The sequence below is a fragment of the Thermobia domestica genome, chromosome 2, assembly GCF_964235325.1.
Source record: "Thermobia domestica chromosome 2, izTheDome1.hap1.1, whole genome shotgun sequence".
NCBI lineage: Eukaryota > Metazoa > Arthropoda > Insecta > Zygentoma > Lepismatidae > Thermobia > Thermobia domestica.
In genome coordinates, this window is record NC_137455.1 from 59,949,597 (window position 1) to 60,021,685 (window position 72,089).

Sequence of the window (72,089 nt, forward strand, 5' to 3'; positions counted from 1 at the left end):
ATAATAATAATAATAATAATAATAATTATTATTATTATTATTATTATTATTATTACTATTATTATTATTATTATTATTACTAGCATCAATTGGCTGCTTTGCTGGGCTAAATTGAGAAAAAATATGTTTCATTATTCAGTCACTTTATCTATTACTAAAGCGCTCTTTGATATCGGTCATTTTCAATGAGTTTAATATTTCCCACGTTGCGGAGCACGGCATCTTTAGTGCCATTGTTCATCTCTGCCATCCGGAGAACTATGTACTCGACAATGATATTGGTTATTTTGATCATTTTATTTCTTCCTCTCCTCCATGTTGCGGCCGGAATTTGGGTTTAAAGGGCATCAGATGTGTCACTGTTCATCTCAGCAAATCCAAAAATTTTAGATTCGATACTAATATCGGTCATTTTTCGTCCTAAATGTTGCTCTCCTTCTCCCTTTCTTTAGTTACACCATCGAAGTGATATGAGGAAAATCATCTCTAGGTTGAACTAGGTTTCGAACTTCATATAGGTTGAACATTTTATCGAGATTGGTACGGTGGTTCAAGACTTCTTAAATTATATATATATATATATATATATATATATATATATATATATATATATATATATATATATATATATATATATATATATATATCCCTTTCCCATTCTCTAAGTTCTTCCGTCAAAGTGAAATAATAAAAAAAATATCAGGATCGAACCTCATCGATGCTAAAAATTTGATCATGATAGGTCGCGTGGTTTAAGAGTTATTAATTGAGTTTAAGAGTTTTATTTATTGTTATATATCTTTTTCCTCCCCTCCTCTCCCCTAAGTTTTACCGTCAAAGTGATATGATGAAATCTACTCCAGGCTCAAACTTCATCTATGTTGAAAATTGGATGCAGATCTGTCGGTTTTGTTTATTTGAATACTACTGAGCTGGTTAAAAAGGCATTTCACGCTGCTACAAAAAGTAGGACACCTAAACAAAACGTATATAAATTCTGAGCTAGTTAAATTGGTCTTTTTTCACTTTTTTCTTTCGTTTATTTGAGTAGTACAAAATGGTTCTTCTTTGTTTGGTATAAAAAGTAGAACACTCAAATTTGTTCTTTCGTTCATTGGGCTAGTATAAAGGTACCTTCTTCACTTTTTCTGGTTAGTACCAAAAAACAGACCACTCAAATGTATCTCATCGTTTGTTTAAATAGTACAAAAAGGTACGGAAATTCTCAGTTAGTTAAAATGGGTCTTCTTCGCTTTTTCTGATTAGTACAATTTTGTTCTTTCGTGAAAATACTCAGCTACAAATTTAAATAGCTCACTCATATTTATGCCTTCGTTGAAATAATACAAAATGGTATAAAATACTAAACTTCGGTTTTTCAAAATAAATAGCTCACTCAAATGCATTACTTCGTTTAATTGATTTTAGAGTTGACACAAATTATAATTCCTTTGTTCATTTGAATACTCCAAAATGGTGCAATTTCTTTTTTTCTCAGTGGTATGAAACTAAATACTCCATTGTTTATTTGAGTAGTACAAAATTGAATAGGTCACTTAAATTTATTCTTTCGTATATTCAGCTAGTTCATTTTTTCCTCGTTGGTATAAAAAGTGGAACATCGAAATTATGAACTTGTTAAATAGATCCTTCTTCGTTTTTTTCTGATTGATACAAAAATAGAACATCTTAGTAGTTCAAAAGTTACATAATGGTCAATTTTCGTTTGTTTAAACAGTACCTAATGAGATAGTTGAAGTGGCTCTTCTTCTCTTTTCTAGTTGGTACAAAAGAAAATAATCCACCTAATCTTCACTTCTTTTTTCTGGTATTCCTTCGTTTATTGGAGTAGTACAAAATGGTATAAAAGTCTGAGTTAGTTAAAATGATCCTTCTTCGGTTTTTGTTTATTTGAGTAGTACAAAATGGCATTTCTCGTTAGTACAAAATTGAATAGGTCATTCAAATTCATCTTTTCGTTTGTTTAAATAGTTAAAATGGTATATCTTTGCTTTTTTCTCGAAGTAAACGAATCATATTTATTCATTCTTCATTTTTCTTTGCTTGGTTCTGCTTAGTACAAACTGGAAAGGTCACCCAAATTTATTCATCCTTCCGTATTTTTTTGTCGCTGATGCTCCATTTTTTTGTTGGTACATAAGAGAATAGTCCATCCAAATTTTATTCGTTCTTCACTTCTTTATCTTATTTTTGCTAGGTACAAAACTAAATATTCTACCCAAATTTATTCCTTCATTTATTTGATTAATGGCCCTTCACTTTTTCCAGTTGATACATAAGGAAATAATCCAATCAATTTTTTTGGTTCAAACAAGACTAAACACTCCATCCAAATTTGAGTATTACACAATGAAATGAAATTCTGAATTAGTTAGAAAATAGTCCTTCTTGCTACAAAATTGGAAATCTCACTCAAGAGACATTCGTTTGTTTACATAGTACAATTCTGAGCCGGTTAAATTTATCCGATTGTTTGTTTATTTAAATAGTACAAAATGATTTAAAATACGCCGTTATTTCTCATTGGTGCAAAATTGAATAGGTCACTCAAATTCACCCCTTCCTTTGTTTAAATATTAGAACATGGTCTAGAAAAAATGGCATTTCTCATTGGTACAATATTAATTCGTTTATTTAATTAGTCAAGAAGAGTTAAAACAGACCTTAGTACAAAAAGGCACATAAATTCTGAGGTAGTTGAAATGGCATTTCTCGTTGATAGAACATTGAGTAGGTTCCCTTTGTTTCTTTAAATTCTCAGCTAGCTAAAATGGCATATTTTTGCTTTATTTTTCGTTAGTCCATCCAAATTATTTTTTTTTTCGTTTTATTTTGAATAACCACAAAAATGTACAGAAATTCTGAGCTAGTTAAAAATGGCGTTGTTTTGATTTTTTCTCGTGAGTGCAATAGCAAATAAGTCACTAAAATTTATTCATTCTTCACTTTTTCTGCTTGGAACAAAAAAAAATTGAATAGGTCACAGAAAACTCTTGCTGGCTACGTTTACGAGTTATTAAGGCTTAAATATTTGACCTCTGACCCCGAAAGTCAGTACGTTTTTAACATGTACTAGTTGATGATCTATTACTAGATTTGGAAACCGCACCTCAATATGTGAATCCATTTTCGAGTCATTAGGTTTTAAGTATTTTGACCTTTGACCCCGATGGTCATTATTTTGGAACTTGTAGTAGTTGATGACAAATTACTAAATGTGGCAACAGCACCTCAATATGTGGCTCCGTTTTCGAGTCATTAGGTTTTAAGTATGTTGACCTTTGACTTCGGTGGTCATTATTTTGGAACTTGTAGTACCTAATGACCAATTACTAGACTTGGAAACACCATCTCAATATGTGGATCCGTTTTCGAGTTATTAGGTTTTAAGTATGTTGACCTTCGACCTCGATGATCATTATTTTGGAACTTGTAGTACCTGATGACCAATTACTAGATTTGGAAACATGACCTCAATATGTGGCTCAGTTTTCGTGTTATTAGGTTTTAAGTATGTTGACCTTTGACCTCGATGATCATTATTTTGGAACTTGTGGTACCTGATGACCAATTACTAGATTTGGAAACACGACCTCAATGTGTGGCTCCGTTTACGAGTTATTAGGTTTTAAGTATGTTGACCTTTGATCTCGATGATCATTATTTTGGAACTTGTAGTACCTGATGACCAATTACTAGATTTGGAAACACCTTCTCAATATGTGGGTCCGTTTACGAGTTATTAGGTTTTAAGTATGTTGACCTTTGACCTCAATGGTCATTATTTTGGAACTTGTAGTACCTGATGACCAATTACTAGATATGGAAACACCATCTCAATAAGTGGATCCGTTTTCGAGTGATTAGGTTTTAAGTATGTTGACCTTTGACCTCGATGGTCATTATTTTGGAACTTGTAGTACCTGATGACCAATTACTAGATTTGGAAACACCATCTCAATAAGTGGATCCGTTTTTGAGTTATTAGGTTTTAAGTATGTTGACCTTTGACCTCGATGGTCATTATTTTGGAACTTGTAGTACCTGATGACCAATTACTAGATTTGTAAACACCATCTCAATACGTTGCTTCGTTTTTGAGTTATTAGGTTTTAAGTGTCATACAAAGGGCGTATCCCACATAAACTATAAGACCCAGGGAAAAATAAATATGATATTCGTAATCAGCATGTCAGAAAACCCCCATATACCGAGTTTCATCCAAATCGGTTAAAATTGTCATAGTAAGGGCGTATCCCACATAAACTATAAGACCCAGGTAAAAGTAAGTATGATATTCGTAATGAGGATGTCCGAAAACCCCCATATGCCGAGTTTCATCCAAATCGGTTAAAATTGTCATAGAAAGGGCGTATCCCACATAAACTATCAGACCAGGTAAAAATAAGTATGGTATTTGTAATCAGCATGTCCGAAAATCTTCATATACCGAGTTTCATCCAAAACTGTTCAAATTGTCATAGAAAGGGCGTATGCCACATAAACTATAGGACCCAGGTAAAAATAAGTATGATATTCGTACTCAGCATGGTCGAAAACCCCCATATGCCGAGTTTCATCCAAATCGGTTCAAAGAGCGTATCGAATCGCTATGTTACATAGGTATTCATTGTCTTAAAATAGAGGTTGAAAAAAATCTTATGTAATTTCTGCTATGATAAAATAGGGGTTGGAAAAGTAATCGTAAAAGAGAACGAGTACACCCCTTAAAATGTACTCATAAAAGGGAATGAATTTTATGTATTCTTTGGTCTGCTGTGTGTTCGTAGTCTCAGTGTAATTTCTGCTATGTTCAATTAGGGGTGGAGAAAATGAATACACCCCTGTGCTATGTCCGCTATGTTTCGTAGTCTCTCTTATGGTAAAATAAGGGTTGGAAAATAAGCCATACTCTTGTATTAGATCTGCTATGTAATCTGTGCTATGTTATAATAGGGGTTGGAAAATATGCTCATAAAAGAGAACGAGTACACCCCTAAAATGCTGTGTGTTCATAGTCTCAGTGTAATTTCTGCTATGTTAAAATAGGGGTTGGAAAATATGCCATGCTCTTTTATTAGCTGTGCTATGTATTATCTGTTCTGCTGTGTGTTCATAGTCTCAGTGTAATTTCTGCTATGTTAAAATAGGGGTTGGAAAATATGCTCATAAAAGGGAATGAATACACCCTTGTTATGTTAGGTAGTCTTATGTTCTGCTGTGTGTTCGTAATCTTATGTGTTATCTGCTCTTCTATGTGTTCGTAAGGGTTGAAAAATATGCTCATAAAAGAGAACGAGTACACCCTTGTTATGTTATGTGTTATCTGATCTGCTGTGTGTTACGTAGTCTTGTGTGTTATCTGCCTTGCTATGTGTTCGTAATCTTATGTGTTATCTCCTATGTTAAAATAAGGGTTGAAAAATATGCTCATAAAAGAGAACGAGTACACCCTTGTTATGTTACGTACTCTTATGTGTTATCTGATCTGCTGTGTGTTACGTACTCTTATGTGTTATCTCTGCTCTTCTATGTGTTCGTAGGGGGCGGAAAAGTGATCACAAAAGGGAACGAGTTCACCCCCTAAAAGTGCTCATAAAAGAGAACGAATACACCCCCTTAAAAGGCCTCATAAAAGAGAACAAATTCACCCCTAACATGGAGGTCGTAAAAGATCATGGGTGGACGGGGCGTGGGTCATAGCGTATCGTGAGACAGTGAAAAATTGAGTCCTTGCTCTCAGGAGACCATGGAAAAAAAGGCGATTTTTCAGCTACCGGGGGTCAAGTGCCCACCACCTACTACTATAATAATAATAATAATAATAATTATTATTATTATTATTATTTTCGTGCTTTTGAATTTGTACGGTGAAATTACTGCATAATATGTTTTTATTTCTGTATTTTTTTCTGGATTGAATGTAATTTTCTTTATTAGTAGGCACTAAATTCTCTCTAGCTCATCGAATAAATGAATTTCGTTGTGCACTTAGGAGCAAATAACCTTACAGGAAATAGCTTGATCGTTCAGAAGATCAACGCTAAAGTAAGTAATATTTCGGTTTCATTCTCAGGTGGCATCGTAGTGTAGCGGTCGTTGAGCTCGTTGTCTCGAGCTGTTCACATCGTGAGTAGTGTTGGTCCCATTGGAGTGGCTTATATCGCTACTCATACGTTAGTTGAAAAGACTCGTGCTTCTTCCACAAGTTTTGTGCTTTAGTGTGCTCGGTGAATCTCACCCTGTGTGTACAGTGTTTTGCCATTTAATAGCTTGTAGTAGTATTGAATATTAGAAGGACTTACAATTTCAATTAATATTTGACCGAAGATATAGAAATATAAAACCTAATGCTAGTCAAGTATAGCAGTGGTTGGAAAATAAGTTTCCTCGTATCTTCGACAACATTTGTGCGCTCCAGTTACATGCGGAATCATATAGCATATATATTAAGTTTAAAGATTTAGAAGCCTATGAACATTTCGCAGCAACAGCTCCTCCGTCTGTAGAATTCACGCATGTGTCTGGGGAAACAAGCACAGTAAGGATCGTCCCCGCTGATGACCCCATTCGGTTGGTGCGTATATACGACTTTCCTCTTGAATTACCATTATCATTCCAAAAGATCATTTCAAAAGTTATGGTAAAGTGCGCAAAGTGGAACCACAATTATGGAGTGCCCCTTTTCCCCCTGGCATAGACAGTGGCGTACGTATTGTTCATATGGAAATACATAAGCATATACCATTAAGTATCATAGTGCACGGTTGTAAGGTGAGTGTGTCTTATGAAGGACAGCCTATTACTTGCTTCAGATGTCAGAGCAATTTTCACACGATTCCCACGTGTCCTTTGAAGAACGCAAATCCAACTACGGCCGCCCCTGAACAGACGTCTCTACACATGACGGAGATTGGCAAAGTGCATCGCTCTTTTCCCTCTTCTGGCTCGCCTTCGCTCTCTGTCACTGCCCCCCGGGCCCCTGCTCAGAGTTCCCTTCATTGACTGATACCATGGCTTGCCTTCATTGACTGATACCAACGAGTTTCCAGTGTTAGTTCGAACCCCCCAAGTGAATTCATCTCTAACAAATAATGCTCTAGTTATGGAAGATTCTGAAGTGAAACTGCGACCCCCGCCTTTACAGACTACGCCTGTGGATGTCATGGAACTTGACTCGACTCGTCCGTCGGAGCAGGAAGTGTTAACAGTTCCGTCTGGTTTTTCGTCTGAAGTGCAAGACAATAATGTCCCGTCTTCAGCTGAACATACTGTTACTTCTGTGCAAGCTGATTTTTCTTCACAACAAAAAAGAAGGAAAGTTACTCGAACGTCTACACGAAAGAAGGAACAGTGTGCCCTTGATTTTACACGAGGGATAGACCAAGCTGAGCCACGCGAATTACGATCACAACATAGGGCAATATCTGATTCAGAATTGCCCTGAGGCGTGGTGTGTTTACTCTTCGCTATTGACCTTCACATCTGCTTTCCAGGGCTTCGTCCACATTGTATGTTATGATCTATTTGGCAGTGTTTGTTTTTGTGTTCGTACAGGAAATTTCACTCGGTTTGTTTTCTATTCGTCTCAAAATGCGTCACTTTACTAGTGTTCATGGGAAAGAATCCCTTTCACCTTTGTAAGTACTTTTTTCTTTTTGTTATAGTTTTCTTTTTGAGTGATTTTCTAATGTTAACAGTAAATTCATTTAAGTTAATATCACTCAATATTCATAGAATCAGTTCCGATCATAATAAGGCCCTTTTAAAACAGTTCATCGAAAGCCGCCGACCAGACGTTTGTTTTCTACAAGAAATAAGTTCTCTGCTTACATCTTTGGATTTTCTTACCAATTATCAAGTTATTATTAACCGCGACCAAGAGACTGGGGTTGCGATTTTGGTGCGAAAGGGTCTGAGTTATGATCGTGTTGTGTTAGCTCCTGAAGAAGGGCTATACGTTGTTATATTCAGAACATTTGGTTTATAGCATTATATGGTCATTCTGGCTTTACACGTGCAAAAGAGAGGAACGAGTTTTATGCAACTACCATTCCTTCTTTACTTCCTCCGGGAATTCCTCATTGTATAATTGCCGGAGATTTCAATGCAATTGTTGATCCCCGAGATTCTCTGACGCCTACCACGCCTTGTCCTACTTTGTCAGAGCTTATTCGTGTCCTAAAGTTAAAAGACGCTTTAGTTGTGTCAAACTCTAAGCATGTATTCACCCACTGCACTACTTCGACGAAGAGTAGAATCGACCGCGCTTACATTTCAGAGAGTTTATGCACTGCGGTAATACAACAAAATACAATTCCTGTGGCCCTGTCAGATCATGCCGCGATTGAAGTAGCCTTTAAAATGCCTTTCTTGCTACCACCGGCCCGGGGCCCTTCCTATTGGAAGATTAATAATGACATCATATCTCGCCCGCAGGTTGTAGAGGAATTCTCGCGTCGCTTACCTTATTGGTGCAGCATGCAGCGGTACTACCCCTCTGTTATTTCCTGGTCGAATTTATATTGTAAACCTAAATTACGCAGTTTTTTCAATGGCAAGGGCGGGTCGCGAGGGAAGACGACCACCATTTATATGAATTTTTATATCAAGCTCTCTGTGAATTTTGGAATGCTCCGCCTTCTCTGGAGAACCTTGCTTGTATTAACGGTATCAAACACCGATTGAAAACTATTTACTCCCACACGTCGATTAGTGCGTATTTGTCGGAAGATTTTTATCATCGCTTTCCGGAGGAGACTATAACTATTTATCATGTTGATTGGATTTTGCGACAACGGCGTTCCACCGCCATTCATTCTCTCATTCTGGGAGATGGCACTACTACCACTAATTGTTCGCAGATTTTACAAGAGTTCACGCGCTACTATCCAGACTTTGTACGTACGCGTCCCATAGACTACTCATATGCCCCGGAGTTTTTGTCGACGTTATCTCACCATCTCACGGATGACGAGTGTCAGACACTGATCAATTCCATTAGTGCGGAGGAAAATTTCGCAGTCCTCAGGCGGGCAAAGGGCTGTAGTGCACCCGGAGAAGACGGATTAAATATCCAGTTTTATAAACAGTATTGGTCTCACCTCAGTCCCTCTATTACCGCTTTATTCAATGCTTGGTTACGAGGCGAAGCAGTGGGTCGTAATACCGCTATCTTAATCCTCATTGCGAAATCCCGCGCAGCGCATTATGTTCAGGACTACCGACCTATTTCTTTATTGCCCGTCGATCTTAAGTTCTTCACTAAAGTGCTTACAGTACGACTTCGACCAATCATCCGTCACTACATTAGTCCTTATCAGGCAGCACTCCATGCTACGCATAACCTTTCATACACTCTTCGCTCTTTGCGCGATATTTTGCTTATTTTCATTTTCGGCAGGTGCCTGCGGGTGCATTAGCTGCAGATTTAGAAAAAGAGTACGATAGTTTAGATCACAGTTTTTTGTTGCAGGTGCTGGAAGCCTGGAGGCTTCCTTTAGCCTTCCGCACAGTCATTAACAATTTATATACCACGGCTAATTTCCGTATACAGATTAACGGACATCTGTCCCCTCTTATTCCGCTGAAACGTGGATTAAGGCAAGGATGTTCTTTGTCAACGATACTTTTTGCACTCGCATTAGATCCTTTACTTCGACAGTTGGCCACCCTGCACCCCCCTGGACCCTCCCGTTTCTTGAGTCAAAATATATTCGGGTATGCGGATGACGTCACCATCACCGGAGTGGATCCTGTTCTTATGGCGCGGGTTTTTGCAGTGTTGCAACGTTTTGCACTTTGTTCCGGATTACAGTATAATGTACAGAAAACTAACCTATTACAGATCAATGGTTTTCATTTACCGGCTAACGAGCCTGGGGTGCCGTGTGTACCTCACGTCACTTCCTTGAAGATCTTAGGTATCCCGTTTACGTCACAACCTACTCCCCTTTTCGAGGAGATTTGGTCCCCGTTGTTGTTACAAATTCGCCAGCTTTTGTTTTCTCAGCGTTTCCGTCGCCTTCATTTAATTCATCGTATTCACTTTATGAATATTTACATTGCACCTAAGCTGTGGTATCGGGCTCGAATTTTCCCTTACCGGAATTGTTCGCTAAGCGGTTTGACTCCTTATTCCTATGGAATATATGGCGTGGCTTCTATTTTCGTATTCCACGTGCAGGACTCTATCTTCCCCTTTCACAGGGAGGGCTGGGTCTAGTACATCTCAGATTGAAATGTCAAAACTCTGTTTATGCTCGATTTCTATGCTGCAGTTGCTATTAACGAATACTTCACACAGCAATGGATACGATGTTTTTGGCCTAGTTATGAATTCCCTGTGAGCCCCCGTTTATTAACTTTGCTGATTGTTGTCCGACGTACATTACTTCACTAATACGTTATTGGACATACAGTGGTGTGGTTCTCTGCCCTACGGGATACAATTCTCGCACTTTGTATAACTTCCTTCTCTCCTTGCCTAACGATCAGATTATTCTCCGAATTCCTCACCGATATCCTCAAACTACGTGGTCACAGATATGGGCTAATATCTCTGCCCCGGTATTACCTTCATACCTACAGGTTGAATGGTTTCAAGTGGTGCATCAGTTGGTGCCTACGCGCGCTCGTTTATTTGAGCTGAAACGTGTTCCTGACCCCTTGTGTTCTCGATGCGCCAAAGAAGATACAATATCCCACCGGTACGATCACTGTGTGGGTGCTCCAGCTATCTGGAACTGTCTCACGTCCTTCTTAGGACGAATTTGTCGTCGACCTCCACACCAGTTCACAGTATCCTATGTTTTGTTTCCGGATTTTCGTTATTTTCCACAGACCAAACACCACGCTGTGCTTTTTCTACTGGCGTGTACAATTGTGTATATCCATCGCCATGTGCCTTTGCTGGATGCTCGCACCTATTTGGATTTTTTAAAACGCACTCGCCGAAAGCTCTTTTCCCCCGAGTTGGACAGGCAGTATTTTAGTAGGTTTTTAGAAGTGGTGTTGCAGTAATCTCCTTCCTGCTCGTTAAAAAAAGCTACAACTCATGATGTAGGTTTATCTTTTTGTTTTTATTATTATTATTATTATTTTTCGCGATTATTGTTACACTTTACATTTTCCTTTTCTTGTATGTAAGACATATTGTATTGTATTACCGTAGGAATCAGTCTGGTTCTTGTACACTTTTTGTATAAAGACAAACACATGAACAATAAAACTAGCGGTAACCTAATGGAGTTATGATTAATAAAGCTGTCCTGGTATAGGTTCGAATCCTGTTCATGCCAAGCTTGAATTTTTTACAAAGTGATAGTGAAGAATAGATTTCTCATATTAGACGTGCAATGCTTACACATGTGGAAGCAAACACCTTTATCATGATAGAGACGATTTACGAATATTGGTTTGGATTTACCAGGATATTCGAAACACTTCTTTGATCTTTAGTAAACACTTCTCGTGTTATCATTCTGAGAAAGAAATATTACAGCGTTTGTTGAAGAATGTTCGGGTAAAGCAATCAGTAGTGTAGTTGTAAAATACCAGACTTCCAAGCGGAAAATCTATGTTTGATTCCTCGTCAGGTAATATAAATTTTGCGCATAAAATAATGGCTGCAAACAGAGATTTATCTTCTGTTATAGAACTTACAAAGCATCACTGGCGAGAATTCGAATAAACAGTGTGTGTTCTTCATCATACACCGTAATGAAAAAAATGAGATCTTTGAGTTTTACGTCCCACGGTTATGCCGGTAGGTTAAAGGAGACGGTGATAATGAGATATGAGTGAAATGGTGGAATGAAGAAAGTGAGAGGAAACGGGAGAACCCCGAGAAAACTCACGAGCACGGTGTTTGTCCACCACAAAGTCCACTTGGCAGGGGCTATACACTGTAATGATAAGTATGCTTCATATTTATATTCGTCTTTCTCTCTCTTTCTTGACGTTTCCCTATTCTGTCTTTGCATCTTTCACTTCTCTCCCCTCTTTCTCTCGTACACACGCACTTCATGTGCGTGTGCCTGTCCAAAGTTAAAACGGAGCAAGAGACCGATATACCTGGTCTGGAAAATGTAATTAACTGCCAACTTCAGCGTCGAGTTTTTGTGCTCTGGGGATAACATCTCCAGTCCTGGTCATCTCTGAAGGAAATACTGTTAAAACGCAAAGGAATAAGCAAAATATCTTTTTTCTCATGTGGATTACCGAGTCTTAGTCGAATTACCGGGTCACTATGGCTTTGAATCCTCGACCAAGTGGTGATCCATAAGCTAAGCAACATCATTCGACTGACACTATGATCCGTTTGAGCTCTAGCGTGTTCATTCTATCTGTCCAAATTGCAACGTTATATCCGCAAGAGATGAAAGTGATGCTCGATTTTCGGAACAGATAAAACTACGGAAAAGACTACAAAATGGCAACCTGTTCGGTTATTTGAAAACAAAATTTTATTTATAATAGTTAGATACAAATTTGTTTCCATCCTATAATTCAATGTGATTTATTCACTTTGCATTAGTAGTCTGGAATGGAAGATATGACCTACTCTACCTACTGGGTTTATTAGAATGTGGTTTGCATCAGTACGTCCAATGAACACTACCGAATTTACAACTGAACCGCGCCGATACAAAGCATGTGTGTAAAACTGTTGACATTATCTTAGATGTGTCTGTGAGATCTACAGTTCTACTGGAAATTGAGTATGCTATCCTTTTTGAAAGTGACTTAATGGATGTTTCAAGCATCCGCTATATATTCGAATAGTCCTGAAAAAATATAAAAAAACGTTATTTCTATATTACTGTTGGATTTCTAGTAACGCACTTTATAATGTGAGGTTGTTTTCTTACTAAGTTTAAAATTCCTTATGTTTATCTGTTCTCCCTTTCCTTTTTCTTTTTTTTTCTCTCTCTCTCTCTTTCTTGCTCATTTCTGAACCATTGTGTAATATACATCCATTGGTTTCAATTTTTCATTGTGTGTGTTTCAGTTTCTCCCTAAATCAACTTATGAATCTTGTTTCGTCTCGGTTTTATTTCACTTCGTCGATGCTAATTCCTGTGTAGTTTGGAATTAGAATTGCATTCATGTTGTTAGGTAATTTTAGTTATGGAAAGAAGTAAGGAGGGGAGAGAGGGGGTCTTTTTTACCAGACATGATTATGGGATAAGAATGTGTATATTGGGTGGTCTAGCTGCACGGCGCTTGGTGTCGCAATTTTTTTGATGCGGAGTGTACATACAACATGGTTGTGGTTGTCTAAGGGTCCAGAAGAAACTAATTTTAAAAGTGTAATAAAGCCTGGCACAATTCTTGGAAAATTCTATTCGAACAATTCTTGGGAAATTCTGTTTAACTGAAAGTTAAACATACTGTATTAATATATTTTGAAACCAATATTTACAATGTAAAATCATTGAGAACGTAATGCAACAATGATGTTTTTTTGTATTTTTGTATTGCACACCAATATTTTTATTTTGGTGCAATCCTTTGATGTGGAGAAAAAAGCAAACAAAGAAAACTTTCCGTGAACAATGAATAGTACACAATATTGTTATGTGTACCTTTTGAACTTGAGCACTTTCTCTTCCTTTGGCGGTATATTTTACTTTTCCCTTTTGTATGCATGCACCTCTAAGGCGCTCATAAATGATAAAAAAACTGATTCGAGTAAAAGACATCTCTTTACAGTGCATTAAGTAGAACGTTTATTAAACATGAAAGAAAATGGTTGCATAAAATACTTGTAAATAGATCAAGATATTTAGAATATTTAATGTATAGCAAATATTTTCATTATACACAACTAATGTAAAACAATAATTGCAATTAACAATAAAGATAATAAAGCATAATTTTAAAAAAATAAAGCATAGTGTGGGTTGCTCGAATAATGTGTTACTGTTACAGTATTTTTTTACGTTGTGGAAGTTAATAGCAATGTGAAATATTAATATACACTTTTTCCTTATGTCTTGCAATTTGGTTGCTATAGAATTAATAATTTTGTTTCGATTTCCTCGCGACACACCAGCGGCTCATTCGCGGCACACTGAATTAGTGTCTGATAAATATAACATTAAGTTGTCGAAACTGTAACACTTATTTTAGTGTTAAAAATACGTGTGTATATACTCTGGTCAGAAAAAAATTACTTACTCTTGTAGTAACTTCCAGAGTCGTGATGAATAAAGCTACACGGATATGTTGACAAATTCAATCAATCAACGAACTCAGTCGAAACAATAGGTCTAGGTATCTATTGCAGCAAGTAAGATTTTAAAAAATGCTGAAGTTAAAAAATCATCTTCTGGAGTAACGCACGTATTGCAATCTTACAAGAACCAATAGCTTACTCCTAAGAAAGTTATGACACATATGGGTTATTCTCCGCTATATAGGACAAAATAATGTGTATTGACGTAGAAAAGACACTAATGATTTATTATAATTATTTGACGTCCTTTTTTCTTCTATCTCGTATAAATCCTACCCAACAATTGTCCGTATATCCGCGAATAAATAATATTTGTCATTTTATGCCTCATCTTTATGCACGTTAAGTTAAAGGAGATGTATAATCAATTTACTTAAATGTTTGTGAAAGAATTGGTTGATTAAAATGAGGGCAAGAACCTTGAGGAAATCCAAGAACACAATTATGTCAATCACAATCTCTCCAAACAGGAACCCCTTGCACCAGAGGTGACATTTCTACCACTAAACTACTGTACCCAGACAGATATGGATAACCATTGCAACTGTTTTATCAACAAAGTTATTGGAATGTTAATGTGGAATCGGTAGTAGTAGAAAATGGATCGATCTGGGCCATATTACAACAACATCGCTCAACTCAGGAGCCCCTGGGAAATCGAGCACCTTGTACCGTGAACCCACGGTCTTTTACGACCTCCATTTTAGGGGTGAATTTGTTCCCTTTTATGAACACTTTTTAAGGGGTGAACTCGTTCCCTTTTATGAGCATATTTTTCAACCCCTATTTTAACATATCAGAACATCAGACTACGTAACATAACGAACACACAGCAGAGCGGATCACCCATATTTGAACATAGCACATTACACAGAGACTACGAAACATAGTGAAGATTAAAGGGTGAAATCGTTTCCATCCCCTATTTTAACATAACGAACATAGCAGAGAATATGAAATATAACAGGGGTGCAATCGCTCGCGTTTATGAGCATATTTTTAGGGGGTGAACTCGTTCCCTTTTATGACCATATTTTTCAGCCCTTACCAACACATAGAAGAGCAGATAGCACATAGCAGAGACTACTTAATATAGCAAGAGTGAACTCGTTCCCTTTTATGAGCATATTTTCCAACCCCTATTTTAACATAAGGAACATAGCAGAGAATATGTGTGTACTCGTTTCACACAGCAGAGCGGATTCCACCCCTATTTGAACATAGCAGAGACTACGTACTTGTTCCACCCCTTACGTACACATAGCATAGCAGATTCATTCCCTTTTATGAGTCCATTTTTAGGGGTGAACCCGTTCCCTTTTATGAGCATATTTTCCAACCCCTATTTGAACATAGCAGAAATTACATAAGAGTACGGGTTGTATTCAACCCCTATTTTAACATAACAAACATAGCAGAGAATATGGGTGTACTCGTTTCACACAGCAGAGCGGATTCCACCCTTTTATGAGCATATTTTTCAACCCCTACGAAACATAGCAGGGGTGTATTCATTCCAACCCTTGTTTTAACATGGCAGAAATTACGAACACATAGCAGAACATAAGAATACGTGGGTGTGTTCAAACCCCTATTTGAACATAGCAGAGACTACGTACTTGTTCCAACCCTTATTTTACCATAACGAAATATAGCGAAGATTTTAGGGGTGTACTCGTTGTCTTATATGAGCATATTTTAAACATAGCACAGGGGGTGTACTCGTTCTAACACTCTATAGTAAATATAGTCATTTTAGGAGTGAACTTGTTCTAAACTATATTTGAACATAGCAGAGTTTATTTAAAGATTGCAAAGGAATGTAAACTTCCGTGTTTTGTTATCAGTTACATAATAACTTCCGCCATATGTGGATAATTCTCATTACGTCATTCATCTGGAATTGAAAAACATTGAGCTAGATTTCTCTTTAACAGACAATACTGATTTAATAGTATAACTTGTCATTCAACGATAGGATTAAAAAAGAAAGGGAAACCCCAACCGTGACTTGATATCATCTTTATTGCGCAATATTACGCAATGCAATCACACAGGTATCCCCGACCGTGACTCGATGATGTTATCTCTATTGCGCAATATTACGCAATGCAATCACACAGATATATGTTGATCGCTCGCGATCTGTCTTGCCATTTAAGCCTTGACCGTGACTCGGTGACATCGTCCCTATTGCGCAATATTGCGCAATGCAATAACAAAAGGTATAAAAGACTGATCGAGAAGTTTTTTTAATCAGTTCCTTCTTAGTGTTTCAGGTGTAAAGTTCTGATTTTTGTGTGTGTTTTGTCTTTTAGTTGTCTATAGGTAAGACATCTTAAAACAATAATATCATATTATAAAAACTCACTTCTGAATTATTATAGTACCATTGCGTTATTTTAAAAAATGGCAATGAAAAAGGTTAAACCAAATACTATCAATTTGCCAACTGATACTCTATTTAATAATTATTTTAAGAAATTCATTTTAAAATGTGATACTATTTTAAATGAGGATAGTGGATGCTTTTTAAATAATAAAAGAAAAGACTGTTTAGATATATTAAAACAGGAATAAACTAATAAATGTTTTAAAGTAAATTTTTCTTTGGCTACAACTTTTGTAAAACCAGTAGATTTAGAAACATGTAGATTCTTTGTAAATAGTGGTAACGCAATTATTTTACCGAGTACAGATGTGAATGTTATAATTGAAAAACTATTTAATAAAATTTTGCTTTAACAAGAAAACAGAGCAATTAAGAAATCAGGGTGGTCTCTATGCTCTCAACCTAGCCATCACTTAGGAATTACAATCAGTAAATATGATCCCCTGACCGCATCCTCTTTTATAAAATTGATTCAATGGATTTTATCTAAAAGGAATTGTGTTTTAAATATTCAAAATTACGATAATAAATGTTTTATGTATTGCATTGTAGCTGCATTGTATCCCGCAAAAGATAATCCACTGCGTGTAAATAATTACATACAACATAGTAATACTTTATTACCGTTATTTGAAAAAACGAATATAAAATTCCCTGTTGAAGTAACACACATAAGGAAATTTGAACATACGTATAATTCTGTATTTACTAAGGAACAAATTTCTATTAATATATATGGCATTGATTATGATAATGAAACAATTTTTCGTTACGTATAAGCGAAAACACAGCTGTAGATAAACGTATAGATTTACTGTATGTGAAGAACATTTTTTAATCGTCATTATTGTCTTATAAAAAATGTCAATGCGTTATTGCAAAGTCATAAAGAGAAAACTTATATAAAATTGCCTCAATGGATTTTATCTAAAAAGAAATGTTTTAAATATTGAAAATAACGGTAATAGATGTTTTATGTATTGAATTCTAGCTGCATTGTATCCAGCAAAAGATAATCCACATCGTGTAAATAATTACATACGATATATTAATACTTTATTACCGTTATTTGAAAAAAACGAATATAAAATTCCCTGTTGAAGTAGCACACATAAGCAAATTTGAACATATGTATAATTCCGTATTTACTAAGGAACAAATTTCTATCAATATATATAACATTGATTATGATAATGAAACAATTTTTCCGTTACGTATAACCGAAAGCACATCGGTAGATAAACGTATAGATTTACTGTATTGTGAAGAGAATTTAAATAGTCATTATTGTCTTATAAAAAATCTCAATGCGTTATTGAAAAGTCATAAAGAGAAAACTTATGTAAAATTGCCTCAATGGATTTTATCCACAAAATGTGTTTTAAATATTCAAAATAACGATAATAGATGTCTTATGTATTGCATTCTAGCTGCATTGTATCCCGCAAAAGAAGACCCACATGGTGTAAAAAATTACATACAATATATTATTACTTTATTACCGTTATTTGAAAAAACGAATATAAAATTCCGTGTTGAAGTAGAACACATAAGCAAATTTGAACATATCTATAATTCCGTATTTACTGAGGACCAAATTTCTATTAATATATATGGCATTAATTATGATAATGAAACAATTTTTCCGTTGCGTATAAGCGAAAATACAGCTGTATGTAACCATATTGATTTATTATATTTAAACTCTCATTATTGTTTAATTACAAATTTAAATGTTTTAGTTATACATCAATTAGGTACTCATCAAACATTTATTTGTAGACGATGTTTAGTATCTTTTTATAAGAAATCCAAATTAGATGAACATGAGAAATTATCTAAAGAACACACTCCAACCAAAATTAACATACCGAAACAAGGAGATGTTTTAAAATTTCGAAATCTGAAATTGTTATTACAGAATGATGTGATAATACTTTTAGATTTCGAAAGTTTATTAAAACCTATATATAAACAAAGTGGATCTCATACAATACAAATTCAGGAACATATACCATGCAGTTTTGGTTATATTGTATGTTGGAGTAACAAACATGTGAAATCAGATCTAGTTATTTATCGGGGGGAAAATGTATCGATTAAGTTTATGTCTGCTATGGAGAATGAATTAAGAAAAATAATAAACATATTAGATCAACAAAAACCAATAATACCATTAAATAGTTCTCAGTTACAAGAGTATAATCTATCCACTGAATGCTCTGTTTGTGATAGTAAACATATGAATAACAATAGAAAAGTTAGACATCATAACCATTTAACTGAGGAATATATTGCCACGGTGTGCAATAATTGCAATTTGCAAATTAAACGTCAGAGTAATTTTATCCCTGTATTCTTCCATAATTTATCTGCCTATGATGCACATTTATTTGTGACTAATATAAATTTCTTCCGTACAGTCTCGAAAATTTGGTGTCAAAATTAAAACCTCAGCAATTCCTATATACAAAGCAATATTTTTCCGATGATATGTTTCCTTTAATTCTCCGTAAGGGAGTTAATTTTTATGAATACACAACAAATTTAGATATATTTAAAGAAACTGAATTTCCTGAAAGATAGTCATTTAATAGCAAATTGAATGGAACACAAATTTCCGAGACTGACTTTCAATATGCAAAACTGATTTGGCGTGTCTTTAAGTGTCAAAATTTAGGGGACTACCATGATCTATATTTAAAATGTGTTGTACTTCTCACAGCAGATGTATTGGAAATTTTTTGAAAGACGTGTTTAAATGCTTTTTGTATTGATCCAATTAATTGCTTTACTGCACCTCGTTTGCCATGGCAAGCCATGTTATATAAAACAAAAATTAAACTAGAACTTTTATCAGATATCAATATGTATATGTTTGTAGAAAAATCGATTCGCGGAGGCATCACACAAGCTGTATTAAGGTATGCCAAAGCTAATAATCCTTACGTACATGAATTAGATGCGGAAAAAGAAAAATCTTGTTTACTGTATATTGACATGAACTATCTGTATGGACTATTAATGATTGATTATTTACCATATGGTGGTTTTCGGTGGTAGGACAAAATTGACGATTGGCAAGACAAGAATAAAATTATCAATTGGCCCACTGATAGTGAATGTTTTTTTTCTAGAAGTGGACTTAGAGTATCCAAATTATTTACACGAATACCATTCTGATTTTCCGTGTGCTCCCACTAATGAAGTTCCACCAAATGGTAAATACTCAAAATTACTATTAACACTTAAGTCGAAATCGAATTGTATCTTACATTATAGAGTATTACAATTTTATCTGAAACAAGGTTTAATATTGTTAAAAGTACATAAAATATTATTGTTTCGTCAATCTAAATGGCTTCCATCTTATATACAAGAAAATACTCAGCATCGTGCAAATGCTACAATTGAATTTGAAAAAGATTTCTATAAGTTATTAAATAATTCTGTATACGGAAAGACAACGGAGGATGTACGAAAACGCATTGATATAAAATTAATTAATAATGAAAAAAGTGTAAAAAATTAGTAGCTCAAGATCAGTTTCAAAATTGGGTAAAATTAGGAGATAATCTTGCATTATTCCGTATCTTAAAAAATCTGTAACTCTAAATAAACCGATCTATGTAGGAGCTACACTTTTAGAATTATCAAAATTAGCAATGTATGAATTCCATTACAATATAATGAAACCTCGATATGGAGATAAGATTAGTATTACTTTCATGGATACTGACTCTTTCATTTACTACATTAAAACTGACGATATTTATAAAGATATAAATACATGAACAAGTATTTTGATACTTCACATTATGCGGAAAATCATGCTTTATATAACACAAAAAATAAACACGTTTTGGGTAAAATGAAAGATGAATTAAGTGGAGTTCCTATCATTGAATATGTTGGTTTACGAGCAAAAAAATTATGCAATAAAACCTGATGAAAATAAAGAATTGAAAAATAGTAAAAGGATCAAGAAAAATGTAGTGAAAGAACAAATTACGTTTGACGGTTTTAAATCATGTCTATTTCAAACCGAAACGATTCATAGAACACAATTTCAAATTAAAATAAAACCAAATATCACAATTTAACAACAAATCAAGTAACAAAATTAGCGCTAGATCCGTATGATGACAAAAAATTTTAAATTGCAATATACATACTGTTCCTTGGGTTATCATAATAAAGATTTAGCATGTAAGATTTGTGTATTGTAAATATGATATTTTAGTTTTTGTATATATAGTATTGATAAACAAAAAATGTCACAATGTGGTCGAGAACAAATAGTTGCAGAATTACATAAAGGTGCAAGACGAAACTCTCCTCGAATACCCATTATAACGAAAGGGATTCATGATTTATGGCAAGCTGATTTAGTTGAAATGAATAGTGGAAAATTGAAAGGTCTAGCAAACATTAATCGAAATTTCAAATATTTATTAACTGTAATAGATACTTCTCTAAATATGCTTGGGCCATTCCTGTGAAAAATAAAACTGGGAAAGAAATTACACAAGCATTTATAACAATACTGAGAAAAGAAAACAAAAGCCCCAAATTTTTCCAAACTGACAGGGGTCGAGAATTTTATAATTTAGAGTTTTTGAAAGGGATGAACTAAAATAACATTAAATATTATTCCACGTAGAATGATGTGAAAGCAAGTATTATTGAAAGATTTAATAGAACATTACGTAATTTAATGTGGAGATATTTTATACTGCATGGAAATTATAAATGGATTGGCATTCTGCCGGAATTACTACATAAATATAATAATTCTATTCAATCCACTTTAAAATGAAACCTATCGACGCTATTAAAAAAGAAAATGATAAACATCTATTGACAAACATCTATTGCAAAACATTTTCTGTGATAAAAAGAAAAAGTAAATTTAAGATAGGTGAATATATAAGAATTAGTAAACTTAAGCGTCCTGGTTTTGATAGAGGTTTTACACGCAATTGGAGTACAGAAATTTTTCGAATTGCTAAAGTTTTCTTCACTAGTCCTCCAACATATCACTTAGTAGACTCAAATAATAAACCTATTGAAGGAAGATTTTACGAACACGAATTACAATTAACGAAATTTCCAAATACATATTTAATTGAAAAAGTTTTGCGAAAGAAATATAATAATAAAGCCTATGTGAAATGGTTAGGTCTGCCAAAAAGTGAAAATTCTTGGATTGATTTAAAACATACTATATTGTAAAAAAGAAAAGTCAAGAGTTTATAGTTGAAGCATGTCCTCACAAGTATTTCCTGTTTTTTTATAATTTCAAAAGGTGAATTTTATGTTTTAAATTCTAGCAACACTGTAAATTTTCGTTGCTTAGTTAAATTGTCATCATCAACATCATCACGAGGTCTATCACTATCTCAAGTAAAAATATATTAAATCAAATTTGTTCTTCAACAAACGCTGTGTTTTTGTGTAAAGAAGAAAAGAAAACAAAATATTTAAAACGTTATTTAAAATAAATGTGATATATCTGTAATATATATATAGAGAGAAAAAATATGGAATGGAAAATTCTTTTTACATGTATGGTAGCAGGTCCTACAGGCTGTAGAAAATCATATTTTTTTAAAACATTTCTTGACCATTGTAGTAAGTTATTTAAAAATATTGTATGGTGTTATGGTGAATGGCAGCCGTTGTATGATACTGTTTCAGACTGCACGTTTAAAGAAGGTTTACCTCAAAATAATGAATTTCAAGCACACGAAGGTCCACATCTTTTCATTGTTGATTATTTAATGCGTGAGGGTGACCATCGGATTGTAGATATTTTTACTAAGGGTAGCCATCATAAAAATATAAGTGTAATAATTATAACACAGAATATTTTTCATCAACAAAAAGGAATGCGGGATATTTCGTTAAATTGTCATTATAGTGTTTGTTTTAAAAATCCTAGAGACCAAGCTCAAATTAATTATCTCGCACGATAAATGTATCCAGGTAATACAAAATGTATTCAAGAAGCATATCAAGATGCAACTCGAATTGCACATGGTTATTTACTTTTTGATTTAAAACAAAATAATACTGATGAGCAGCGAGTTAGAACAAATATGTTTCCAACAGATTCTTTTAATTATGTTTATGTGCCTGTAAAAAATAATTGCAATATGGTTTATAATCTAACAACTATTTGTGCTATAATAGCCGTAAAAATGATTAGTAAGGAAAATGCACATTTGTTAAAACTTTTAGCAAAATCAAAACCAAAAGCACGTAAGGCAATTTTACAAAATGCAAATCCTGATTTAATTCGCTCTATTTGCGAATGTTCCTATAAAGTATTACAGGGAAATGTTCCATTAAATAAAACAGAGATAAACAAGCTAAAAGAAATATAAAAAGGAACTGAGATATTTGTTGGAAAAAGGTCCGTCATTAAAACAAAAGAAAAACACGAATAATTATACAAAAAGGTGGTTTTGTTACTGCATTGCTTGCACCTATTTTAGGAGGTATACTATCTAGTTTAATTAAATAATTATGCAAAACGCACAAAAACTTATTTTAATATCACCAGAAAAATTACATCATTATCAAACGATATCTAATCTTGATGATGAAATGAAGAAATTTTAAATAATAAAAGTTTAAATGCAGAAGAAAAATGGATAAGATATATAGAAGTCTTACAAAAATATTTAAATATAATTCAAAAATCCGACAACAGCTACTACTACTACTATTGATAAAGAGGAGGAGGAAGAAGGAGGAGGAAGAAGAAGAAAAGGAGGAGGAGGATGATGAAATAATATCTACTCTCCTTGAAATTTGTAAACGTAAAGCAAGACCTTTATTACGTAAATTGAAACAAAAACCTAATATTCAATGGGACGATAATGGAAATGTGAATATTAATAATAAATTAATTCCAGGTGCAAATATAGTGGATTTGATATCCGATTTTGTTAGATGTCGTAAGAAAAATATTTCAGTTGCCAGTTGGAAACCTTTTGCTACATTATTAGCAAAAGCCAATATACCCTTACAGTTCATTGGTAATCCTCAACGAATAGATTATATTAGAAAACTAGCAGAGGACGAAGAGGACGAAGCGGATGGTCCTCCACCACGTAAACGCAAATGGTGTAATTATAAGCAATAATAATAATATTCTATTGTAATCTATTGATATTTTTAAGTATATAGAAAGGAAGATGAATGATCCGTACTTTAAATACTACACTAATCAAGCAGGAGGTGGTTATAACGTGTATAAAGGTACAGCATATCAAGAAGGTTATGGCATTTGTAGTTTTCTAGGAGGTTTATTCCGTACTGTGTTCCCTTTATTAAAACAAAGTGAAAAACTGTTGGTAAAGAATTGATACGTACAGGAATTAATGTAGCAGGAGATGTACTAGATAATAATAGACCTATTGAAGAATCTTTACAAAATCGGTGGCAAGAAGCTAAAACAAATTTAAAAAACAAAGCTCAAAATAAATTAAATTAGGTGTTGGTAGGATCTGGAAGAAAAAGAAAGAAGTTTCATTTTAGTGGTGGTGGTGTGAAACGGATAAAAAGATCCAAAGATATTTTTGATTGATTGATTATGGAGCAGAGTGATAGTTTTTATCTCACACTTCCTAGCAATAGTTCTATAGAATATTTTCCTCAAAATACTCTTGCTTGTTATACTACTAAATTATATCATCCTATTGTACTGGAGAATGGAGTGTGGGAAACAGCTGTTGTTGAAGTACATTATACAAGTTCATTTCAGAATGTTTCCAAATATACAAATAATATTTATTACCGTATCATGAATACAAAAAACTGGAACATAACTCAAATCTTACCAGGCCACTATTATCATGTTGATGATATTCTATCTCAAATAATCACAAAAGTGATATATTAAATCTACAATTAAAAGTCAAAGCATCTATAAAACGAATTGAGGTTAATAGAGTAATAAAAGATCAAGAGAAGCATATAGAAGTACGCCTATCTCCTGAACTAGCCAGAATACTAGGGTTTGATCATATACAGCAGGAAGATATTGCAGTTGTTCATCATGCTCGTTATCCACCTGATTTACAAAAAGCGCTACCTACACTTACGTATATTTACAGTGATATTGTGGAACCACAAATGGTAGGTGACACAATAGCTCCATTGTTACGTATTATAAATACAAATATTACAGAGCATGGTATTAATAATGTACATATTTTTGACAATCCTCGTTATGTGCCCGTGCAACGTAAACTATTTGATCAAATTATTATTGATTTAAGAGATAGTACAGGTAATCCACTTCCTTTCCAATATGGCAGTGTATGTGTAAAATTACATTTTCGTAGACGTAATACAGTATTGAAAATGTTACCATGTGTGAATATTAATAGTAATGAAATGACAAAAATGCAGTGTGAGTGTATGAAATCAGAATTAGATTTATTTGCTGATTTAGCCACTCAAACCAGTATTATGAGTAATAAAATAGTTCCATATAAGCCTGTGGCTTCAATATCTGATAATGCACCAAAACAAATTGTGGTCCCCGGTCATGGGGATGACTATATGGAGTTACCGCACACAATGTTATATATTAAAGGTAAAATTACTAAATCAGATGGTTATAATTTAACTTCTGCCGATAAGAAAGTTGGTCCTGTAAGTGATTTTCTCAATGCAATGTTCAGTGAAGTGCAATTATATTTAAATAATCAACTTATTTCCTACTCTCCACATACATATCCATATCGATCGTATATTGAAAAACTACTAAATTATAATGCTAATGCTAAAACAACGCATCTTCAAACATCAATGTGGTTTAAAGATACTGCAGGGCATATGGACAGTGTGACCGATGCTAATGTAGGATTTAAACAACGTTTTCTTCTCACTATTTTAATTTAGTTATTTGAATTATTGGGTTATATTCATGCTGATGTCTTCAATCAGGAGAAATTTTTACTGAATAGTGTACAACTGCGTATTAAACTAATTCCAGCTAAACCTACATTTTGTCTAATGAGTGACGCAGATGCTGATGGAAAAGTTTTAATTACAGATGCAACATTGCTTGTGAAAAAGGTTGATGTATCACCAGCAGTTAAAATAGCACAAAAGAAAGTATTACAAAATCCTAAATTTAGAATAAAATATCCTCTAACAAAAGTGCAGGTGAAGACAGAAGCTCTGTCACAAGGAATTATGGATAATACACTTCCAGATCTGCTTTCAGGCATAGTGCCTAAACGTATTATTGTTGGTTTTGTTAGTAATGCTGCTTTCAATGGTCCTTATCAAACAAATCCGTTCAATGTTCAACATTTTAGTATGTCGTTTTTTACACTGTATGTTGATGGAACGCCTGTCCCATCCAAATGAATACAACCGGATTTTGATAATAAGCTATATATACAAGCATATTCTACGTTATTTACAGGTTCAGGTATTTATTATTCTAATTAAGGTAATGGTATTTCACTTGCTGAATATCCTAATGGTTATACTCTACTCGTGTTTGATTTAACTCCTGATTCAAGCCCAAGTGCTGCATTTCATACTAGTCCACAACTACAAGGAAGTGTACGTTTAGAGGTTCATTTTAAAGAAGCACTGCCATCTCCTGTAACAGCAATTATTTATGATGAATTCTCTTCAGAATTAGAAATTGATTTCCAGAGAAAAGTATGTATTAATTAATTTAAACATGTTAAATACAATTGAACTTTATGAAGCATTACAACAAAATTTACTTAGATAATTTTATTGGTGTACATGCTGCAGATGAGTTGTCTTTGTTTATTCATACATTTCCAGCCGCCATAATTATAAATACTGATTCTAGTGATAAGCCTGGTGAACATTGGGTTGCTGTTTATATATCTAATATGTGTGTGGGAGAGTATTTCGATAGCTATGGTATACCTCCCTATATACATCATATAAGGTTTTTAAAACGAAACTGTGTGTATTATACATGGAATAATAGACGTATTCAAGGTGATTTATCTCAATTTTGTGGACATTACTGTTTTTTTTATATGTAGCATGTCGTGCATCTGGTTACTCACTGCACGATTTCTTAAACAAATTCTCACTCACTACTATTGATGCTAATGATATTATGCTTTATTCATTTATGAGAGTATGATGATGTTATTTTTTAAACTCCGCCATTGCCGGTCCCAAGCCCGGGATGAGAAAGGAGGGTTGGGGGTTGCTACCCCCGTAAAAGAAAATAATCTCTGTTATGTTCAAATAGAGGTTAGAATAAGTTCACCCCAGTAGTCTTATGTCTGCTATGTGTTATGTGCTATGTTCGTTATGTTATAATAACGAGTCCACCCTTAAAATGGACTATCTTCAAATAGGGTGGAAAAATAGGCCAACTGCTCATTGCCTGCTATGTTTAAAATATGCTCATAAAAGGGAACGAGTTCACCCCTAAAAATGGACTATGCTCAAATAGGGGTAGAAAAATAGGCCAACTGCTATGTTACATTAGAACGAATACACCCCTGCTACGTTAAAATAGGGGTGGAACGAATTTGCTATGTTCTACCATGTTCAAATGGAACGAATCTAAATCTATGCTATGTTCAATTAGGGGTGGATCCCTGCTATGTTTTATCTGCTATGGTAAAATAAGGTTTGAAAAATGAACCCCGCTCTGCTGTGTTCGTAATTAAAATAGGGGTTGGAAAATAAGTCATACTATTTTACTAGTTCTGCTATGTTAAGATAAGGGTTGAAAAATATGCTCGTAAAAGGGAACGAGTATACCCTTGTTATATTTCATATTCTCTGCTATGTTCGTTATGTTAAAATAGGGGATGGAAACGATTTCACCCTTAATCTTCACTATGTTTCGTAGTCTTTGTGTAATGTGCTATGTTCAAATATGGGTGATTGCTCTGTGTTTGTTCGTTATGTTACGTAGCCTGATGTTCTGAAATGTTAAAATAGGGGTTGAAAAATATGCTCATAAAAGGGAACGGGTTCACCCCTTAAAATGTGCTCATAAAAGGGAACGAGTACACCCCTTAAAAGTGCTCATAAAAGGCAACAAATTCACCCCTAAAATGGAGGTCGTGAAAGACCGTGGGTTCACGGTACAAGGTGCTCGATTTCCCAGCGGGTCCTGAGTTGAGCGGTGTTGTTGTAATATGGCCCAGATCGATCCATTTTCTACTACTATCGGTAACACCTATAAACCGTAAGACCTCAGAATAACTAATAAAAAAACCGAAACAGTGATGTTTCATGTAAGATGTAAAATGTAAACTATGAAGTCATTATATGAAGATGGCATTATGTACAGTAATAAGGTTGTATCTTCATTGTCGGTTGGTAAATATGACTTGTTTCCATTCGAAAAAACAGGCTAGGCTTGTTTATACAACCGAGAATATCGCATTAGCAGGTGCTATACTGGAGTATTTACTTCTGTTCCTAGGTCTTGCTATTTTGTTCAACGAATTTTTTTCTCACTGACAAACGGTTAAAGCTAGACCAATGGAAATCTTCCACTCAGTAAAATGTATTTTTTTTATTTATTGACAATTTGCAGATGTCGTCACCTACTAATCGTTGAGATTAGGCACTCTTGATGCACTTCCGTGTAGAATACTTCCATCTCTTGAGTTTCTATTGTTTAGTGGGTGACATCAATGTTCGCACTGTAAAGACCATATCCTCCGGCTGAATGTTTCCTGCGCTATTGTAGAATGCCCGAAAAACTCAGAATTTATTTAATCTTTAACATTTCCGAAAGGTTTTAGCTACATTTCAAGCTAGAATCATTATTTTATAAAGATTTCCCTTTCTTTATTTCTGCCATTCGTGTCATTAAGGTAACGTTTTTTACATTATTGTTTTCCGCTTATACACACGTATTTTTTTTAAATATTGCTCTCATTTTTTGTTTCCTCGTTATATATATATATATATATATATATATATATATATATATATATATATATAATGCTTTTACAATTCTGTTTTTTAATAATGACAGGTTTATTTTGTTTGTTCATGACAGTTTATCTGTTTTAATTGTAGTAGCTGAAGAACCTACGCTGTATACTCAGCGCATCCTTCTCACTGTGCAAGTCTCGTTACTCGTACAAGTAAAGGAGTGAATTGCTATGTATAGATGTTGGAGTGAGTTTGTTGCAAATTTGTAGAAGTAACACGATATCAGATGGATTTTTTTTTTTAAATAAATTCATATTTGTCCGAATACGTCTCATTGCTTCTCTTGATGAATTTGACGTTGCAAGCATTCAATATATTTTGGCATTCAGATTTAAGCAATGCGCCTGCAATGTCCGTCAACTTGTCATACGTAACTTCTCTACGGGTTGCCTAAGACCGTAGGTTCGGCCTGCAACAATGTTAATCTTATGCTCACAAAACGCCTCCTAAATTGTTGAATGGAACAACAACGACACGGTTTTTGAAAATTTCAATAGGGACTGCACAATCTACACAAAATTTAAAATCGACCGATGAAAACGGCACGTCTCTGGTACTTGTAGTTTTTAAGATCACATTTGAAAGGATTTCCGACAAACATATAAACCTAGTATTTTAATATATAGATACATTTGTTCTATAAAAATTATATAATTAATTGAGCTTCGTTATATTTATAAATATTTAGTAGTATATGTTTGCATCACAATTTTATTTCGGAAGTTTTTCTTTCTGTGAGAAACATGTGTCAATCACTGAATATTTCGTGACGGACACAATGAAAGTAGGGCGCAGAACATGCCACTTATACATACAATTTAGTCAAATTCCTTACCATTCAAGTATAGTGAATTGGCTTTCCTACAGCACAACGTGCCGTAGGCTTACAAATAAGAAGAAACACTTAACAATGAGTAAATAATTTGTGAAATGAAACAAGGAAAAGAAACACATGGTATAAATATCGTACACATATGCAGATTTGTTTATCAGGGGAGAGACATGGGACAGAGTACTGTATTAAGAAACTCTTGAGGTTATGAAAAAGCAATAAACACATTACAAATAATAGAATTATTTATAATTATTTATTAGTTTTATATGCATTTTAATACATACATATATATACTAAAATAAAATTTTCATTATATATCATTCAGTAAGTATTTTTGTTTTGTGGCATGATATTCTTGAAACTCCAGACTTTTAGACTTGAATTAAATTGCAGTTTCTACATTAAGACCTAATTTCTGACGGTATTTAAATGCTAGCTATCTCTTATATCAGGATTATAAAATGATCGTATGTGCAGCGTTTGGCAGTTACCAACGACCTAAATACGTGGAAATTACATACTAGTGCTTTCTGTTGATTAAATGTTGGTTTAACATTCATACTGGAAATTGTAATAATGTTGTCTATCTGTTGATTAAATCTTGGATTAAACCATCATAATAAACGTTCATACAGTCTGTGTAGCTCTATAACTCTGAGCAAATAAAAATAATTCATTTTCTGAATACATGAGTATATTAAAGTAAGATCATATCTTACTGAAACAAGATGGAATTTTTGACTAATTACATATTTGGGTAATATAATTTTCCATCAGTGTTCGGCTATCGGGCAGTTATAATCTAATAATATATTGCTGTGTTCCACTGGATTTTTTATACGGATTCTTCACAGTTTTCAATAACACATCGATTACACTGAGAAAAAAAGTATCTTATGTACGTAAAACTGTACATTTGTAAATCCTGTAGGTTTTGGAATTAACGCGCAGGAAACGTAAAACTGAAAGCAAATATATTTTGTACATACTTTTCCTATAAGTGTTTCGAATAAAAACACTTTCCGTACGAACTGAAGAGCTGTATATAGACGGTCAGGATCTAACATACAAATAGATGTATGTAACATATAGCTGACGTATGTAACATACGGAAGACTGTTAGATATGAGACATCCTGCAACGGCATGATGTAACACCTAAGGTCAGTGTGTATGTAGCGTATGGATAACGTACTGATTTCTGTAGTAAACATAAGGATTCCGTATATTTGTAAAGTATGTATATCACTGTCAGGATAATGATTTTTTCTTAATTTAAACTGAAAGAAGTAAAACACTTATTCAGGCATGATAACAACGCTCCCTTCGTTGGACAGAAATATATAGAATTCTAAGAGCTTAAGTGCCATGGAGTAGTATCAAAATCTATAATTTAGACTATGACCAGCTTGAAGCTGGAACGAGAGTAATGGTTTCTACATTTATGCATTTATCTTGATTACGGTTTTTATTCCCATATAGAACATAATTGACTCGATAGAATATTGTAATTAGTATTGCAGATGATTTATCATAGCACCCTAAATTATTCTTAATTAGAAGCATACCTAAACAAAATAATTGCGTTTAAATTTGACAACCGTTTTGGATATGACATAAGAAATGATTATAATCGATCACCAGGATCGAATGATTGTATAGTAAACAGTCATTAAGTATTACTTGTAGAGACGCAAAAATCTTATTCTGAAAGCAGTAGTGAATTAAACCCATATTTCTCATTTCAAAATATCAGCTTTCTTGGGGGTTATATTTTGTGAAGATTGATATTGCATGATAGTCTGTTTATCCATCAAGTCTAACGAATTTAATTTACGGTCGTTATTTGGAAGCTTACATTAGTGTGTGCCGCTAATTGATTGCAGTGTGGGGCGACCAAAACAAGACAGAGGGAGGCAGGGATGTGCTGAGAGAGAGAGGTCTGCATGCGAACAGCGCATATTGAACACATCCAATAGGCAAAGGGGAAAGATTTTCCGTATCTCATTTGCTAAGTCGCACCTTGAACAAAAGTGTAGAAACAACAGAAATTTGTTGTATAGAAGGAAACACTCACTGCAAATTTATGAAAATCAGTTCTTGACATTGCATTTCAGAAATACATCATAATTCAGCTGATAGAAACCTTCAGTGCCAACAATAAGGATACCAATAATGTGTCGTATGCTTAACTCGAACCAGGAGCATCGATATTCTATTGTTCGCATAGGGTAAAAGAGATTTAGTTAAAACCTTGATACTGGCTGTAAGGTTTATAGTACATATTCTCGAAAGTCATTTATTAATTACAAAAAAATCCGAAGCAATATATTAACGCACAGATTTAGGCGTTTTTAAACATAAGGTGATATATATTACGAGCGACAGTGTGCATATGTGTAAATCAGCTTAGCAGGTGGCGTAGGGTGAATACCAAGCACATAAACAGTGTTTACAGGATTGACATAGAGATGTGTGATTCAAAAAGTAATTGAAACAAATTATTTTATGTTCCATTTTTCTACCCCATATGATAAAGTACATGTACTTGTTAGTTAGATCTGAATTCAGCGTCCCGTTCGAAAAGTGAAGCTATATAATATGTGGACCGACAGCTTAACATGGGATCCAAACAACATAAGCTCTAATCGGAATTTGAAGCATGGTCTCCCATATCGAAGGTGCATACTCTATTTTTTGTAATTAATGATATTCTACGTAATTCAATCCAGGAGAGGCACGAGCAGAAAACAACTCCTGAACAATTACTTTGATTAACCACAAACTTCTTCGTTCCTCAGTGGAATCCACACTCATAATATATTTCGCTTTATGACCTGAAAATGAACATCTGTGCCCACTTGACTATCGCTGCCGATAACCGGATAGTCACGAGTGAACTGTTAAAATAGCATATTATTTTTACATGCAATAATGAAAGAGCAATATTCTTGCTGCTTACCTATTCGCTTCTCCAGTTTAGTTTTCTACCGAGTATACATAATATTTCATATTACATCAAACACAATATTTCACTCTTGAGATTGATTAATCATACTTCTTTACTTTTAAGGACTTATAACTGCATGGTGACCTAAATAGATAATAACTCTAAAACAAGTTAATTATTGCATTTCTTTTAATTTTGACATAGCACACCAGTACTAGAAATCTGGGCCATATTAGAACAAAATAGAACAACTCAGGAGCCCCTGCGAAATCGAGCATATTGAACCGTCCACCCACGGTCTTTTACGACCTCCATTTTAGGGGTGTATTTGTTCCATTTTATTAGCACTTTTTAGGGGGTGTACTCGTTCTCTTTTATGAGTACATATTTAGGGGTGTACTCGTTCCATTGTATGATCAATTTTTCAACCCCTATTTGGAGACTACGAACACATAGCAGAGCATAAGACTACGAATACATAAAAGAGCAGATAATACATAATATTCATTCCCTTTTATGAGCACATTTTAGGGGTGGAATCGTTCTCTTTTATGATCACTTTTTCAATCCCTATTTTAACATAACACATATTACATAAGACTACGAAACATATCAGGGCTGTATTCATTCCCTTTAATGAGCGTTTTCCAATTTAGCAGACAATGAATACCTATGTAAGCTAGCAAAGAGGGGTGTGAACACACAACTATTTAAACATAGCAGTTCCAACCTCTATTTGAACATAGCAGATAATACATAAGACTATGCAACATAGCAGAGATTTATTCGTTTTCAACCCCTATTTGAACATAGCAGAGCTAAACATAGAACAGAACACATAGCAGACATAACACTACGGGTGTGTATTCATTCTCTTTTATGATCACTTTTTTCAACCCCTATTTTAACGTAGCATAGATTACATAATACTACTTAGCATAGCAGGGATGTATTTGTTTCCACCCCTAATTGAACATACCATAGATTATATAAGACTACGTTTCAACCCCTATTCGAACATTGCAGAACATAGCAAATTCATTCCACCCCTATTTAAACTTAGCAAAACTAGTAAAGAGTATGGCTTATTTTCCAACCCCTATTTTAACATAGCACATATTACATAAGACTATGTAACATAGCAGAGCTAATACAAGAGTATGGCTTATTTTTCAATCCCTATTTTAACATAGCACATATTACATAAGACTACGAAACACAACAGGGGAGTATTCATTCCCTTTAATGAGCATTTTTTCAACATAGCAGACAATGAATACCTATGTAACATAGCAAAGGGGGTGTACATAAGACTACGAACACACAACTGTATTCGTTCCACCCCTATTTAAACATATCGGAACTAGTAAAAGAGTACACTAGTTATGTACGATGACTTTTTAACTTCAGCATTTTTTAAAAAATCTTACTTGCTGCAATAGATAGTGTGCCGTGTCGTCTTCGTGCGGAATGAGGCCGTCGAATATGGACGCGTCACAAGAATAATCAATCTATTAAAGGGAAAACACTGTAAATTAGATTGAGTTAATCATAATTTGTTGTAAGAGTCACTATAGGATGTGTGAGATTCATTGGTTTTGCTTTAATGTGTTCTTCTTTTTAAAGAAAAGAAAAAGTAAAAAAAGTTGAAAAAGAAGGAGGAAAAAATCATAAAAATATGTGTAAAATTGAAGTAATGACAGTTGGAAAGACTGTTAGAGGAAAAGATTGCAGTCGCATTAGGGAGCGTGGTCATCGTATCCGATTCTACAAGCTAAAGTAGGTTTCGTTCCTACTTTATTTGTATTCGTATTTTTATAACCGAAAGGTTGTCCAGCGAGAGGATTGTTCAGTCTATGGAGTGTAGTTTCGTCGCGACAGGGTTTCTCCCTATTGAGGATAGTTCACCGTTGTTATTCTTGTTAGTGTGGTGTGTGTATTATCGACGTATATCGATAAAATCATATTGGTGATATGTCAGTTATATATTACAGAGTGAGTTTTATTCCTTGATTATTCAATTCTCGCAAGCTAACTTAGTGGCAAGTCAAACGGGCTATTTTTCTTTGTTTTTGTGTCTACTAAGTAAGTTAATCAGAGTGTGAAAGCTTTCTTTGAAAGTGTTTTAAATGCTTGTGAATTGATAGCACAGATAGTTATTTGCGTTATTAGCTTATGTTCTCAATTTCTTTTAATTCTGTGCAGAGAAATAGTGAATTTAAAGGGCAGTGTTGCGTGGGGCCTTTTGTGCCAAGTGATATCCCGATTAGATCACATTAATACTAATTCCTATTGGGCATTGGCTGGTTTAGTTGGCTTAAAAACCAGTTATAAATCTTTCTTGCTTGATATTTTTGTGAGGAAACTAAGGCACGGAAAGATTTTTGTGAGGAATTACGTTACATAAGAAAACTGACGTTTTTCCACCAATTTGATTTTATTCGAATACCAGAAAAGCTCAGACTGAAGCCACATTACCTGAAGAGAGAGAGGGTAACATATTGAAGGTAATTCAGTATTTGAAACAAGTCAAGGTCAGTGAAATTTCTGACTTATTCCAAGTACTCACTGTGGCTTGTTTAATTTTATGTTTTGTCCGGTTGTCTCACTTGTGATCCACTCCAGGTCGTATTGCTAATGCAGTTCCAACGTTTTTTCACCCTTACGGAAAATCCTAGATTTTTCTGCAATTTTGATCTTTCGCGGAGAGCTAAATAGTAAGGGCTACAAACCTTACCTTTTTTGGAAATTCGTTATAATTCCAATATTTCCAGACTATTTTGGTTTCTTTTCAGTCTATAGTTGATATTCGTTCCATATTGAGTTTTCAGAGTATTTTGCCGTTAAAAAACCAGACTGCAAATTATTTTCCTCTAGCATTCTCATTCCACATTTATAGAAGAGTAATTAGAGATATGAATATATTATTGACTAAGAATTACGTGAAATGTTGAATAAGATATGTTAATTAAGTATTGAAGTTTTCAACATTTTCATTCCACTGTTCTAAATTTGAGACTGAGAGTTCAAATGAAAGAATTATTTAATACAGCAGAAGAGAGATTATATACACTTATTTGCTTGAAGTTTATTGTCTCAGTAACTTGGAGCTTGTTAGTTTTCGTAAAGAAAGAGAAATTTAGAAGCGCGCTAGTACATTATAAAAATTGTGCTTAACTTATAAATTCAGATTTTGAGTAAAGTTGATAGAATTATTGAGAATTATCTTTGACCTTAAGAGGAAATTAACGTAATTTGCTCCAGTTATATTAGCTTAACAAATGGAATTTTCTTTGAAGAATAATTTTTGAAATTATATTTCTATTTAGAATTCAAGAATACTAAAGAAACTTTTCTGCATATTAGAATCACTCAGATATTTCGTTAGTATATTTTTTAATTAATTAATATTTTTTTCTGTTACGTTATTTCGTTAGTGTATCTACATTATTCTAACGCAATAGTGTAAATACACAACCCAAGTTTGTTAATAAAATTGTTATTTAAAATTGAATTTCTTTTGTGGTTATTTTTTTATATATAATAATTTATTTCCTATATATGTTGAATTTTCTGTGGTATTTGGAAATATTGGAATAATAATTATCTTTCACACTGACGAATTGTACGATGGAGAGCTAAATCTTCCGGTTCAAGTCCCATCGACTAGGTATTATCGGATTGCATTCGGACTGACGATTATTATTATTCTTTTCATCATTATTATTATTATTATTATTATTATTATTATTATTAATATTTATGAATAGATCTCAGTCTCTAATAATTTCTTTGAGTATTGAATCATACTTTAAAAATAAATTTTGTACTCATTTAAATATTTTGAAATTGAGATTGGAAAAAAATTTCCTCCAACATTATAATTCCACTGAATTTTTTTTGAAGTTTGAAATACAGGATTAAATATAGATTTACTTTTGAAAATTATGGTGACTCTATTTAATTCAATTGAATAAAGTTTTTTCATTGAATTTAAGAATTTATGACAGAAATATTCTTCCAGGCTTTTTTTAAAAAAGTGTATATATTATTATAATTATTGGAATATTAGAACAATTTCGATTTTCCTTCCAGCGTTGTTGCTTTGGTCGAGTAGATTTCCATCTTATTATTATTGTAGTGTAGAAAATAGTAGTATTTGTATAAGGTTAGTTATTTTATTCTATTCTTATATTGTTTTGTTGTTCTTTATAATCTTGTTTGTTTAAATCTTGATCAAATAATGGAATCTCGACAAGGATATGTTAGTATTGACATGTCAAATGCAGATTTCTTCACAGTAGACGCTAGTGGTTATCCTAGTTTAGATCAAAACTCAAGTTTTGGTCATATTAGCATGGAATTTACTCCTCCATTAGCGAATAGTTTTAATGTAAGATCGTTTAGAGTTCCTATTAATAATAATCAATCATTGATGAACTCAGCTGATCTAGATAGAGCCAGTCGTATGGCTAATCCATCCAATAGTTATATTGCGAGAAATGATCCTAGAGTGACTTTTTCGGAACCGCCTTTAAGTAGAAACATTCCGAATACTTCTTCTAGTAGTAACTCAGGAAAACGAGTTGGTATACAGAATAGATATCTTAATCTAGGAAACTATTATAAGAGAGTTTCTAATGTTTTGAGATCGAATCCGAAAGTGGGTTTAAATAATCCTTGTGTCGGAATGCATGGTCGTAATCCGAATTATAGGAACCAGAATATTTCTGAAGGTAATAGGGTTCATAACTTTCCTTTGAATAGACAAAATCATGTGAATTCAGATCTTAATTTAGGACACAAGCTGATGACTAAATATACCTATCATAAATATTTTACATATTTAGAGAATAAACTGTCAGAATTTAAGAATATCATTGGAAATAATAGCATTCAAACTTTTGATATGTTATTTAAATTCGAAGAAATATTAATGGATACTAGGTATTCATTTAATAAGATTCTTTCAGTACTTCTTTCTAAATCTGATGGTATTATATTAAAGGAAGTTACATCAGCCTTGAATAATAACTTTGATTGGGTTTATTTTAAGAATAATATCACGTATAAATATATTTCACCCACAGTTTTGCATTCACTAATAAGTGAAAAGGTCTATAGAAAACAGGGGTTGACAGAATTATTAACGATTATGTTAAATCCATAATTTATCCTATATCAAATCCTATATAGGATAATATAGGATATATAGGATATATAGGATAATATAGGATAATACATTTATATAGGATCAAATCCTATATAAATTTAATTTATCCTATAATCAAAAAATCATATATTTTTTTAAAAAGGGTTTAAAATATTAAAAACACTATGATAAAATGTAAAGTATAGGCTAGTACTAGAGGGAGGGCGCCAAAAATCATTTTGCAAGTGTATCCTCGTCCTCCCCTGCGTACTTTCTGTATATCTTTTGGCCTTGCGGCTTGTGCGGTCCCCACGCCACAGGGTTGCGAGGGCGCATTATACGCCTATACTTGGAACGTAATTCAATAACTGCTTGATAAATTCTACCATCAGCGTGGAAACGGGAATATATATTTGTCTAATAGTCCCATAGAACTTTCACTCAGATCGCTCGATGCAATTTTTCAAGGTGTGCTCTGGCAAAGTAGAAGGAAGATCTCTTTCCTAAGTAAGTTTCTTTCAGAAAGTTTGCTATTTCTTTAACGGTGATGTAAATAAATATACTCATCGTTATTAGCCCGACACCGAACCATCCTGGAAAATCCATCTAGAACAATGATCGGCAAAAGCTTATTCTGCCTTATTTTATAAGCGACTCAAGGGTGAAAAACTTGTTAATGAAAGCAATGCTGTGTATATACTGCCTTGTTTCTGACAAAATATAAGGTGCTTTATAATCTTTAGACACTTTTCCTATTATTTTTGTCACCCTTGGTTGTGTAGGGCAGCCTCGAACAAATAAAGAAGAGGCAATAGTACAGTCAAGGGGCGCTATAAATATATTAGGTATTTCTTTTGTTACCTAGCCATAACGCCTAGGATCGTCTTCGGTAGAATAAAAAATGCTACGTGATATTCCATTCACGAAGGAGGAAAGGATGCTGTAAATATATTTCTTTTTCATTGTCTGCCCTGCTTCTCAGAAATTATATACTTTCTATTGGAGGGTGCTGAAAAGAGAGGGATGGAAATAAAACGTCGTGCCCTCTCATACATTTTAAATTTTGTGACGTGGTTGCTCGAATTATTACTAAAGAAAGCAATTTAAACTAAGATATCTAAAGTTACTACATTACGTAAGGGTTGCATATCCAGGAATAATAATAATAATAATAATAATAATAATAATAATAATAATAATAATAATAATAATAATAATAAATATGAATGTTTTTGGAGACCTAAAATTATGTGACACGAATCATTACATGTAGAGCTTTAAGATGAGTGGTCATAGAGAGGAAAAAACAGGATTTTTCTCTGTCTGACTCTCTAACGTTAAGATTATGTGCTGAAGGTAAGAAGCATCATCATTCTACAACAGGTTATTTTTACGTAGAATATCAATTACTTGAGTTCTTCTCCTTCGGGCAACTTTCCTTGTGTAGTAAATTCAAAACAATTCCAATTTAAAACAAATATTTATAGGGAAAATTAAACATTTAATAGAGAAATCTGTTATCAAAATATCCAAACACGTAGATAGAAGACTATCTAGTGAGAAATATTGTAAAATTTTATAAAATTCTCCAAATTAGAATTAACATTTACTGAAAAACATTCGCTATGCATCAGTGAGTATGTAGTAAGCAGTAAGCACAGGGGAAATAATTACGAAACTGTTTGCAAACAAAAATTAGAGACACTAATGCAAATGCGACAACGATATTTTCTCTTTTTTTGGTATCGTCATGAGTTTTACACATACGTTACAATTTGATTCCTTCCCAAATAAAAAATAAGTAAAATAACATAGTGGTAAAAATGGCAACAGCACTTCCATGGGATTCGAACTCACTATCTTTGCAACACAGACTCGTTGCTTTATCTAACTGAGCTATTTGTTTTATCACGTGAACTCAACCTGTTCTACAGTAAAGACGATTTTTCACTACGATTTTGCTAACAATTCGTCCTTTTCCATAGGCTATTTCCACTATTTGCTCTATCTATACGTTAATACTTAGAATAGATTCATATATTTGGAGTTCGCTGATAATGCATATAATAAGACATATTAGAAACACTTAGTTAAATTTTTCGTTTGTACATCTAATCCACGTTTCTATCAATGACAAAGATATCGCTGCTTCGTGTTTAACTGCAGAATTCCCTCGCGTTCTTGAAAGTTTCCCACTTTAGCAGAGTTGGTAATTCTCGTGATTTCTGTCGATTTAATGTTTTCGGTTCTAATTTATTTTAAGCTAATATCTAACACAAATATTAAAAACGGGTTTGTTATTAACCTTTCCTGCTGGGGAAACCATTTTAAATTTCGAACATATAAAGAAAACGGAGATATTTTCAAAAAAACTTCAAAATAAAGAGACGCGTCATTTATTTTGCTCATAGAAGTACATTAGGAAATAAGCCACTCAAATTCATTCATCCTTCACTTTTTTCTGCTTGTTACAAAACTGAATAGGTCACACAAATTTATCCGACGCGTTGCTTACAAGTTATTAAAGCTTAAATATTTGACCTTTCACCTCGAGGGTCAGTACTTTTTCAACATGTACTAATTGATGATCTATTACTAGATTTGGAAACAACACCTCAATACGTTGCTCCGTTTAAGAGTTATTCGGGTTTAAATACTTGACCTTTGACCTCGATGGTCATTATTTTAGAACTTGTAGTAGTTGATGACCAATTACTAAATGTGGAAACACCATCTCAATATGTGGCTCCGTTTAAGAGTTATTCGTTTTCAAATATTTAACCTTTGACCTCGATGGTCATTATTTTGGAACATGTAATAGTTGATGATGAATTACTAAATGATGAAACACCACCTCAATATGTGGATCCGTTTCCGAGTTATTAGTTTTTAAGTATTTTGACCTTTGACCTTGATGGTCATTATTTGTGAAACTTGTAGTAGTTGATGACCAATAACTAAATGTGGAAACAACATCCCAATATGTGTCTCCGTTTCCGAGTTATTAGGTTTAAAGTATTTTGACCTTTGACCTCGATGGTCATTATTTTTAGAACTTGTAGTAGTTGATGACCAATTGCTAAATGTGGTTCCGTTTTCGAGTTTGACCTCTGTTCTCGATGGTCAGTAGTTTGGGGACATGCTTGTGTCATTTCCGCTGTGTTAAATTAGGGGGTTGAACGAATACAGCCCTGCTATGTTAAATAGTTGGATGTTCACATCCCCTTTGCTATGTTACATAGGTATTCATTGTCTGCTATATTTATAGTTAAAAATAGGGGTTGAAAAAGTGAACATAAAAGGGGATGAATACACCCCTGCTATGTTTCGCAGTCTAATGTATTCTCTACTCTGCTATGTTAAAATAGGGGTGGAAAATAAGCACCTAGAAGTACAAGAAATGTAGTAGTCAAAATCAACTGAACCTTGGAACATCACCCCGAACAACAAGCCTATTATTGAGAACTACATATGAAACACGTTATCAAAACTTATCCAGCTTTTATCTGGCATGAAATTATTATATACATCAAAATTCACTCTCCTAAAATGTGTATCTAAACATTGCTTTACGTATCTATGAAGCAATGAAAATTTTTTATCGAAATATGTGAGCAGGAAACTCTAACAACCAGCCATTTTATTTAAATCGTAATAAACTCTGTAACCGTGCATTAACGTGAAGACAAAGCTTGGTCCATTGTAAAGTGTTGGAAGAAGGAAAACTCAATGTTTGTAGATTCGAATGTATCCACTCATCACATCATTTTATTCTTCTGTGTAACGATGAAATAAAAAAATGTATAACCATTAAGACAAAACTTCAACCAAGTCTGAAGAGAACAATACTAAAATAGTAACACAATGACGTCAACGAAGTATTATTTCATGTAGCGTATGGACGAAATTACACCTGTCAGCAATTGCAGAAGTGAAAACAGGCTGATAGGTGTAATGCAGTATAGACTTCTGAATGCATTTACTTCCTGAAAACCTCGGTCTCGTCATTGGCATGCCGTAAGTCATGGTAAAGCCTTTCAATTGGAAGTGAAATGACACAAACTAAAACAGTTTTAAATCAATAAATGTCTATGTGTAAAAGTAGGTGTCTCTTTCTGTAGTTCTGAGTTCCATTTACTTTGAAGTGACAATTGAGAGAAGAAAGTATGATGTTCGAAAAAAATCAAATTTGAGATTTCAACGAATTTACACGTATTAACTTATAGCTCCTAACACCGAAAAGTTATTTTTCGATACATGTCCATCTGTTCGTCCATCCGTTCGCTACACTTTTCTGTGCACTCGCCTAGAGGCCATACCGTTCAACTTATCTGCACCAAATTTTAGTTAAGATTTTCATAGTATTTCCTATAGTTTTTCTTATTTCCCTCCTTCTCCCAAAACAGGGTTAGTTTCCTGTACGATGAAAATAGAAAAAAAAGATATTTTCTCATAACTGGCTCTAACGGTCTCGTTTCTTTCTTTTTTATATAAATCAATATATAATTAGCAACCCTATTTTGTGGTATAAGAAATTTAACTGAGGATAATTTACAAGGGGTAGTTTTTACTAAGGGGTGAGTTTTTCTCAGTGATTTTCTCAAAATAAACTCAAGTGTTTTCGTTTATATTTTATAAATAAATATTTCATTAATAACTTAACAATATGGCACAACTCGTTTGTCCTAAAAGAAATGAGAAGGGTAGTTTATTTTTGGTGGAGTGTGTTTTCTGGGCGATTTTCTCAAAAACGACTCAAAAGAGTTTATTCATATTGCAAAAATAAATATTTCGTTAATAACCGAACAATATGGCAAAACTCATTTGTCCTGAAAAAATATGCGAGGTGTAGTTTACTCTTGGGGATGTTTTTCCTCCACGGTTTTCTCAAAAATGAGTCAAGCAATTTTGTTCGTACTCAGAAATAAATATATCATTAAAAACCTAATAATATGGAATAACTCGCTTACCCTGAAAGAATCCTCAAGAGATAGTTTATTCGGGGAGTTATTTTTCCCTCACGGTTTTCTCAAAAATTACTCTTGCAATTTTATTGATAATTCATAAATACGTATTTCATTAATAACCCTATATTTTAGTATAAGTTATTTCTATGAAAACAATTACAACGGATAGTTTATTTTGGGTATTCAGCAAAGATTATGTGCTGAAGATAAGCACCATCAATCTACAATAGGCTGCTTTTACGTAGAATATCAATTACTTGAGTTTTCCTCTTTCGGACTACTTACTTTATGTAGTAAATTCAAAACAATTTCAATTCAATACAAAAACATTGTAAAACTATTCCGTAATTAAACATCTAGGGAAAATTAAACATTTAATAGGGAAATCTGTTATCAAAATATCCAAACACGTAGATAGAAGACTATCTAATGAGAAATATTGTGAAACTTTATAAAATCCTTCAAATTAGAATCAACATTTACTGGGAAACATTTGCTATGCGCCAGCGAGCATATAGTGAGCAGTGAGCACAGGGGAAATAATTACGAAACTGTTTGCAAGCAAAATTAGGGACGCTAATCAGAGTGCGAGAAATTAATCATATTCACGGAGAAATTAAATGTCGACTAAAAGCAGGGAATTCGTGTTACTATTCGGTTCAAAATCTCTTATCGCCTCGAATTCTATCGAGGAATTTGAAGCTTAAAATATACAAAACGATACACATGCCTGTTGTTCTGTATGGTTGCGAAACATGGTCACTTACTCTGAGGGAAGAACATAGACTGAAAGTATTTGAGAACAAGATCCTGAGACAAATATTCGGATCCAAGGGGAACGGGAATGGGGAATGGCGGAAACTTCATAACGAGGAACTACATAATTTATATGGTTTACCCAACATTATTAGGGTCGTCAAGTCTAGGAGGCTTAGGTGGGCGGGTTATGTAGCTAGAATGGAACAAAGTAGAAACGCTTTCAAAGTCTTGACTGGAAGACCAATCAGAAAACGACCATTAGGAAGATCTAGGCTCAGATGGGAGGACAATATTAACATGGATCTCGCAGAGGTTGGAATACAAAGTAGAAACTGGATGCAGTTAGCTAAGGATAGAAGTCAGTAGAGAGTTTTTGTGAACGCGGCATTGAACCTCCGGGTTCCATAGGCCATATAGTTAGTTAGTTAATGCAAGTGCGACAACGGCTTTTTTCTTTTTATGGTATCGTCATAAGTTTTACACATATGTTACAATTTGATTCTTTCTCACATAAAAAATAAATAAATAAAATAACCATAGTTATAAAAATGACAACCGCACTTCAATGGGAACCGAACCCACTACCTTCGGCATACTGACTAGTTGCTTTAACTAACTGAGCTATTTGTTTTCTTACGTGAATTGAACCTCTTCCGATAAAAACAATTTTTCATTACGATCGTGCTACCAATTCCTCCTTTTCCATACATAATTTCCACTATTTACTCTACCTTTAACTTAATACTTGGCATATATTCATATATTTGGAGTTTGCAGATAGTGCACGTAATAAGACATATTAGAAATATTTCGTTAAAAGTTTAGTTTGTAGATCTAATCCTCATTTCTCTCAATGTCATAGATGTCTCTGCTTCGTGTTGAACTGCAGGATTCCCTCGCGTTCTTGAAAAATTCTCACTTTAGCAGAGTTGGTAATTATCGAGATTTCTGTCGATTTAATGTTTTTTGCTTCTAATTAATTTATTTTAAGCTAATATCTAACACAAATATTAAAAACGGGTTTGCTATTAACGTTTCCTGCTGGGGAAACCTTTCGAAATTTCGAACGTATAAAGAAAACGGAGATATTTTCAAAACAACTTCAAAATAAAGAGACGCGTTATTTATTTTGCTCATAGTAGTACTAACGAGAAAGAAACCAAAGATACAAAATTCTCAACTAGTTAAAATGGCATATAATCTTGTACGATATAAACAAAAAAAATAGATAAATTTGAGTGACCTATTCACATTGCCACAATGAGGAATGCCTTTTTATCTAGCTTGGAATTTTATGTCATTTTGTACGACTCAAATAAACAAAGGAATAAATTTGTACTAACCTAAGAAAAGCAAAAAAGGCCCATTTTAATTAAACGAATCAATAAATCTATACTAACCATAAAAAGCGAAGAAGGACCATTTTAACTAACTCAGAGTTTTATACCATTTAGTACTACTCCAATAAAGGAAGTAATAAACTTGAATGAAGTATTCTGTTTTGTACCAACTAGAAAAAAGACCAAAGGAGGACCATGTTCACTAGTTGAGTATTGTTATAACATTTTGTACTATTTAAATAAACATAGGAGTAAATTTGTACACCGAGGAAAAGCAAAGAAATAGTATTTTAATACAATTCAAATAGACGAAGGAATACATTTGGATAGAGTATTTAGTTTTGTACGAACCAGAAAAAAGAAGTGAAGAATGAATAAAATTTCGGAGATGTATTCTATTTTGTACCAACTGGAGAAGTGAAGAAGAGCCTCTTCAACTATCTCAGAATTTTATATCATTATGTATTGTTTAAACAAACGAAAAATGACAATTTTAACTAGCTCAGAATTTATATACCTTTTGTACTACTCAAATAAACAAAACAACAAATTTGAATGTTTTTGAATCAAACCAGGAAAAACCTAGGAAGGCCCATTTTAACAAGTTCATAATTTCTGTACTTTTTCGTGCTATTCAAGTGAAGGAAACAATTAATTTGTGTCCTCAAAAATGAAAGTTCAATTTAACTAGCTGAGTATTTTATATAGTCTTGTAGTATTTAAATATACGAAGAAATAACTTTGAGTGACCTATTCAATTTTGTACCAACGAGAAGTGCCATATTTAACTGGCTCAGAATTTTATACCTTTTGTACTATTTAAACAAACGAAGGGATAAATTTGAGTGGTTTATTTTCTTTCGTAATAACCTTAAAAAAGGCGAAGAAGGGCTCTTTTAACTAGCAGAGTTTTATGTCATTTTTTTCTGCTCAAATAAAAGGTGGAGTATTTAGTTTTGTACCAACGAGAAAAGAGCAAAGAAATACCGTTTTAACAATCTGAGTATATTGTATTATTTTAGGGTATTCAAATAAACGAATAAATTTGAGTGTCCTATTTTCTGTGTCAACCCTAAAAAGGACCATTTTGACTAACTCAGAATTTTATATCATTTTGAACTACTCAAATAAACGAAGGAATGCATTTGAGTGAGCTATTTTTGTAACAACCAGAGAAAAACAGAAGAAGGATCATCTTAACTAGCTGAGTATTTTATGCCATTTTGTTTTATTTCAACGAAATGGAATAAACTTGTATGAGCTAGAAAAAAGCAAAAGAGTTCCATTTTATATCATTTTGAACTAGTCAAATAAACAAAGGAATAGAGAAAAAAAGAAGAAAGATCATGGGTGTCTCAATAACTTTGGTATTAACGAGAAAAAAATTAACGTCCATTTTAACTAACTCAGAATTTATATACATTTTGTAGTATTTAAATAAACAAAAAACGAGGAAGGATCATTTTAACTAGTTGAGTATTTTATACCATTTTGTAATATTCAGAAAAACGAAAGAATAAAATTGTACTAAGCAGAGAAAGCGAAGAAGGTCCATGTTAACTAACTCAGAATTTATGTACCTTTGTACTAGTTCAGTAAACGAAAGAACAAATTTTGGTGCTCTACTTTTTTATACCAAAGAAAGAAGAACCATTTTAAATAGCTGAGTATTTTATACCATTTTCTACTACTCAAATGAACCGAAAAATGAAATTGTATTAACCAAAAAAAAAGCGAAAAAAGCATTTTAACTAGTTCAGATTTTATATACGATTTGTTTACACGGTGTAGGTGTCCTACGTTTTGTACCAGCGTGAAATGTCATTCAAATTAACAAAAAAATAAATTTGAATGGAGTATTTAGCTTTGTACCAACCAGAAAAAAGTGAAGGGCCATTATAGGTTTTGTACTATTAAAATAAACGAAGGAATAAATTTGAGTGGCATATTCAATTTTCTATCAAGCAGAAAAAGTGAAGAAGGTTCATTTTAACTAACTCAGTGTTTCTAGGCCATTTGGTGGTATTTAAATAAACGAAGGAATATGAGTGGACTATTCAATTTTGTGCCAACCAGGAAAAAACATAGAAGGTCCATTTTACATAACTCAGAATTTTATATAATTTTGTACTACTCAAATAAACGAAGGAATATATTTGAGTGGCCTATTTAGTTATGGTACTAGAATTTGTGCAATTTTGTATATTTTTGTGTCACCCGGAGAAAGGGGCATTTCAAAGGCTTTCAATCCAATTTTTGTTAAATTCGAATGTGTTGTACCAACAGAATAAAAGAAATTAAGTTTTAAGTAAGTTGCATTGCTAAATAAATTTTAATTGTCTCTATCGTCATTGCCAGGTTCACAGTTATATGGTTATTGGACGTGAGTTTAACGAATTAAGTCCAAAGTTTCCTTGCAACTAACTAAATATTTGAACGTAAGATTTAACTTATATAAGCTGCCATTATTTATAGAGGAAAAATATTCAAGTAGAAGAGAGTAACGCCATGTATTCTATTTTAACTTAATTTTGTAGAACATACTTCATAACAGCGTTACTAAGGGATGAAGACGTACTAAGGAAAACTAATGAAGGACAACGAATCATGTCGATAATAGAAAATAGAAGAAACAGTATCCTTAGTCATTTTGGTGATAGGCGAAAAGAGACAAGGAAGATGAAACGAAGAGATCGTATCCAAGGAAAAATCGGCTCACGGAAGGGAAATGTTTCAAATTTCCTTGTTGCCCGCCACATAAAAGTGCTGAATTATTAGCTATGGACAGTTTTATTCAACTCTTAAAACTATTATTCTATGTGTTGCTGTAGGTATTTAAACTTCTCAATATTAATACACTTAAAATAAACAAGGAAGGTTACTAATGCGTTACCTAACACTTGTATTGTTAGTATAGCGAGAGTCGTAACATACAGTATATTGAGCGCAAATATGTCTTTATATAACTTCGGGCACCTTACTAGTGTGGAAGGCAAACGGGCGTTAACATTTCTTTACTGCTTTGCTTTAGTGTAATTTCATTATTCATTTCTTTTACATGACGATAGAGACAATTTAAATTTATTTAGCAATGCAACTTATTTAAAACGGACTTTCTTTTTTTCTGTTGGTACAACACATTCGAATTTAACAAAAATTTGATTGAAAAACTTTAAAAATGCCCCTTTCTCCGGGTGACACAAAAATATACGAAATAGCACAAATTCTAGCACCATAACTAAATAGGCCACTCCAATGTATTCCTTCGTTTATTTCAGTAGTACAAATGATATAAAATTCTTAGTTATTTAAAATGATTTTTTTCTGGTTGGCACAAAATTGAATAGTCCACTCAAATTCCTTCGTTTATTTAAATACCTCCAAATGATACAGGAACACTGAGTTAGTTAAAATGAACCTTCTTCACTTTTTCTGCTCGGTAAAAAATTGAATATGCCACTCAAATTTATTCCTTCGTTTATTTCAATAGTACAAAAGCTATAATGACCCTTTACTTTTTCAATTAGTATCAAAGTAAATAGTCCACTCAAATTTTCTTCATTCTTCACTTTTTTCTGGTTGGTACAAAGCTAAATACTCCATTCAAATTAATTTTTTCGTTTGAGTGGCATTTCAAGCTGGTACAAAAAATACGACACCTAAACAAAGCGTATATAAAATCTGAACTAGTTAAAATGTTTTTTTTCGCTTTTTGTGGTTAGTACAATTTCATTCTTCGGTTTATTTGAGTAGTAGAAAATGGTATAAAATACTCAGCTATTTAAAATGGTTCTTCTTTCTTTGGTATAAAAAGTAGAGCAGCAAAATTTGTTCTTTCGTTTACTGAACTAGTACAAAGGTACATAAATTCTGAGTTAGTTAAAATGGACCTTCTTCGCTTTCTCTGCTTAGTACAATTTTATTCTTTCGTTTTTCTGAGTAGTACAAAATGGTATAAAATACTCAACTAGTTAAAATGATCCTTCCTCGTTTTTTTTGTTTATTTAAATACTACAAAATGGTATATAAATTCTGAGTTAATTAAAATGGACGTTAATTTTTTTCTCGTTAATACCAAAATTAATAAGACACCCATGATCCTTCTTCGGTTTTTCTCTATTCCTTTGTTTATTTGACTAGTTCAAAATGATATAAAATGGAACTTTTTGCTTTTTTCTAGCTCATACAAGTTTATTCCATTTCGTTGAAATAAAACAAAATGGCATAAAATACTCAGCTAGTTAAGAGGATCCTTCTGTTTTTCTCTGGTTGTTACAAAAATAGCTCACTCAAATGCATTCCTTCGTTTATTTGAGTAGTTCAAAATGATATAAAATTCTGAGTTAGTCAAAATGGTTCTTTTTAGAGTTGACACAAAAAATAGGACACTCAAATTTATTCGTTTATTTGAATACCCTAAAATAATACAATATACTCAGATTGTTAAAACGGTATTTCTTTGCTCTTTTCTCGTTGGTACAAAACTAAATACTCCAGCGTCTATTTGAGTAGTAAAAATGACATAAGAACTCTGCTAGTTTAAATAGCCCTTGTTCGCATTTTTAACTTTGGTACAAATGAAAATAAACCACTCAAATTTATCCCTTAGTTTGTTTAAATAGTACAAAAGGTATAAAATTCTGAGCCAGTTAAATATGGCACTTCTCGTTGGTACAAAATTGAATAGGTCACTCAAACTTATTTCTTCGTATATTTAAATACATCAAGATTATATAAAATATTCAGCTAGTTAAATTGAACTTTCATTTTTGAGGACAAATTATTTCTTTCCTTCACTTGAATAGCACGAAAAAGTACAGAAATTATGAACTTGTTGAAACGAGCTGTCTTTGTTTTTTTTTCTGGTTTGATTCAAAAACAACATTCAAATTTGTTGTTTTGTTTATTTTAGTAGTACAAAAGGTGTATAAATTCTGAGCTAGTTAAAATTGTCATTTTTCGTTTGTTTAAACAGTACATAATAATATAAAATTCTGAGATAGTTGAAGTGGCTCTTCTTCTCTTCTCCAGTTGGTGCAAAAAAAAATACACCTCCCAAATTTTATTCATTCTTCACTTCTTTTTTCTGGTTGGTACAAAACTAAATACTCTATCCAAATGTGTTCCTTGGTTTTTTTGAATGGCATTAAAATACTATTTCTTTGCTTTTCCTCGGTGTAAAATTTATTCATATGTTTATTTAAATAGTACAAAATGTTATAACAATACTCAACTAGTTAACATGGTCCTTCTTCGGTCTTTTTTCTAGTTGGTACAAAACTGAATACTTCATTCAAATTTATTACTTCCTTTATTGGAGTAGTACTAAATGGTATAAAATCTGAGTTAGTTAAAATGGTCCTTCTTCGCTTTTTATGGTTAGTATAGATTTATTGATTCGTTTAATTAAAATGGGCCTTTTTCGCTTTTCTTAGGTTAGTACAAATGTATTCCTTTGTTTATTTGAGTGGTGCAAAACGATATATAATTCTAAGTTAGATAAAATGGCATTCCTCGTTGTGACAATTTTGAATAGGTCACTCAAATTTATCTATTTTTTGTTTAAATCGTACAACATTATATGCAATTTTAACTAGCTGAGAATTTTATATCTTTGGTTTCTTTCTTGTTAGTGCAATAGAAAATAAGCCACTCAAATTTATTCAATCTTCACTTTTTTCTGCCTGGAACAAAACTGAATAGGTTACACAAATTTATCCGACGCGCTGTTTACAAGTTATTAGGGCCTAAATATTTGACATTTGATCTCGATGGTCAGTACTTTTTTTAACATGTACTACTTGATGACCTATTACTAGATTTGGAAACAGCACCTCAATACGTTGCACCGTTTAAGAGTTATTTGACCTTTGACCTCGATAATCAGTACTTTTTAGCATGTACTAGTTGATGACCTATTGCTAGATTTGGTAACAACACCTCATACGTTGCTCCGTTTAAGAGTTATTCGGGTTTAAGTACTTTGACCTTTGACCTCGATGGTCGTTATTTTTGGAAGTTGTAGCAGTTTATGACCAATTGCTAAATGTGGAAACACCACCTCAATTTGTGGCTCTGTTTCCGAGTTATTAGGTTTTAAGTATTTTGATCTTTGACATCGATGGTAGTTACTTATGGAATTTGTAGCAGTTAATGACCAAATACTAAATGTGGAAACACCACCTCAATATGTTGCTCTGTTTCCGAGTTATTCGGTTTTAAGTATTTTGACCTTTGACCTCGATGGTTATTATTTTTGGAAATTGCAGTAGTTAATGACCAATTACTAAATGTGGAAACTCCATCTCAATATGTGGCTCTGTTTCCGAGTTATTATGTTTTAAGTAGTTTGACCTTTGATCTCGATGGTCATTATTTTTGGAGCTTGTAGTAGTTGATGACCAATTAATAAATGTGGAAATAACATCCCAATGGGTAGCTCCGTTTCCGAATTATTAGGTTTTAAATATTTTGACCTTTGACCTCGGTGGTCATTATTTTTGGAGCTTGTAGCAGTTGATGGCCAATTGCTAAATGTGGCTCCGTTTTTGAGTTTGACCTCTGTTCTCGATGGTCAGTAGTTTGGGGACATGCTTGTGTCATTTCCGCTGTGTTAAATTAGGGGGTTGAACGAATACAGCCCTGCTATGTTAAATAGTTGTATGTTCACACCCCTTTTGCTATGTTACATAGGTATTCATAGTCTGCTATGTTTATAGTTAAGAACAGGAGTTGAAAAAGTGATCATAAATGGGAATGAATACACCCCTGCTATGTTTCGTAGTCTTAAGTATTCTCTACTCTGCTATGTTAAAATAGGGGTTGCAAAATAAGCTATACTCTTTTACTAGTTCCGATATGTTTAAATGGGGGTGGAACGAATACAGATGTGTGTTCGTATTCTTATGTACACCCCCTTTGCTATGTTACATAAGTATTCATTGTCTGCTATGTTGAAAAAATGCTCATTAAAGGGAATGAATACACCCCTGCTATGTTTCGTAGTCTTATGTTAAAATAGGGATTGAAAAATAAGCCATACTCTTGTATCAGCTCTGCTATGTTACATAGTCTTATGTAATATGTGCTATGTTAAAATAGGGGTTAGAAAATAAGCTGTATTCTTTACTAGTTTTGCTATGTGTGAATAGGGGTGGAATGAATTTGCTATGTTCTGCAATGTTCGAATAGGGGTTGGAACGTAGTCTTATGTAATCTATGCTATGTTCAATATATCTGCTATGTGTTCTGTGCTATGTTCAAATAGGGGTTGAAAACGAATAAATCCCTGCTATGTTACATAGTCTTATGTATTATCTGCTATGTTCAAATACAGGTTGGAACTGCTATGTTTAAATAGTTGTGTGTTCGTACCCCTCTTTGCTATATTACATAGGTATTCATTGTCTGCTAAATTGAAAAACGCTCATTAAAGGGAATGAATACACCCCTGATATGATACGTAGTCTTATGTAATATGTGTTATGTTAAAATAGGGATTGAAAAAGTGATCGTAAAAGAGAACGAGTCCACCCCTAAAATGTGCTCATAAAAGGGAATGAATCTTATGTATTATCTGCTCTTCTATGTGTTCGTAGTCTTATGCTCTGCTATGTGTTCGTAGTCTCCAAATAGGGATTGAAAAATTGATCATACAATGGAACGAGTACACCCCCTAAAAAGTGCTCATAAAAGGGAATGAATCTTATGTATTATCTGCTCTTCTATATGTTCGTAGTCTTATGCTCTGCTATGTGTTCGTAGTCTCCAAATAGGGGTTGGAAACTATGCTCATAAAAGAGAACGAGTACACCCCTAAAAATGTACTCATAAAAGAGAACGAGTACACCCCCTAAAAAGTGCTAATAAAAGGGAATAAATACACTACTAAAATGGAGATCCTAAAAGACCGTGGGTGGACGGGTCAATATGCTCGATTTCCCAGGGGATCCTGAGTTGTTCTAATATGTTCTGATATGGCCCAGATCGATCCATTTTCTACTACTCACTCCAATGATTATTTGGTAACAGGAAAACTACTGCCCTCGCCTCCTATCTATAAACGACGTCTCTTTCGAATGTCAAGAAACATTCAACATATAGTTAAAAATCACCGTAACAAATTTTATTCGCAGCATAGAGCTTAAAATTAGTCGATTAAGCAGGATGACTTTTACTTATCATTAACATAATCCAACTAGATTGATATTCTAATCCATAATTCGCATTTTTATTCCGTTCTCATATAACATTAATGGCTTAAAAAGGCACTGCATGCACTCGCATGGCTTCAACCCACTTCTTTTAAACTTTTTCTCCCTCACACAGCGCTCTTGTTTGCTGGAACATAGGCACATGCGACTTTAACAGCAACACTCCGCAAGACTGTTTTTTTCATACTACGATTTTTCTCTCTTGAATATGCGACGTAAGACTTGATTCCGTTTCTTACAATTTGTTTGTGTTCTACTCTTTGTCTTGGATAGGCTACTCTGTCGTCAATTAGCCACCAGTCTAATAGTAAGCCCCGTCCTCCAATTTATAGTTCTGTCATAAAATACACAATACAAAAGCTTAAGATCTTATGGGATGAATTTACTGCATCACCATTTCTTAAGAAGGAATATTTTACGGAATGTGGAAACGAAAATATTAATAATTTAGAATTGCATACAATTGCACTTTTAATCGTGTTGAATACCTAAATCTAATTTCTGTTTTATTCTATTGCTTTTAGTGGAAAATTATTTTCTAGTTTTGTTCAAAACGAACTTGAATTTTAATAGTTCTATTTACCGCTTTTTTTCTCGAATCGTAATTCAGAAAAATTAAACTAATTCTCAGAAGATCAATATAATTTAAATCTATAATAATCAAATTTAGTTTATATGATATTTCGTATATATGTAATGCAAATGCATGTTGAAACAGCAGATTATTTTATATCTTTAAAAAGAAAGGAGAAAATTCCTATCATTAAAAATTCCACTTTATTTGCAAGAAAACAGAAAACTCATTACCCTTACAAATGAATGTGGTGAAAAAAAAATAATAAAATGGTGTAAGTACTCAATGTCATTAAATCTGAAATAGCATATCATTGCAACTCGAGAATAGTTTGATGACTTTTGTAGATGTTTACCAAAACCGGTCTGATTAATATAGTCTTCAGAATTAGCAAACGCAGCAATTTTATCTTATTGATGATAATATAATTTTACAGAGAGGTTGAAACAAACGCAAGGTACTGTATGCAAACATAATAATTTAGTACACAAAATGTTACGTAATTCCTAATATACTCATAATACTTTTGAATAAAAATGAAGCTACTCCACATCAAATATAGAATCAATTTCATACTATGGTTAATGAAACTCTAGCAAAAAGTAAGTAGCATAAATTCATAGATTCAACTTACAAAAGTAAGCTGCAAGGTAAACTCTGGAAAAAAATATTGAGATTATTAAGTTTATATCGTTATTAATTAGAAAGAAATACAATACTTTCTCAAGATCATTATTTTTTGTAGGGAATAGATATTTAAAAAAAATATTTTATGATTGATATTTTTATCACATTGTTCAGTCACTATTACATTTTTCAGTTAGTTTCATATACATTTTCAGAAGTTCGATTGGAACAGTCATATAAAAGGTCACTTATACAAGAAGTAATCTTTGGTGCGCTTTTCTACACTGTGATTCCAATGGATGCTGAACTGCTAGTGAAATGAACGCTCAGTAATAATCACTGACTCATTATCTTTTTAGCGTCTTGAGAATAATGATCAATTTACTATTAACCAATACTTTAAGTGCTGCCGAAGTGATTTGATCTGGTATAATGTTACAGTCAACTTTAACGTTCTCGTCTATACAAAATTAGTCTGAAAAGGAATAATCAAAGTAGAAAGCTTTTTCCCTTAGGCCAGTTGTGAATACGAGTCTCAGACACCGGCAAAACATTTATACGTATACAATGTGTTCACATGAAACCTCTCTGATTACAAATATTAATTGCATTGAAGCTAAGAGTGCCAGAGAATAGCAGTTTGCGGCATCTTGAAAACCGACTCAAATAGTTTTGATTTGTCTGTATATGCACTTCTATATGGAATCCGTTAGTAGCTCTCACAATGTGCAGTCGATATTCAATCTACCACGATGTGTTCCGTAGAATATACGAGTTGATGGCTTCTTCAATTTTGTGACGAGGGGCAAAAATATCACGTACAGGTGTGGCATAAACTTTATCTTTGACATAGACCATAGGAAGAAATACGTATGGGTTTTGTCGGGAGATCGTGGTGGCCAAAGAGTGAGGCCATCGCGTACAATCCATCGCTGTGAAAACGTTCGGTCTGAAGCCCTATGAACATCTAAACACCAGTACGATCCTGTTGGAATATCATGTTTGGTTGGAAAAGGAGTAACTAACTAACTAACTAACTAACTCTGTGGCCTATGGAACCCGGAGGTTCAGTGCCGCGTTCACAAAAGCTCTCCACTGACTTCTATCCTTAGCTAATTGGATCCAGTTTCTACTTTGTATTCCTATCTCTGCGAGATCCATCTTAATATTATCCTCCCATCTGCGCCTAGGTCTTCCTAATGGTCGTTTTCCTATGGGTCTACCAGTCAAGACTTTGAAAGCGTTTCTACTTTCTTCCATTCTAGCTACATGACCTGCCCACCTAAGCCTCCTAGACTTGACGACTCTAATAATGTTGGGTAAACCGCGTTCCTCGTTATGAAGCTAGTTTACCCTATGTAGTTCCTCGTTATGAAGCTTCCGCCATTCCCCATTCTCGTTCCTCTTGGGTCCGAATATTCTTCTCAGGATCCTGTTCTCAAATACTTTCAGTCTATGTTCTTCCCTCAGAGTAAGCGACCATGTTTCGCAACCATACAGAACAACAGGCATGATTATCGTTTTATATATTTTAAGCTTCAAATTCCTCCACAGCATTCGCGACGACAAGAGATTTTGAACCGAATAGTAACACGAATTCCCTGCTTTTAGTCGACATTTAATTTCTTCGTGAATATGATTTTCGTCTGTTAATATTGATCCTAAATATTTGAAAGTATCCACTTTATCAAAAGTATTATTTAATAGTTTAACGCATCCACAATTTGCCGTATTACGGTCCCGACGCACTTCCATGTATTTAGTTTTCTCTGCATTTACTTGTAAACCCATGTCCCTGCAAGCGTTTAATAATATCTCTGCATTTATTTCTACTGTTCTCCTATCATCCCCTATTAAATTTACATCATCAGCATATGCCATAACCTGGTGAATGCCGTTCAACTCTAGGCCCTGGGTGCTATCTTTGATTTTCCTTATGGCGTATTCCAGCACAAAGTTAAATAATAATGGCGACAACGCATCTCCTTGTTTCAGGCCATTTTCGACGTGGAAGCTCGTGGACAAAAATTTTCCTACCCGGACTTTACTTTGGGATTCACTTAAACATATCTTAATTAATCTAATTAGCTTTCTCGGTATTCCAAGTTCTGTAAGAACGTTGTATAATGTTTCTCTCCTAACCGAATCGTAAGCCTTTCTAAAATCAATAAATAGTTGATGTACCGGGGTATTGTATTCCCACTTCTTTTCGAGTATTTGGCGAATGGTAAATATTTGGTCGATAGTTGATCGATTTCGTCTAAATCCGCACTGATAGTCTCCAATAATTTCATCTGCGTATGGGGTCAATCTTGCTAACAGAATATTTGAAAGGATTTTATAGGATGTTGACAGAAGAGAAATGCCTCGATAATTATTACAGTCAGTTTTGTCGCCTTTCTTGTAAATTGGAACAATGATTGACTCTTTCCACTCTTGTGGCAATTCTTCCTTGTTCCAGATAAGGAGAATGAGTTTGTGTATCTTGTTCCACAATTTTGCGCCTCCAGCTAAAATTAACTCAGCCGGAATTTCATCTACACCCGGAGATTTGTGTTTCTTTAATTTCTTTATAGCGGCCTCCACTTCTATTCGATTGGGTTCTGGGGTTGGAAAAGGAGTAGCTATGGAAAAGTAAACTATTCAAGCATGTCCAGATAAACGGGGCCAGTTATTGTGTACTCTATGAAGAAAAATTGTCCGATAATTCTGTCGCGTCCCAACCCCCAATACACATTCACATTCTCACTATCTCTGACATATTCACGAACAAAGTATGGGGGTTCGAAACCGCAAATGCACACACACACTGTGACAATTCACCTTGCCTGATGTGTGTAAGGTTGCGTCATTGCTGAAAATCAACTCCCCAAGTAATTACGATTATCTTCGATCCGTTCTAGAGTCTCCATTGCAAACCTGGTTCGTTCTGGTAGGGCAGTAGGGTCTGAACGATTTGCACCTTATATGCATACACACGCCGTCTTTTCCGGAGTATTTTCTGGACCGTTGAACATGGGATGTTCAGTTCGCACGACATTCCGCAAACTAACATTGTTGGGCTTCTAGTGAAGGCCTTCCTTACTCATTCACAGTTTCCTCAGACGTTCGTGGTTTCCCCGAGCCAGGTTGTTGGTTCTTGGTTGACATGCCACATGGCTAAAAACTTCTCAAACCATGTTTTAATGGCCTTGACATCTGATAGGTCCCGTTGGTACGTTCAACTGAAGTTCCTTTGCACTGTAATTAATGATCCCGCCAAGTGAACATTCTGGTAGACAAACACCGTGTGCGTGGGTTTCCTCGGTGTTCTCCCGTTTCCTCCCACTTTCTTCATTCCACAATTTCATACATTACTCCTCATCACCGTCTCCTTTAGCCTACCCGGCATAAATATGGGACGTAATACACTAGAATTTCTTTTTGTAATTGATAATTTAGTCTCAATCAACCACAGTATACGCTGCGCTCTCTCTTGTGTTGTCATCTTTGTTCATGAGCACCTGCAACAAATAACAAAAATTCATATAAACTTTGTTACTGAACATACGCAACAAATAACAACAATTAACAATAAAGAAGAAAGAACTGTTTGTATTGCTCTTGAAGAAGCCGCAGAATATTATTCCCTGGCACTAATAGTTTCCATCTATATGTTTCCATAAAATTTTTAATCAGGGAGGTTACATATGGATACCCTCTATATGGAACTAATTTATATAAGTAAAACACTACGATTTATAGTTCAATTGGACATAAAATACTGTATTATACTTCAAATAAGCAGTACGGTCATAATTTCAATTTTAGAACCGTTATATTTTCAACTGTACCCTTATAAACCTTTGTGCTCCGCATAGTCTAGACTCATAAGCATTCTAGCAATTCACCACTTTCATTACAATTTAACCCCTCTGGATTTTTTTTTTCGTTGAAGATATTATAAGCATTAAATTTTTTAATATATTAAAATGTAATTAACGGATTCTCCAAAGTAGGTGAACATCAAACAACATTATTCAAATTATCATGGCAATGAGTATGATTAAGTTTCAATTAAAGCAAGATCCCAGGTTGTTGCAAAAACGTAGAAAAATATATTAACAAATGGAAGTAACTATCATCACAATTATAAATCGTAACACTATGGTTTTATTATCATTCCCAATACTTTCAAGGTAAGCAGTAGCATAGTAGTATGTTACACAATTTTCAAATTTACTTTCATTTTGTAAAATTTTGTTTCTTTAAGAGTTGTCCGTGTACTATCGTTGATGAGGGTGAACAAACGAAACACGGTGATATCACAACCAGGCTCAGAAAATTTTTGAAATGTATGCACTGCTAATTTAATCTTTGTTTGCTTGAATTGGTACTCAAATATTTTGTTTCTTGCTAGATAATGGATGCTTATTTTATTTTTAAACAATGATTTTAGGAATTGTCCAAAAAAATAGAACAAAAGATTGCGGTCTTGGCCAAGAATTTGGGAAATGACAAACAAAATGCATCCAAGGATTGTGAACTTGGCCAATAATTAGTTTTTGGATCAGGAACCACAAAATTTTGAACGGACCCTAAATCGAGTTTTCTTATTTTTTACGGAATAATCACATCATACTGAGTAGTTTGTAAGTTTTGGTTTAGATACACTGTATAAAGTTCTCAAAATATCGGGCGTACAAGAAAATGTTTGATTGAATGAAATGCATTGAATATTTTTGGATCACGGTCTATAACATTTTTGAACAACCCCTAAATCGAGTTTCCATATATTTTTCGAAAAAAGCAATCAGACTAAGAAAATTGTTAGTTTTGGCTTGACTACACTATATGTAGTTCTCAAAATAGGGAGCGTACAAAAAATGTTTGGATTAAATATAATGAATGTTTTTGAATCAGGGGTCACAAAATTTCTGAACGGACCCTAAATCGAGTTTTCGTTTTTTTCTTTTTTCTTTTTTTTCTTTTTTTTTTACGGAATAAGCACATCATAGTGAGTAAATTGTTCGTTTTTGTTTCAGAACACTATATGTGGTTCTCAAGATATGGAGCGTACAAAAAAATATTTGATTGAATGAAATATATTGAATTTTGTGGATCAGATTCCACAAAATTTTTGAACAGGCCCTAAATCGATGGTTCGTATTTTTTTTTTACGGAATAAGCACATCATACTTAGTTTTGGTTTGGGTACACTATATGTAGTTCTCGAGATATAAGGCCTAAGAAAAAATGCCTGAAATATATTGGATCTTTTGATCCAAAAAGAAAATAATAAAATTGTGTTGTATGATATTCAATTACTTTAGGTTTTTGAACCAATATATAAGAAAATTCTTTTCTATATAGGCGGTCACAAAATTAAGTGTCAATGTTACCTATTGTAAGAAATAGAAATGTTTTAAATGCATCAAGTTGTAGTATTAAGTATTAAATTCAAATATAAATAAAAATGTTTCTTTCTAAAATGTATCATTTTAAGTAAAGATCAGTGATAGCGTATTTAATAATGTGGCTCGAGTTTAATCCCCAGTGGGGAATAGTAGTAAGGTTCGCCATGCCGTTTTTAAAATGGTACCTAGGTCAATCTGCATACTGCCGGTGTGTTATGTTGACAATATCACGCCAACTATGTTCAGTTGTTAAGGAAACGTGTGAAAGTAATTTTAGCCTCAAACGCACCGGGGACTCATTAAGTATGCTCTGTTGAAAAGTATTCATTGATGCAGGAGATCGCAGGTAGTACTTCGAAATTATTTCCAATGAACAAGAGAAATATTTGAGATAGTTGTTCCATTCAGATTCATTTCCTGAAAAAAAAAAAAAAGGGAATGGAAACTTTGGGAAGTGGCATAGATGAATATAAATTTTTCAGGCTCGTTTTATAGTATAATTTGCTAGTTTATCGACACTTTCTCCACAGAGAATCTATGCAGTTTGGATCTATAGTTTAATAAAAGACCCTAATCATATGGATTGCCTTCGAGAATTGAACCCGAGACTTCTGAGTAAAACGCACATATAATATCCATTTTTTTTACGAGAGTGGGTTACCACTATATAATATTCAAACATTTGTTTATAGAGAAAAAATGGTCTTATTCTTAAAAAATTCTCGAATTTTATTTTACGTTGAACAGCATAGTTTATTTAATTACATTTGTCTTTATACGTTTCATAAAATATATTTTCAGTCAAAAAAAGAAAGTTTAAAAATGTTATTTCAATAAGTAAACGTAAAATGAAATGAAATGAAATCTTTAAGTTTTACGTCCCACGATTATGCCGGTTAGGCTAAAGGAGACGGTGATGATGAGAGATGAGTGAAATGGTGGAATGAAGAAAGTGGGAGGAAACGGGAGAACCCCGAGAAAACCCACGAGCACGGCGTTTGTCCACCACAAAGTTCACTTGGCGGGGGCTGGGATCCAACCCGGGACCCCAAGCACCAGAGGTGAACGCTCTACTACTGAGCCACCGCGCCCCCCAATAAGTAAACGTAATTGTAGAGCTTTGTATTCTAGTAAATCAAAGCATTATTTAACACGTATTTTCTTATATTGTTAAACACGCGGTGTTATTTACTGTTTTTTTTTTTTCATTCTAAAGTTCTCAACTCCCTTGTGCTTCATTGAGCTTCCTTTCAGATGCTCATTATTCTTGTACGAAAGACTACTGAATTTATGTTAATCAGCTTAAACAGGGGAAATTGCTGAGAGTGGTGTTTGATGTAAACATTAATATCCTTCCATATCTTACCAAAGAGGATTAAGTTACTAGAGGCATAACATTAGAACATAAAGTTTATTCGTATCACAACCGGGAAAATAAGCAATGCATTGATTGCTGTTTGAATTACTGCATGATTTCGCAAATTTTGGTGGCAATGAAAAAAAGGAAAGAAAACAGTGTCTCTTTTTATATAATTCGTGGAGTGGAGAATAGAAAGACAAAATTGTAGAACAACTCCTAATAGAAGACTTTAATATTCAAAAACGTAAACTTCCTGCACTGAGAAAAATATATTATTTGGACAACGAATATTGTACAAATATACTGAATCAATATGTTTACTAAGGAAATCTGTAATGAACCTACATTACTCGTACTCTACATACGTACTGAACCTTTCTCGCTTTGATGTTACATTATGCCACTGCTTACTCCCTACTGATTAAGACACTTGCAACCCGCTTGGAAGCTCACTTTTGATTCCATGTGTAATATGTAAATTATTGTTCTTATAGCTTCATTATATTGAGACCCTAAGGTTAACCCAGCCTCATTAAAATGAAAACCTTCTAAACTCAAGGGAAATCAAGGCGTAGGTGGAAGATGTTCAATACATAAATTTTAAAGTCTGGAAAAGTTATTTCTAACTGCCCGAGGCTTGAGGATCACAACTAGGACAGAGCGATATGGTTGTCCAAGAAAGGGAAGGAAATGAAATTGATACTATCGAATATAACTCATGCTGTTAACTACACACAGAACCACAGACGCATTAGTTGACACAAAAAATGCATACCTTTTGTGATTTCAGTAAAACCTTTAGATGTATAATTTTTAAGCATGTAACTAAATGTATAATGAAAACTGTGTTAATTGATACACTTGTGTGCATAAGATTCGTTATGCAGGTAAACGTTTTGCTGAAAACACAAAATGTCATGCATTTTTGTATCACCTATTGAAGCATTTGCATGCATTAATTAAAAAAAAGATTTGTATCGCTGGTTGCATATTCCTTAATATATATCTATATATATATAGTACAGTAAAATTAGGCAGAAAATCACCTAAACCCGGGCATCCAAAAAAACAAAGGTTTGGCTGTTCCAAATTATTTATTACCCTTTACTCTAAGTGTGGTAAAAAGTCTCCGCAGAAATAGTGTCGGGTTTGGGAGAGGGAAGGGGTAGAAGAAAAGAGATTAGAAAATTATTTTTTCACTTTGTTAAAGATACAGTTATATTTTTGCTCCGCAGATGTCTCTAAATTACAAATCTCGATATCCTCTGCGTATTGTTATTTTTAAATCAACATGCATAATTATTATCTTAAGATTAATGTTTAAAAAAATGTAAACGACATTCTCTTGTATATCTACTTTACCTTTTACGTTTAAAACCTATTTCTGATAATTTACTAAGTCTTCCAAACAAAGGCACACTGATCTAGTATAACAAGGGGTATTACCGGCAGTTGTTTCGTAACAGTTTTGATTTGCTTTGTGGACGTGAAAACGATATTAGTATCATTGTAAGTATGAGTTGTGTATTGTAACCTTGTGTTGATAAAGGTGGTGAACTTATTCGGTTAACTCAAAAAGGGAGAGATAGAATAATAGAGTGTAGTGAAATTAAGCAAGATGGTGTGAAGGAGAAATTCGAAAAGGAAGTAGTGTTGGAAGTGCATAAGGAGTGTCGTAGGCGCTACACTTTAAAACCAAAGCCACCCCCAACAGTTCCAAATCCTGAGCTTACACAAACTCCCCGTGCTCCATTTGACTTCAAAACGCAGTATTTCTTGTGTGGTCGCCAATGTGTGGACGTATCGAAATGCAGATATCCATACCAAGAAGAATGGAGTGAGGTACAGACAGTTGAGTTGATAAAAGGTATCGGTGAAGACGCAATAAGAAGAAATTGTGCTTGGGGACGAGAAGTACTTCTCAGACTTAGCAATGTCATTGACCTAGTCCAATGTGATGGCAGGTACCATAGGTATTGTTTGTCAAGATTCAAGGTGGAGAGCTCAAGTAAACCTGGAAAGCCAGCAACTAGAGGCGGATCAATAGCAGACTCTGAAAGAGCTGCAGCATTTGATAAATTATGTCAATATTTAATTGAGAATGATGAATGCCAGTACACGTTGAAGGTATTACAAAAACTGTATAACGATCTGAACCCTAACGTGGAATCATACGATGACAGCCACCTGAAAAGAAAAATGATCGGGTGTTTTGGTTCCAACATACATGTAACAGATATTCCCGGAAGAAGGGTCGTAATTTGCTTCAATGGAACAGCACCCAGAATCCTGTCGGACGTCTGGTACCAAAATTGGCAAGTTGTTGAAAAAGATGATGAATTGAGAGTGATCAAAATTGCAGCAGCAATAATTCGACGAACACTGAAATCTCAAGCTTATGATTGTTCTCAGTTTCCAACTCTTGAGCAAATTCAAACGGGAAGTCCCGATCTTTTCCAGAATTTCTGAAGACACTGCTTTATGAAATCATTAAGCCTACCAGGATAACAGAAGAAAATAAAAAAGTACTGAACGGAAAACAATCGCTATTGCTCATTCCATAATTGCAGTATCTTGGCCAAAATCATTTTTGTCCCCTGTTCAAGTTGGTACAGCAGTGTTCCTTCACAGAAGGTTTGGGTCCAGGCTCTTAATTGACTTACTGGCAAATATGGGGTTCTGTTCTTCTTATAACGAAATATTAAAATTCGAAAGGTCAGTTACCAGTGAGGACAAATTAAACATAAATCAGGGCTATGTTCAGTATGTCTTTGATAATACTGATTACAATGTACATACTGTGAATGGTCATGCCACTTTTCATTCCATGGGTGGCGTACTGTGTGTGACACCTGAATCTGCACTCAGTGTTGACACCTGTGCACCTCGGAGGAATGTCAGAACAAAAGAAATTGAACACAGTGGGTTAACAGAATTACAGATATACAAACGTCCAGATACATCTGCGTATACACGTATGACTGCTTTAAATTGGAAAGTAATGCAAATTAAACCTTTATCAGCTATTACCACCCACACTTTGAATATGTTTTTGATGTTTGGTATTTGGCTTAATGGTTCGTGTAGCGATAGTAGGCCTGGTTGGAGTGATTGTATAGAAAGGTTGCATGCTGGACAACCGTATGAAACATCAGCAGTTTTAGCTCTTCCATTTGTGAATTTAGCACCCTCAAACCCTTCCACTATTTACACCGTTCTCCTTTATGCTGCTCAGGAAGGTGCTAAGCAGGGTCAGGCTTGCACGATGGTTACGTTCGATCAACCATTATATGCCAAGGCTCGGGAAATTGTAGCTACAGCCCCTCTCAGTAGCCCTCTGAACTCACTATTCATTCGCCTTGGAGGGTTTCACTTTCTCCTTTCTTTTATAGGATCAGTAGGTCACATAATGGCTGGAAGTGGTTTGGAAGAGGTGTAGAGTCAAGTATACGCAAAAAACAGCATTCCGCAAATGATGCAGGGGAAAGCATATTCCAGATCTATTTGTGCTTTGTTCCTAACCCAAGAAGCCCTTTCCTTGAGACACACGATCCTGATGTTAACAAGGAAGATTTAAAGGCACTCTATTCGCAATTAACTTCTTGGACAATAGGTGCTGATAAGATATTGAGGTCTACTGCAGTCAAGAATTTAGCAAATACTTTCGATGAGCAGTTGCAGAATTTCAAGGAACATGGTAGAATAAAAATTGTGGATTCAATTCATAGAAATGGTACATCTCATCAAGATGTTCATAAAAGCAGAGAGAACTGGAGACTTTTACCTCCATCTCACTGTGTGCAGCAAATACTGCCTTTTCTCCATGCCACAGGACACTTGAATTATGCGAAATCGGCGCATGTGTACTTGCAAGATTGCCTACATCTACTGAGTATATTACCCGAAGAAGAATTCGACAAATTTATTACCAGAGGGTTCTTCACCATTCGCCGAAGTAACAAATTTTGGTGCGGTGTTTGGACCGATATGACCATCGAACAAGTGTTAATGCGGGCGATGAAAAGCAACGGTGGGTTGACTGGTGGCAGAGGAATCACTGCATCAACTATCGCTACATGAGTGAAGTCGATGCCTGCAAGCTCCAGAATCGTAGAGGCAGTTGAGAGATTTGCATCTATTAATTATGCTTCCTCATAGCAACACGTAGAGTTACGTGATGCAAACCAGAAGCTAAATGCCAAGCACCTAAAAGTTTTAATAACTTGGTTTCGACTGCACAACCCTTTTACAAAACCTCCTCAGCTGTCTTCTCTCTCTACAGGTGTATTGGCTGACTCTACTACAAATTGTGACGAGGCCAGTGATATTGGTCTTTCTGCAATAAAAGAGATCGAAGGGCTGAAATTCAGTGAAATCCATTTAAAAAGAAAGTATACCGTCAAATCGTTAGCAGCCGTGACAAAATCTGTGACTATCCGAAATGATACCACTCACGTCAACCCCAACCAGTTGTTCCATCGCATGGTTTGTAGCGTGAGAACAGAAGAACATTTAAGAGAAATATTTAAATATGAACTATGTACATACCCTCCCTCACTGTTCGATGAAACTGGTTTCATGAGGAAAGGAACCAAGTCTTCAATCCTAAAAGTGTTACCAAGTGCAGGAACCAATCCACCTCCTGATGATGAGATGGCACTGAGGGTATCATATGTGGTTGATGGAGGGCATCTTCTACATCGTGTTGTTTGGCAACGCCCTGCAACGTTTCAAGTAATATGCCGACAATATAGTGACAATGTTCTCTCCCATTACGGAAGAGCTACTGTCGTGTTCGATGGTTATAGGGAAGAACTCAACACAAAAGATGAGGAACATCTGCGAAGGTCTCGCTCAGCTAGCAACATAAATGTGAAAGTAGAAGACCACATTCATGTCACCATTGGGCAGAGTGATTTCCTTGCCAACCAGAACAACAAGGAACAGTTAATATCCCTTCTGACATTACACTTGAAGGAAAGAGGGTGTCATGTGCTTCAAGCATATGGGGATGCAGACACTTTGATTGTTTCGACAGCAATCGCAGAGGCTCAAAATGGGATGGAGGTGCGAGTAATAGGTGATGATACTGATCTGTTGGTTTTGTTAATTACTCTTGCTCTCCCATACTGCAGCTTACGCTTAAAGATGATTGTGCCTGGTAAAGGAAATCAGTCAAATAAAATTTACAATATTCAAGAAATGCAGCATGAAATAGGGGACATGAAGGGAGTTCTGTTGTGTGTTTTTGCCTTTACAGGCTGTGACTCTGTGACCTCAATATACAGGAAAGGTAAGACAGCCCCATTTAAAAAAGTTAAAAGTGATGAGGATCTCAGAAAAAAATTGCTTATTTTTAATTATCCTAATGCACAGGCAGACGATATTGCTGAAGCTGGCCATGATTTTTTTCTATCTTTATATGATTCCCACAAGACACGAAATTTGGATGCTTTACGTCACCAGATATATTTAATGACAGTTGCAAGACAGCCAGTGCAAGGTGAGTTTAAGTTAGCTACTCTACCTCCAACGAAAGCTGCAGCTAGGGAACATTCAGTGAGAATCTACCACCAAGTGCAACAGTGGAATGGATTCAAGAAAAACCCACTAACATGGGGCTGGAAGAAGGTCAGTGGATATCTGCGTCCAACACCAACAACTCTTGCTGCTGCTCCAGGATTGTTGCTACGCCTCATCTCTTGTTCATGCAAAGAAGAGTGTTTAAGCGACTGTGATTGCCGAAGAAGTGCCCTTCAGTGAACAACCATGTGTACTAACTGCGCTGGATATGGATGCAGTAATACAGATTTTGCCACTGATTCTGATGCGGAAGAAGATGTGTTGACAGATGACGAGGATATGCAAGAATGTTCTGAAACAAATTCAGATAGTGATGAGAATGATGAAGAGAAATGAAAACTCTGTGCTTAATGCGTTAAGGTAATAATTTTCGTTTTAGGTTTGTCTAATTATATATGTTTTTTTGGTTTCCATACAGTAAACTCTAATTATCCTTGTAATTGGGTGGCGCGGTAAACTTATACCGGACAGTGCGCAAAATGGACAAAGAAGAATACATCTACACGAAATTTCTTTTGGACAATTTAATCGATCATTTGAAAACAGACACATGTTATGTAGAGCTGCAATGCATACCTCTTCTTAATGTCAAATTGAATTGAAATTTACAGGTGAATCTCTACAAATAACATTATTACTACCTAAACAGACAAGTTTGTTGATTTGCTTTCTCATAAAAAAAAGTCCACTGGCTTTGTTTTTAAGTGTTAAAATACCTTTTCCTTTTTGTGATTTTATTTTCCTACGTAGATTTTCTTCAGTAAAGAAGATCGCGGATAATCGAGAGTTTACTGTATTTGTTTTATAGGTGTCAAGCATATAGATTAGATGTCAAGGATTGTATATTAAAGTATTACTTATATTATGAATATGCTTTTGATCAACAATATTATCACTTTTCTAAACTAATTTCAACAACTCATACCAACCCCCCGCCCCCCCTCTCTCCTCCAAAACCCGACAGTCTTTTGGCGGAGACTTTTTACCACATTTAAAGTAAAGTGTAATGAACAATGTGTAACACCCAAACCTTTGTTTTTTTGGATGCCCGGGTTCGGAGCTAATTTTACTGTACTAATAAAAGAGAACGTACAAAATCCTTTGTCCGCTCATCACGCTAATACGGCTGAACCAATTTCTTTCATTTTTGGGGGGTTATTAGGATTTGGACCCTAGATGGTTTTTATCATATCACTTTAATTTTTAATTACCAGTGTCTTGAGATAATTGACCATTCAAGTGTCCATAACGTACAAATCCTTTGTTATTAGTTCATCATAGGTAAAAATAAACGTATTTATATGCAACCCGCATGACCATGTCACTCGGCGGGTTAACATAAATGACAGGCGATATACAGCGGAAAATAGCTTGAATCTTCTGTTTAAAATTTTTTAATTGATTTGCTTATTTTTACAGACACTTTTACAATATGCCAGCACCGGGATGACCGCAGCGAAGCGGGGCGGGTTAACATAAATGACAGGCGATATAATGTTAAGATTTACTGCAATCTTCTATGGTTTTTATCATATCACTTGAAAGCGAAAAAGTAAAAATTATCTAAGTAACAAAGTTTATTGCGTTCCGGGGTGACCGCAGCGAAGCGGGGTGAACGCTGCTAGTGTATATATAGGGTAATCGTGCATGAATGTCGGAAAAATCGAGAGATAAATCTACAGGTAAAAACAAGCAAAAAATGTCATATGAACATTCGGTGAATGCGGCTTCGATTGGACGCTAGAGGCGTCTGAAATATCGCCTTAAGAGGCGGCAATTTGCAATATCTCAACAACGGAGAGAAATACGAATGTCGGGTCAAAATATATCAAAGGAACCCCCCTACGAAGAATCCAATTATGCATAAGTAATGGCGAAACAGTGCCGGCGCTAGAGGGGGCACAAAGAAAGTGAATGAAACATGGAGAAAAATGAACAATTTACACTGAAAAATTGTAGGAGGGGATGTTACTTGGAACATGCAACAACAAATGTTAATTAACAAATGCAACAACGGCTAGTCTGTAGGGACATTATGGCAGGCGGATTTTAGGAATACAGTATCTTTGTAATGGTGAGAAATAGGAATGTCAGGTCAAAAGATATCAAAGGAAATTCCATCTGTAGAATCTAATTATGCATAAGTAATGGCGAAACAGTAGCGGCGCCAGGGGGAGCATAAAGAAAGTGAATGAAATGCGGAGAAAGATGAACAATTTACACTGACAAACTGTAGGAGCGGATGTTATATGGCACATGCAGCAACAAATGTTAATGAACAAAGCCAACAATGGCTACGCATTAGGGACACTGAGAGGTGGATTGTTGAAATACAGTATCATTTTAACAGAGAGAAATAGAAATGTCGGGTGTAAAGATACCAAAGGAAATCCCATCCGAAGAATCCAATTATCCACACGTACTGCGGAACAGTGGCGGCGCATGGGGGCTGCAAAGAAACTGTTAAACACTCTTACTGATGAAACGTGCAGATCGTAAAAAACACGTATTGAAGAAAAGAACCCAGTGTACTGTAAAAAGAAGAGGTATTGTACTTACCATGGTCAACATAATGCCATTCTATAGCAGCTGCTCAATATGTCCTCCTTGTTCTTCGAGACTGACAGTTACACGATGGCGTAAGGATTCTCTGACTGATGCCAATATCGCTGGCGTTTGCCGTAATGTGGCAAATGCAGCACGTACACGCTGGCGAAGATCTTCAACATAATGCTGGGGCCGTGTATACACGTGATTCTTTACATAACCCCACAGGAAAAAATCTAGGGGATTCAGGTCGGGTGAACGTGGGGGCCATGCTTGTCTTCCACCACGACCTATCCACTTGCGTGGAAATGTTTTGTTCAGATATGCACGAATGGTGTGACATGAGTTGGCAGGGGCGCCATCATGCATAAACAATATACCCTGTCGTGTCCTCAGTGGCACATCTTCAAGCAGAATAGGTATGTCCTGAGTCGGAAACTGGAGATACGATATTGCGTTCAATCGCTGTGGTAAGAAGTGTGGTCCCACAATGTTGTCGCCAGTAATACCAGCCCACACATGCAATTGGAAACGCTGTTGATGCTTCGTTTCTACAATTGCATGCGGGTTGTTGAGTGCCCATCGATGGTCATTGTGGAAATTTGTGATGCCATCCCGTGTGAATAATGCCTCATCCGAGGACAATACCTGTGTTAGAAAGGCTGGTGATACACGGCAGCGGCGGTATAACCAACGACAGAAACGTCGTCGGGTTTCATAGTCACCATCGTATAACGCATGCGTTCGTTGTACGTGATATGGTCTGATATTATTACTATGCAAGATGCTTAGCACAACTTGATGCGAAACGTGTTCCTGCCTTGCTATTCTTCGGGTACTAATACTCGGGTTCCGGGTCACATGTCGGAGTGCCCTCTCTTCCAGTGGGGGTGTTCGAACGCGTCGTCGTCTCGAATGTCTGTGTTGGGAAGGAATGACCCAGTGTCCCGCAATCGCTGATGAATACGAATAAACATCCCCGGTGCTGGAATTTGTCGAGCTGGGTAGCGTTTCGCATATAACCTACGTGCTTCTGCATTACCTTCCGCTAAGCCGTACATCAAATGCATATCTGCCATTTCGGCGTTATTGTATACTACCCTATTCATTGTGGTGCATTACACATAGCACTTGTCCGTCCCGCGCTTGTCAGCATCAACACTGTTTCACACGAGACAAAGTAAACCACATTCACATACACATGGATCACTGCCCTGCTTGTAGAGTTTAGCACTAAAACGCTTGTGTTGTTACTGCCATTGCCCCATTCAGTACGAATGAACTGTGCGCTGTCCTCTGTACCTTCGATGCGAACGCTCACGTTACCCACGCTTTCACTGCTCCTATAACTAACTCTACTACGCGACGCTCTGCAGTCCCTTTGTTCCACCTACTGTAGCTATGCGCCCTCTATCATTGGATATGTATCATACAGTACACCTAAAGTTGAATTCCTTGTTTCCTGATTGCTTTCAAATAGTTGTGTTTTCACCAATTTCAACTTTTCTCCGCGTTTCATTAACTTTCTTTGTACTCCCTCTTGCGCCGTCACTGTTTCGCCATCACTTATATATAATTGGACTCTTCGGATGGGATTTCCTTTGATATCTTTTGACCCGACATTCCTACTTCTCACCATTACAAAGATATTGTATTCCTACAATCCGCCTGCCATAATGTCCCTACAGACTAGCCGTTGTTGCCTTTGTTAATTAACATTTGTTGTTGCATGTTTCAAGTAACATCCCATCCTACAATTTTTCAGTGTAAATTGTTCGTTTTTCTCCATGTTTCATTCACTTTATTTGTGCCCCCGTCTAGCGTCACCAGTGTTTCGCCATTACTTATGCATAATTGGATTCTTCGGTTTCCTTTGATATGTTCTGACCCAACGTTCGTATTTCTCTCCGTTCTTGAGATATTGCAAATTGCCGCCTCGGAAGGTGACATTTCAGAGGCCTCTAGCGTCCAAACGAAGCCGCATTCACCCAACGTTCATATGACAATTTTTTGCTTGTTTTTACCTGTAGATTCATCTCCCGATTTTTCCGACATTCATGCACGACCACCCTATATATATATATATATATATATACAGGATTTCCAAGGGTGTAGAAACGTTTAAATACATTGAGAACACTACTAAAAATATGTAATCGAGGCTTGAGTGTGATGCAGAACAGAGTACAAATATTACACTAGAGGTTCTACGATCATTTTGGAAGTTGCCATACTGGATTTGAGTTAATTCAGTGAAATAGGGCCTTTATGATACACTACTATTTTTGAAATAAAGTTTGATTTTTTAAATACATTAATAAGATTGCTTTCTACAGTCTGTTAACGAAATTTTGATCACATAAGTTTCGAATATATACAAAAACATGTCATTATAAATTCATGATCATAATTTCGTTCAGGTTGCAAACAAGTAGAGAGGAAGCTACCATACTGTCGTTACGAAATCACACCCTATTTCAAAAATAGTATCGAGTTGTAAAGTTCTCAATTCACTGAATTAATTAAAGTCCAGTATAATACCTTCCAAAATGGTGGCAGAGGCTGTCATGTAAAGTGGAATATTTTCACTTTGTCATGCATCACACCACCAATAAACCTCGATTTCATAGTTTTGGTAGGGTTTTAAATTTATTCCATCCTTTTCACGTCCTTGACAACTTTGTATAACAAATGTGCAATATACAATTTTGGCTACTCAATTTATGAGATCCGTCTAAACTACATCCCAACAATTACGAGAAAATAGTTACAAACATAAGGCTTTCAAATAGTATATTTTACAAGTCAAAAAAGGAAAAAAACTCAATTTCATATACATACCTTTTGTTTTACAAGTTGCTCTACAAGAGCAGTTTTGCCATTTTTCACTAAAATTAGAACCTCAAATGATGTTTGGTGAAACAAAGAACTTGAATCAATGTTAGAAACATCTTACAAATCTAGCGATGGGAAAGAAAAAATACTTTACGGAGTAAAAAAAAAAAAAAAAAATGGAAGCTAAGAACTTAGATTTTATTTTGTATTATAAATCAAACTTTGTATGTCTGTGTCCTACGAATCTTTCCATCGCTTTTTAAATGAATGTATTTTAGCATACTAATTTATGCCTGTTTGGCATTTTCC